The 72,089-nt window shown below is 44.3% G+C and overlaps 1 protein-coding gene and 1 pseudogene across 1 annotated transcript; one reads left to right on the top strand and one right to left on the bottom strand.

Annotated features, from left to right (window-relative positions):
• The first annotated feature begins 9,023 nt into the window (after nt 1–9,023).
• On the top strand, nt 9,024–13,582 carry LOC123405950 (annotated as a pseudogene).
• LOC123405308 lies at nt 13,254–24,405 on the bottom strand. Its single transcript, XM_045099052.1, has 2 exons — nt 24,395–24,405; nt 13,254–13,848 (listed from the first exon to the last, which is right to left on the bottom strand). The coding sequence occupies exons 1-2, from the start codon at nt 24,403–24,405 to the stop codon at nt 13,254–13,256; spliced, it is 606 nt and encodes a 201-aa protein (XP_044954987.1).
• Nucleotides 24,406–72,089: the final 47,684 nt, after the last annotated feature.

Raw genomic sequence — 72,089 nt, forward strand, 5'->3', positions numbered from 1 at the left:
TAAAAGTTCTCGGAATGTCCTGAAAATTTACGGAGATTTTTTCTGGAATAAAAGAAAAATACCTGCGCAAAGATCCATTGGAGGAGGTGGACCATTGGGCCACAAGCCCACAGGCCGCGACTACTCCCCAGGCCGCGCCGTGAGGGCTTGTGGGGCCCACGTGGCACCACCGCCTCCAAACACAGCTCTGTATCTTCTGTCTCGCCTGAAAAAAATCAGGGAGAAGGATTCATCGCGTTTTACGATACGGAGGCGCCGCCACCTCCTGTTCTTCATCTGGAGGGAAGATCTGGAGTCCGTTTTGGGCTCCGGAGTGGGGAAATCGTCGCCATCATCATCATCAACCTTCCTCCATCGACAATTCCATGATGCTCTTCATCGTTCGTGAGTAATCTCATCGTAGGCGTGCTGGACGGTGATGAGTTGGATGAGATCTATCATGTAATCGAGTTAGTTTTGACGGGTATTGATCCCTAGTATCCACTATGTTCTGAGATTGATGTTGCTATCACTTTGCCATGCTTAATGCTTGTCACTAGGGCCCGAGTGCCATGATTTCAGATATGAACCTATTATGTTGTCACCAATATATGTGTGTTTTAGATCCTATCTTGCAAGTTGTAGTCACCTACTATGTGTTATGACCCGGCAACCCCGGAGTGACAATAGTCGGAACCACTCCCGGAGATGACCATAGTATGAGGAGTTCATGTATTCACCAAGTGTTAATGCGTTGGTCCAGTTCTTTATTAAAAGGAGAACCTTAATATCTCGTAGTTTCCATTAGGACCCCGCTGCCATGGGAGGGATGGACAATAGATGTCATGCAACATGCAAGTTATTTTCCCTAAGCACGTATGACTACATACGGAATACATGCCTACATTAGATTAACGAACGGGAGCTAGTTACATATCTCTCCGTGTTATAGCTGTTACATGATGAATCGCATCCGTCATACTCATCCATCACCGATCCACTGCCTACGAGTCTTTTACTACTGGTCCTTGCTACGTTACTTTGCTGCTACTGCTGTTGCTACTGTTTTTACTCTGCCGTTACTTGCTGCTGCTGTTACTCTGCGGTTACTTGCTACTGCTGTCACTAATGTTGTTCCTTGCTACTTTGTTGCTACTTGTTGCAAATTTTTTCTATAGTCGTTGCTAGGGAAGAATAGTTCCCCGTCCACGTGCTATTTACTGGCGCCATTGATACAACAGTTAGGAATAGTCTGCCATCAACAGATCTGTTTCTGACACCGTTGCTATCATACTACTTTTCTACTCATACTTTGCTTGCAAACACTAATCTTTCAGGTGTGGTTGAATCTGACAAACTCAGCTGCTAATACTTGAGAATATTCTTTCGCTTCCACTTGTGTCGAATCAATAAATTTGGGTTGAATACTCTACCGTCGAAAACTGTTGCGATCCCCTACACTTGTGGGTTATCAAGACTATTTTCTGGCGCCGTTGCTGGGGAGGCACAGCTATATTCCCTCAGTCACTTGGGATTTTCGTCTGCTGGTCACTATGAGGAATCCGAAAGATCCAAGAACTAAAATATTGCCTTCCACTACGAGGAGAGGTTAGGAACTGCCATCTAGCTCCGCACTTGATTCACATTCAGTTATGAGTAAGTTTGCGACATCACCTCCTGCTAGAAATCTTGATATGTCGCATGTGCTTGATGATGCTACTTCTGTTGTCCATGATGCTTATGATGATGCTATGCTTGATACTATGCCTGATGATGCTATGCTTGATACTGCTTTGCCACTAGGTGCATTCCTTGATGCACAAATTGCTAGAACTGCTGCTAGATGTGATGATACTTCTGAAACTCCTGATACTATTGAAGTAGAACCTGCTACTATCCCTGAATTGCATGTTATGCCTGATACGCGCTATTTTATGGACGGAGAGATAGCTGAGGATTTTCTTGCGTGTAAGGAAAGCTATGATGTTGAGAAATCACTGCGCAAGTGGAAATAAAAATCTCTGAACGCTAGGATGAAATACGACCCGAAGTTTGCCACTTCGCCTATCTTTGTGACAGATAAGGATTATGAATTCTCTGTCGACTCTGAGTTAATCACTCTAGTCGAATCTGATCCTTTTCACGGTTATGAGTCTGAAACGGTTGTAGCCCATCTTACCAAACTGCACGATATAGCCACCCTATTCACTAGTGAGGAAAAGATCCGCCACTACTATATCCTCTACCTGTTTCCTTTCTCGCTAAAGGATGATGCTAAGACTTGGTTCACTTCTCTTGCTCCTAGTTGTGTGCGTAGCCCCCAGGATATGGTCTACTACTTCTCTGAAAAATATTTCCCTGCCCATAAGAAGCAAGCTGCCTTGCCGGAAATATACAACTTTGCTCAAGCTAAGGAAGAGAGTCTCCCACAAGCTTGGGGGAGGCTCATCCAGCTACTGAATGGTTTGCCTGATCACCCTCTTGAGAAGAATGAAATACTTGATATCTTCTATAATGGACTTACCGATGCTTCGAAAGACCACCTAGATAGTTGTGCCGGTAGTGTTTTTAGGGAACGAACCGTAGAACAAGCTGAGATTCTACTGAATAACATCTTGTGCAATGAGAATGCTTGGACTATTCCCGAACCACCTCCTAAGCCAACTCCGAAGAAAAGAGGTATTCTATCCCTCAGTCCTGAAGATATGCAAGAAGCTAAGAAATCTATGCGAGAGAAAGGCATTAAATCTGAAGATGTCAAAAATCTACCACAGGTAGTAGAAGTAAATTCTCTAAGTAGGTTTGATGAGAGTGTTATTATTTTTGATAAACGTGCTAGCTTATGCATGAATGAATTTGATAACTTTGTTGCCAAACAACAGAGTTTCAATGATTATGTTAGCAGACAATTGGAACAGACTGCTCGTATGCTTAGTCATTTAAATGCTTGTGTGGACAGAAATGTCAATGATCTTAAGCTTTTGAGTAAACATGCCTCTATGGTTACTAATCAGGTAGAACAAGTACTTTAAGCTCAAAATGACTTGCTCAATGAGTTGAATGACAATTCCGTCAGAGTCGTTACTAGAGGCGGTAGAATGACCCAGGAACCTTTGTATCCTGAGGGTCATCCGAAGAGAGTTGAACAAGATTCTCAAAGAGTTAGCACTGATGCACCTAGTCATCCTAGAAAGAAGAAGAAAGATGATAGGAACCTGCACGCTAGCAAGCCTACTACACCTGAGAGTCCAAACGATGCCTGTGTTTCTGATGCTGAAACACAATCTAGCGATGAACATGAGCCTAATGATAATATCAATAGTGATGTTCATGTTGATGCTCAACCTAGCAATGATAAGGATGTGGAGATTGAACCTATTGATCTTGATAACCCACAGCCTAAGACTAGGAGATACGATAAGAACGACTTCGCCGCTAGGAAGCATGGTAAAGAAAGGGAACCATGGGTGAAGAAACCCATGCCCGTTCCTCCCAAACCATCCAAGAAAAAGGATGATGAGGATTTTGAGCGATTCGTTGAAATGATCAGACCTGTCTTTCTGCAAATGCGTTTGACAGATATGCTCAAAATGTCTCCGTATGCTAAGTACATGAAAGATATTGTGACTAATAAGAGGAGGATACCTGAGGTTGAGATTTCCACCATGCTCGCTAATTATACCTTCAAGGGTGGAACTCCTAAGAAACTAGATGATCCCGGTGTGCCCACTATACCTTGCTCCATTAAAGGCATGTACATTAGAACTGCGTAATGCGACCTTGGAGCCGGTGTTAGTGTTATGCCTCTCTCTCTTTATCGTAGACTTGAACTAGATAAGTTGACACCCACTGAAATCTCTCTGCAAATGGCCGACAGATCAACTACTTTCCCTATCGGCATTTGCGAGGATGTGCCTGTTGTGGTTGCTAATGTCACTATCTTAACAGACTTTGTTATCTTGGATATTCCTGAGGATGATGCCATGGCTGTCATCCTCGGAAGACCCTTTTTAAACACTACTGGGGCTGTTATAGATTGCAACAAAGGCAATGTCACTTTCCATGTCAACGGTAATGATCATACGGTGCACTTTCCGAAGAAACAATATCGAGTACATTGCATCAATGCTATCGAAAAAACTTCATCGATTCTTATTGGGAGCTTTGAATGCCCTATTCCTCGTGTCAAGATGAAGTATAATTTGCTTGTTGGGGAGATACATATCCCCATTGAGATGACCTAGTGACTATTCGAAAATTCTCCATCTTCTTTTGTGATTCGAAAAGGTTTGTCGAGGAGACTTGATCAACCTAATTGACGGATTTTCCTTCGATGACCATGAGATGGATGAATCGAGGAGTCACAAACCTCTGTTCGAAGCTTTCACTTTAGGTTGATTAGAAGAAAAATGATAGATTTAGTTTAATCTTCCCTGTTTTCTGTTTTAGCGTCTGGTAGAAAAGTACCCCAAAAATAAAAGTTCCCCGAACGTCCTGAAAATCAAGTATGATTTTTTTCTGGAATTTTTGAAAAATTCTGAGACAAAGAGCTTGTCTGGGGGCTGTACCAGTGGGCCACAAGCCCTTGGGGCGTGGGCATCCCCCTGGCCGCGCCACCCAGGCTTGTGGGGCCCACAGGCACCCCCTCCACTCATTCTTGCTCTCATCTGGTTCTCCTACATCCAGAAAAAATTGTTTCGCAGCTCAAACCCGTGTTCTTGCTCCTCTTGCTTGGATTTTCGATCTCTTTGCTCAAAGCACCGTTCTCCGAACTTTTTTGGGGAAATTACTCCTTGGTAAGTGACTCCTCCATTGGTCCAATTAGTATTTGCTCTAGTGCCTTATACTTCGCGTATTTTTGCTGCCTTGGTGACCATGTTCTCGAGCTTTGCATGCTAATTTTAGCTGGTCCCAAGTAGTTTTTATGCGTAATACGGACTCTAGGCACTTGTTGGAATAGTTGCTACGAGTATTGTTGAGCCTTGTTCACTTTTCCTTACAATCACTAAAAATTTCAGAAATTTTCGGAGATAGAAAAGGGAAAAGAGGAGGAGGTTCTTAAGAGGCTCGTCAAGCCGTGACCCCAAGGATGATGGGAGTGAGAAGAATCCCAAGTATGTGGTCCCTCGAGTCATAGAAGTTCGAGCGTGCGAATGGCCAAGCGACGTGTTCTTACGAGCCGCTAGAATTTATGAGGACTTTTATCACTTGGTGGAAAACACAGGCCTTACCGCCTTCATTGAAGATAAGTGTCCACAATAACTCCTTGCTACTGTGACAACAGACCTTCCTTGACAACGGCGCCAAGAATCCTGCTGCTACGGGCTACGCCTGTAGGCACTTCCTTGGAAAATATGCAAAGGATTTCCCCGCGGCCTTGGAGCCTTGCGTTGGTGTTCCCTTGAAGAGGAAAGGGTGATGTAGCACAGCGGCGGTAAGTATTTCCCTCAGTTTGAGAACCAAGGTATCGATCCAGTGGGAGGATCACGTCGAGTCACAAGTACCTGCACAAACACAAAGAGCTTGCACTCAATGCTATGAAGGGGTTGTCAATCCCTTATAGATTGTTTGCAAAGTGAGAACTGAAAGCAAAGAGTAAACAAAGCAACGTAAAAGTGAAAGTGGAGACAATAGTTGTGAATAGACCCGGGGGCCGTATTGTTCACTAGTGGCTTCTCTCAAGAAAGCAATTAGACGGTGGGTGAACGAATTACTGTTGAGCAATTGATAGAACCGCGCAAAGTCGTGACGTTATCTAAGGTAATGATTATATCTATTGGCATCACGTCCAAAACAAGTAGACCGATACTTTCTGCATCTACTACTATTACTCCACACGTCGACCGCTATCCAACATGCATCTAGTGTATTAAGTTCATAAGAACAAAGTAACGCCTTAAGCAAGATGACATGATGTAGATGGACAATCTCATATCTATGATAAAAGCCCATCTTGTTACCATTGATGGCAACAACACGATGCGTGCCTTGCTGCCCCTTCTGTCACTGGGAAAGGTCACCACACGGTATGAACCTAAAACCAAGCACTTCTCCCATTGCAAGAATCATAGATCTAGTTGGCCAAACAAAACCCAAGACTTGGAGAGACTTACAAGGATATCAAATCATGCATATAACAAATCAGCAAAGACTCAAATATAATTCATAGATAATCTGATCACAAATCCACAATTCATCGGATCTCGACAAACACACCGCCAAAGAGGATTATATTGGATAGATCTCCATGAAGATCATGGAGAACTTTGTATTGAAAATCCAAGAGAGAAAAGAAGCCATCTAGCTACTAACTACAGACCCGTAGGTCTGAAGTGGACTACTTACGAGTCATTGGAGAGGCGATGATGTTGATGTAGAAGCCCTCCAACTCCAAAGTCCCCTCCGGCAAGGCACCGGGAAGGGTCTCCACATGAGATCTCGCGGAAATGGAAGCTTGCGGCGGCGGAAAAGTGTTTCTGTGGATGCCATGATTTTTTCTGGGATTTTAGGGAATTTATAGGCGAAAGAGCTAGGGCAGGGAAGCTCTAGGGGGGCCACAAGCCTGGTAGCCACCGGCCCCCTGGTGGCGGCTACAAGGCTTGTGGGCCCCCTGTGGCTCTCCCGCCTTGGCCCTCAAGTCCCCCGATCTTCTTCTGTTCTGGAAAAATTTATTTCGGGGATTTTATTCCTTTTGGACCCCGTTCCAAAATCAGATTTGAAAAGAGCCAAAAACACAGAAAAAACAGGAATTGGCACTTGGCACTGAATTAATAAGTTAGTCCCAAAAAAGATATAAAAGGTATATAAAACATCCAAAGTTGACAAGATAACAACATGAAACCATCAAAAATTATAGATACGTTTGAGACGTATCAAGCATCCCCAAGCTTAACTCCTGCTCGTCCTCGAGTAGGGAAGTGATAAAGAATGAATTTTTGATGCTTTCATTCTACCTAGCATAGATGTCCTTTGTAACTCTTCTTATGTGACGTGAATGTTCAGATCCATTAGATTCAAAACAATAGTTTGCTATTGATGTGGAGACAATAATACTTCAAGAAAACTAGCAAGGTAATCATGAACTTTCAAAATAATGAGGCCAAAAGAAAGTTATCCCTACAAAATCATATAGTCTGGCTTTGCTCTATCATCCTTGCACAACGAATTTAAATCATGCACAACCTCGTTATTGGCCAAGTAATTGTTTTCACACCTTTACTTTCTCAAACTTTTTCAACTCTCACGCAATACATGAGCGTGAGCCATGGTTTTAGCACTATAAGTGGAATGGAGTTTGGTGGAGGTTGCAAGACAAACAAGGAGAAGATGGTCACATTAACTAGGCATATCAATGAGCTATGGAGATGCTCATCAATAGATATCAATGTGAATGAGTAGGGATTGCCATACAAATGATGCACTAGAGCTAAAAGTATGTGAAAGCTCTTAAAGAAAACTAGTGGGTGTGCATCCAACTTGCTTGCTCACGAAGACCTAAGGCAAATTTGACGAAGCCTATCATTGGAATATGCAAGCCAAGTTATATAATGAAAATTTCCCACTAGCTATATGGTGGTGACAAAACGAGAGACTCTCAATCATGAAGATCATGGTGCTTAATAAGCAGAAGTGTCGAAGGATAGTAGCATTCACTAGTAGGAAAAGGGCTATAGATGATATAGATACTAATGGCGCACCACACAAGTAGTGCGCCACTACTATATAGTAGTGGCGAACCATGTGCAGGTGTGCCATTAGTGTGATGGACACTAATGGCGCACCACACACTCGGTGCGCCACTACTATATTTTTTTTATTTTTATTTTTTTGCAAAACTACTAATGGCTCACTAGCAGCTCGTGCGCCATTGGTAACCAGGGTTACTAATGGCGCATCTGCTGGTAGTGCGCCACTACTGTAATTTTTTTTTGCAAACTACTAATGGCGCACCACAGCTAGTGCGCCATTAGTAACGAGTGTTACTAATGGCGCATCTGTTGGTGGTGCGCCACTACTATTTTTTTTGTTGCAGAACTACTAATGGCGCACCAGAGAAGGTGCGCCATTACCAGGGTTACTAATGGCGCATATGTAGGTGGTGCGCCATTAATAACCTAGGACCAGCTAGATATTTTGGACAGCCACCTACCACACTCGTTTTTTAAATTTCATGGGTACTTTTTGAATTCATGAATATTTTTTCAAATTTGATGATAATTTTTCATATTCAAGATGAAAAAATATTGAATATTCATGAGGACACTCGATCTCGATCCCCCTCCATCTCGATCGCTATCCCCCCTCGCCAGACCCCCCCTCGTCGTCGAGCACCCCCCGCACCCTCCCCCGCTCCACCGCCGCCGAGCACCCCCCGCACCCTCCCCCGCTCCACCGCCGCCGAGCACCCACCGCACCCTCCCCCGCTCCACTGCCGACGACGACCCCCCACACCCTCCTCGACCCGCTCCACCGCCGCCGCCAACCCCCCGCACCCCCCCCGCTGCACCGCCGCCGACGAACCCCCACACCCTCCCCACTCCACCGCAGCCGATGACCCCCCGCACCCTCCCCCCCTCCACCGCCGCCGACGACCCCCCGCACCCTCCCCGGGCCGCTCCACCACCGCCGACGACCCCCCGCACCATCCCCCGCTCCACCGCCGCCGACGACACCCCGCACCCTCCCCGGGCCACTCCACTGCCGCCGCCGACCCCCCGCACACTCCCATGTCTCCTCGCTCGGTTCCCCCGAACGGAATCGGCCGAGCGCACCACCCACCCTCTCCCTCCCACCCCGAGCGCCATTGCTATCCAAAAAAATTTATTACTAATGGCGCACCTCTCTGGGATGCGCCATTGCTATCCAAAAAAAGATTAGAAATGGCGCACCTCTCTGGGATGCGCCATTGCTATATAAAAAAAACTATTACTGGCGCACTGCATGGGGATGCGCCATTTCTATCAAAAAAATCTAATGGCGCACCCCTCGCGGGTGCGCCATTGCTAACCCGCACTGCTGGGCGGCGTCGGCTTTGGGTCTTCTCAGTAGAGTCACCAACCCACCTAGACCGTGCGTGCTCTGCTCCGCCCTCACGCACCTCACCGCGGCCACCTCCTCCCACCCACTGCCGCCAGCGGCGCGATGGAGGTCGGCGACGAGGAGTTCACGGTCGGCGTGGTGATCTCCGCGAAGACCACCCTCGGGAAGGAGTTCGAGGGCTAGATCATCTCCTTCGACCGCCCGAGCAACCTCCTCGTCATCCATATCCTTCCCAAATCCAACCTTTGCTCCCTGCCCCCGTCTCCATGCCGTTTACTTATGGCTCCTGCTCTATTTCTGTGTGCTGCCTGGTTGCTTTGTTTCCATGACGGCGTAGATCACAGGAGGGCGTGGGCAGGGCGGATAGGGGCGAGCGGCGGAACGTGAGGGTGCTCAAGGCCAACTACATCCAGGAGTTCTCCGTCATCGGCAAGTACGATGACCCGCTCGACCCGGCTGGCTGTGTGGTCGACCTGGCCGCCATCCACGCCAGGGAGGAGGCCCCCTCAGGTGCGTCATACTGCATCCCAAACCCTTTTGGTACTACTTTCTAGTCATTGCTAGTTAGGCATAAGATGCTTATTTATCTCGTTTGTATTTGAGATGCGGTCAAGATTCAATCAATGGATTTGCTCACTCCAGCTGTAGATGCTCTAATGTGTTGTGCTTAGTTGAGTCATAGTACTGGTCAATGTGCAGCACCAGATTTGTAAGGATCATGCACACTGATCAGATACTCAGAACTCAGCAGAAAATCTCTCTAGATTTATGTATACCTATGGATACATACTAATTCCTCGAGAAAAAAATGTGTATGCTGCTAAAGCATGTGGTAGGTTCCTGAACTCCTAAAATGCAGTGCAGCCGCATCTATCTTCTTTTTTTGGCAAGACAAGGCGCCATGGCCACGGTATACAAAGAAAGACTGGTCAAACAGTGCAAGGTTCTCTCTCTTGACTCTTGCTGTTACTTGTTGCTGATAATGCTCAGTGGTAATTCTTCTGAAGTATGGATACTGTCCCTACGATCTTGATACAAGGTAATAATTACTGAAGGTGTAGAAATTTACCTGTGATAAGTTTTTAGGTTTTTTCTGCGAAGATAAGTGATTTTGCATGTGACTGCAGAAATTGATGAAGCAGCAGGGAAGGACCGGATCCGGATGGATGTGTACTTTACATGAGATGGAATGGATAGATGCAGATATGAGAGTAGATGGATGGGCATTAAATCGACGACCCGTTCAATGGATAGCTCCAAAACCAAAGTCTCCGTCGGATGTACGGCGTGCGATGGATGTGATCACACGATGGAACAGGAGAACATTTTGCAGTAAATTTGGAACATTAATCATTAAGGTGTGGTCGTCGAGCCGCTCCGGCGGTGCATGGACAGAGCAAGGGAGATACTTGAGGTGAGTCTACCAATATTTTTGTTGTGGGATAGTGTATTTGATTGGTGTGAGTGCTTAATTAGCTACACAGTCTATTATCTGCCAATAATAGTTGCAAATGTCGAAACATTCTCTGGCCACTTTTGAGTTTTTAATGGCCTCTTCAAGTAAAGGAATTTTTTGTAGGACTTCAGTTCTTAACTCATAGAGGTTGTTTGATTTGTAGGATGTTTAACTAGTTTAACTAGTAATGGGGCACCACTCACCCAATGCGCCATTACTATATATATTTTGTTTTACAAAAGTACTAATGGCGCACCACCTGGGAATGCGCCATTGCTATAAAAAAATAAAGATTACTAATGGCGCAGCCCTGGGATGCGCCATTGCTATCACCCCCGCTAAAATCCCCCGTGTCAGTCCCCGGGCGGCCCCTGTGCCCGTATCGAGCTCGCTCTCCCTCGTATCCCTCCCCTTCTCCTGCTCTCCCTCCAAGCAGCGGCCGCCTCGTCAGCGGCGAGCCTCGTCGGACGCGCTCCTCGACGGTGTCGGGTACCTCCCCGCGCGGCCCATGGGTTAGTCTCCTTCCCTTCTCCTCCCCTCCCTCCCTCTCCCGCTCGTCCCCATGGCCCAAGGGGGGGCTGGCGACCTAGGGTTAGGTGCAGAGCTCCCCGTCGTGCCGACGCCGTTCCCGCGTTCTCGTGCGGTGCCGCCGCCGCCCCGTCACGCGCCCGCTGCTTCTCGAAGCCAGTCTCAAGCCTGACCTAGGGTTAGGTGCAGATCTCCCCACCGCCGCGCTGCGCCGCCTCTACAACACCTCCAACTACGGCATGCTGCAGCTCAACAACGGCCTCGCCCTCTCACCCCAGATGGGGTAAATTCTGCCCCTCCCCGCCGCTCCCCAGCTTTCTCTGTTCAGCGAAAGTCAATCCACATATTTAGATCTCATTCTTCAGACTTGTGGTTTCGTTAATGAAACAGAGGGGAGAGGCTGATCCCTCTTTTGCTCAAGAAGATAACAATATTTAGAACACATGCAACAAGGGTTCATATTTTGGTGTCGGTTGTCATGTGGCAGAAGTACTTTGGATTACATTTTTGATGATGTACTTTGGCACTGGAGATGCATAAATAACATTATTTAGTTTACTTGTGAACGACAACCAGTTCAAGACTAACAGGACGAACTAGAGATGCATAAATAACATTATTCAATTTACTTGTGAATGGCAGCCAGTACTTTGGCACTAGAGATGCATAAATAACTTCTTCTCCACCCTAACGCTCAGACGGAACTAGATGATCGATACGATGTCTTATTATTCAGGATGAAACAAAAGGAGACAGTTTTATACACAATGATGATTACCTAACTGAAAACTGTAGCCAGTGCAAGACTAAGAGGACATAGTAGTGCAGGTGAACGTCCTGGTAAATCCATTACGACACCTGGATAACCAAAGACATCAAGAAAGACATAACACAAAAATACTGGTTTCAGAAAAGAAAGGGACATAAATTGCAGTATACATGTATGGAGTAATTCTCTGGCATGGTCTGTCTGTGGCAGTAGGAAAATTCGTGACCACTTCCTTCCGCCGCTTTGGCTCGCGCTTTGGTTTCTCTGTTCTGTCTGTTGAGGCGGAGGGGTTCGCCCTACGAAATTTCAGAGATTATCACAAGCCTGTCCGTCCCTACATCATGGCCTAGCCTCCTTCTTTGGTACAGAACGATAAGGTAAGCCCATGCGTATACAATTTCTTTCCACTGGATTCGATGCAATTTTCATTTACCTGAGAGCGTTGAATTAATGGATTATTGTGGGAATCTGCCTTTACACTAGAACATTGTTAATTTCTGCCTTTACACTTTTCCAAGGAAAGAGGAAAAGCTCTCAACCTGTACATACCGTGTAGGTGTTTTTACGGAGCTGTTGCCACAGTTGCAGTTTAAGGGTCTCCAAGTAAGTAATCACCTACCATATGTTCACTTTTCTTTCATAAGTCAGCTCGGCATATGTGATGTGCACAATCTTTCACGTACAAATGGTCTGTGATGCACTAATAACTATGACCAGCAACATGATCATGCTATCAAATGTCTTGTGCATTTCCAGTCACATTTTTAGTATTTGATTACAATATATGATTATACTAGAAATGTCAGAAGTTTGTGAGCTGCAACTCTTATTTTAGTTACTCCTATAACGTATTGGATTCTAATTTGTGAATCTTCTTGACATATGGCCAGATCTTACAGATTTTGTGTACTAGGGTGTTATTCATATTTTTAACATTGTCCAAAGTTGCCTTACTTTCACGCCTTGTTGTCTCGTCAATATTGTTATTATGTACACCAAGTAGGGAGACCTTAGAATGACAAATAGTTTGGGTAATTCTTGATACTGTTTATTCTGACAAGGACACAATTCTATTTACATATCACTGCTCTGGAGACTCTAACTATCACACTCACTGTAAGAATGTCATCAAGTGAGAACAGATTGATGCAATACACTAGGTCTACAATAACTTGAACTAAAAGCACTTCTCCTGTGACAGAACTTGTAAAGCTATAGCCTTATTTTACTAGGATCAAGGGGAAACTATGGATTATGGTTGCACAACTGAAAATAGTACGCAGACTTTAGTTTGTGCAGTTGTGGTGATCATATCCATGATTCAATGGTATAATTATACTTGTAGCTATAGTTGTTTAAGTCAAAGAGATTTCAAATAAGTAACATTTGTAAGCTAATTTTATAGTTAAGCATGTTTCTTTTACAAGTGATGCATGGAAGTTTGGCACTACTGTAATTAAGCAAAATGATATTACTTAAATGTTAGGTTCCGGATGTTACCTGAATCTCTGCAGTGTTGCTATAGCCCCCTTGCATGGAATCTGTGTCGCTATATGTTCTGGTCAGTCCTTCACCTTCTATCATCCTCTGATACTCGCCGATGTCATTCATATCTAACACCACCATACCATTGCTATTACCACCACTACCATTGAAGAATCCTAATTTTGATGCCTCTGTGTTGTAACTCGGGATCATTGCTCCTGTTTGTGGATACAGGGCACTATCCAGGCTCATGTACCCTCTGGTTAGTGCCGTCGTGAGACACTCTTCATCACAAGCTGGAGCAAGAGGCATCGAGATAGGCGTAGTGCTGCTCATTTGCATTGCCAGCAAGGGTTCATCTATGCTCTGGGGAAGCCGTGGTTGGCCGAATTTCTCTATGCTGACCTCTCCATTAGCAGCTTGATAGTATCCTGGTGCTGCAAGTGTCTCATTGATTCGGGGAATGAGCTTGGTATCAGGACATACATTTTTCTCTTCCTCAAGTAGGGCTGAGAGTGTAGAGTCAAAGCAGAGTAACAGGGAGAAGGCCATTTCTAGGATGTCATATATGGATGCTATGGAATTTTGGATGTATGGATGCTATGGAACTATATGTATATATGGATGCTATGGAATTTTGGATGTATGGATGCTATGGAATTTTGATATATGGATCATGAAATTTGTTATGCAACTTTGCATATATGTTATGTGTTGTGGATCAGTAAAACTATTAGGCACGTATTATGTATTATATATATATGTTATGTGCTGTTGAATTTGTGGTTTTGAAACAAAACATATGTATGCTAGAATACCAGATACTAATGGAGCACCATGGGCTATACTAATGGCACACCTGGGAGGCATACTAATGGCGCACCTGGGAGGCATACTAATGGCACACCTGGGAGGCATACTAATGGCGCACCTGGGAGGCATACTAATGGCGCACCTCGGAGGCATACTAATGGCGCACCTCGGAGGCATACTAATTGCGCACCTGGGAGGCATACTAATGGCGCACCTGAGAGGCATACTAATGGCGCACCTGGGAGGCATACTAATGGCGCACCATGAGCAATACTAATGGCGCACTGCCTGGTGCGCCATTAGTATACCAGATACTATTGGCGCACTTGTGGTGCGCCATTAGTAAAAAAATCTAATGGCGTGATGCTAGTGGCGCACCTATAGTGCGCCATTAGTAGCCAAAATAGGTGCGCCATTAGCAGGCCTTTTCCTAGTAGTGATTGTCCCTTCTCTCTTTTTCTCTCATTTTTTGTGGACTCTTTGGCCTCTTTTTTTTATTATTTTGGTGGGCATCTTTGGCCTATTTTATTTCCTCACATGGGACAATGCTCCATCAATGATGATCATCACACTTACAACTCAAAACTTAGAGCAATGATGACTCTATATGGAATGCCTTCTGTAGTGTACCGTGACAATGATCTAGCATGGCATAGACATTAATGGAAACATCATGCTAGCTATCTTACGATCATGCAATGGAAATGTAGAAGTTGTGGCACATGTCATGGTGCTAGTTTCATGGCAATATATCTCGGAATGGCTTTGAAAAATCCATAGTAGGTAGGTATGGTGGCTGTTTTGACGGAGGCTATATGGTGGGTTTTGTGCACCGGCGAAAGTTGCACGGCACTAAAGAAGATAGTGATGGTGGAAGGTGAAAGTTCATCTAAACCATGGACTCAACATTAGTCATGAAGAACTCATATACTTGTTGCAAAAGTTTTAGTAGTAATCAAAACAAAGTATTCAACGCATACTCCTAGGGGAAGGGTTGGTTGGTAAAAACCATCGCGTGGTCCCGACCGCCACACAAAGGATGACAATCAATAGACTAATCATGCTCAGACTTCCATAAGTGAAGCTCGACAAAATCACGGTGAGTGCATGTCTCTCTCTCTAGGTGTGCAGCAAGGAAGATTGTGACACAACAAAAATAAAAGACTCCGATGATACAAGACGCTCCAAGCAAAACACATAACCTGTGGTGAATAAAAATATAGCCCCAAGTAACGTTACCGATGGATTGAAGACGAAAGAGGGGATGCCTTCCCGGGGCATCCCCAAGCTTACGATTCTATGACATCCTTGAATCAACTTGGGGTGCCTTGGGCGTCCCCAAGCTTGAGCTCTTGCCACTCTTTATCTTTTTGTCCATAAGAACTTCACCCAAAACTTGAAAACTTCACAACACGAAACTTAAACAGAAACTCGTGATATCATTAGTATAATAAAGCAAACCCCCACTTCCTTAGATACTGTAGCAAACTTAGATTCTACTTATGTTGATGTTGTGTTACTGTATTTTCAATCTTCCATGGCTAATACCCCCCGATACTATCCATAGTTTCATAAAAATAAGCAACCAACTCAACAAAAACAGAATCTGTTAACAGCAGACCAGTTTTTAGCAATCTGTATACTTCATGTACTTGTAGTACTTCAAAAATTCTGAAAAGTGACGACAGTCTGAAGAATTTGCATAGCAATCAGCAGCAAAACTAATGAACTCAAAATCTCTTACAAAAAAAATGAAAATTCTTTTCATGAGCAGAAAGTTTCTGTCTTTTCCAGCATGACCAAACGATCATCCCCAAGACTAATCATAACGGTTTCACTAGGCACAAACGCAAAAAGAAACACAAAAAACACAATCATAATAGAATTATGAAAGTGTGGAAAACACAAAACAGAAAGAAAAGGATAGATTCGTTGGGTTGCCTACCAACAAGCGTTATTGTTTAACGCCCTTAGCTAGGCATAAGGTGAAAATCACAGCTAAGTCTAACATACTTCCTATCATAGGCATTTTACAGGAAGACAGATTGTCAAGACAACCAATAGTTGCCATATGCAAGGAAGAAGAAAGAGACAATAGCAATCTCCACATAACGAGAGGTAATTTGGTAACATGAAAATTTCTACCAAAATATTTTCCTCTCTCATAGCAATTACATGTGGGATCATATTCAAATTCAACAATGTAACTATCACATAGGATATTCTTTTCATGATCGACATGCACGCAAAGTTGACGCTCTTCAAAAATAGTGGGATTATCATCAACTAAAGTCATGACTTCTCCAATCCCACTCTCAATATTGTTGCAAATATCATACTCATCATGAGGCTTAAACAAATTTTCAAGATCATAAGGAAAATCATTACCCCAATCATGATCATTGCAACAAGTAGTGGACAAAGAAAAACTAGCATCCCCAAGCTTAGGGTTTTGCATATTTTTAGCATGGTTGTCACTAATGGAATTTATAGTGAAACCATTGCAATCATGCTTTTCATTCAAGGAGCCCTCGTGAATCACTTCATGAATTTCTTCATCACGATTTTCAGATTCACGTATCTCAAGCAAAACTCCATAGATAAAGTCAAGTGCGCTCAACTCACTAGCAATTGGATCAACATAATTGGATCTCTTAAAGAGATTAGCAAGTGGGTGAGGATCCATATCACTAGATTTTCAGCAAGCGAAGATGCAAGCATATTGAAGGAACATAGCACACAAGCAACAAAAAGCAAGCGAAAGAAAAGGGCGAACAAAAAGGCAAATGAAAACGGCAAAGGAGAAAGGCAAATGAAAACGGCAAATGTGAAGTGGGGGAGAGGAAAACGAGAGGCAACTGGCAAAAAAAGTAAATGCAAGAGATGAGTTTGTGACACCTACTTGGATAGATCTTGACTTGATCTCCCTTCCTCGCGCCAGAAATAGGCGTGTTGACGGGAGATTATTCTTGTCTTGAGCTCCCTCGGCAAGCAATCCTCCTCCCCGGCAACGACGCCAGAAATCCTTCTGCTACTGCGACAACAGAACTTCCCTGACAACGGCGCCAGGAATCCTGCTGCTACGGGCTACGCCTATAGGTACTTCCTTGGCAAATATGCAAAGGATTTCCCCACGGCCTTGGATCCTTGCATTGGTGTTCCCTTGAAGAGGAAAGGGTGATGTAGCACAGCGGCGGTAAGTATTTCCTTCAGTTTGAGAACCAAGGTATCGATCCAGTGGGAGGATCACGTCGAGTCACAAGTACCTGCACAAACACAAAGAGCTTGCACCCAACGCTATGAAGGGGTTGTCAATCCCTTATAGATTGTCTGCAAAGTGAGAACTGAAAGCAAAGAGTAAACAAAGCAACGTAAAAGTGAAAGTGGAGACGATAGTTGTGAATAGACCCGGGGGCCGTAGTGTTCACTAGTGGCTTCTCTCAAGAAAGCAATTAGATGGTGGGTGAACGAATTACTCTCGAGAAATTGATAGAGCCGCGCAAAGTCGTGACGTTATCTAAGGCAATGATTATATCTATAGGCATCACGTCCAAAAGAAGTAGACCGATACTTTCTACATCTACTACTATTACTCCACACGTAGACCGCTATCCAGCATGCATCTAGTGTATTAAGTTCATAAGAACAGAGTAACGCCTTAAGCAAGATGACATGATGTAGATGGACAAACTCATATCTATGATAAAATCCCGTCTTTTTACCGTTGAAGGAAATAACACGATGAGTGCCTTGCTGCCCCTTCAGTCACTGGGAAATGTCACCACACGCTATGAACCAAAAACCAAGCACTTCTCCCATTACAAGAATCATATATCTAGTTGGCCAAACAAAACCCAAGACTCGGAGAGACTTACAAGGATATCAAATCATGCATATAAGAAATCAGTAAAGACTCACATATAATTCAGAGATAATCTGATCACAAATCCACAATTCATCGGACCTTGACAAACACACCGCCAAATAGGATTACATCGGATAGATCTTCATGAAGATCATGGAGAACTTTGTATTGAAGATCCAAGAGAGAGAAGAAGCCATCTAGCTACTAACTATGGACCCGTAGGTCTGAACTGGACAACTCACGAGTTATTGGAGAGGCGATGATGTTGGTGTACAAGCCCTCCAACTCCAAAGTCCCCTCCGGCAGTGCACCGGGAAGGGTCTCCAGATGAGATCTCGCGGAAACGGAAGCTTGTGGCGGCAAAAAAGTGTTTTCGTGGATGCCCTGATTTTTTCTGGGATTTTAGGGAATTTATAGGCGAAAGAGCTAGGGCAGGGGAGCTCCAGGGGGGGCACAAGCCTGGTAGCCGCCGGCCCCCTGGTGGCGGCTACAGGGGTTGTGGCCCCCCTGGGCTCTCCTGCCTCGGCCCTCAAGTCCCCAGATCTTCTTCTGTTCTGGAAAAACTTATTTCGGGGATTTTATTCCGTTTGGACTCCGTTCCAAAATCAGATCTGAAAAGAGTCAAAAACACAGAAAAAACAGGAACTGGCACTTGGCACTGAATTAATAAGTTAGTCCCAAAAAAGATATAAAAGATATATAAAACATCCAAAGTTGACAAGATAACACCATGAAACCATCAAAAATTATAGATACGTTTGAGACGTATCACTCCTCCACACTAATATCTTCGTACAAAGCTTTAACTTCTATCCGAGGAAGAATCCTCCTATGGTTGAGTTTAAACTTTATGATATCCCCCAGTGCATGTCACTCCAGTATTTTTGCAATGTTTGCAAATTACCTTACGTTGGGGATATTCATGAACCTCGTCCACGGGACTTGGAATCTTTCATCGGTACTATTGCTATCGGAGAGGAGAGAGGAGTGTCTTGCGCTAGAACTGCTAGCATTCATTTTCCCGTGCTTCGGTACTTCTCATTATTTGTGGGAAAATGTTTGATTGGTCATGGGAAAGATGGGTCACTTAGTTCCTCAGATCTTGCGGTCTTGCGTGAAGCCCTTTATAACGATAAAACTTATAGCTTGGGCGCTATAGTAGCTCAACGGTTGAACATGAACCGTTCTAAGGGCATTGTCTATGGAGGTATCTATGCTACTCGTCTTGCTAGACACTTTGAGATACCTATTAGACTGGACGAGGAAGAAAAGATTCTTCTTCCCGAGAGATATCTAGATTACGATAGCATGGTTTGCCATGACTTTCTTGATAGAGATATAAATAGAAGGATGATTTATAACCTGGTATTTCATCAGGGTACTCGTGAGACTATTACTTTGCCTGCTCCTTCCTTGTTCAATCTTCATGCAAGCAGGTACATTATTATGCCCTCGGACATCTATGCATATTGGGGCTTGGCCCAACCACACGTGCCCGTGCCCGTGCCGCCAGTCGAGTAATAGACGCCAGTTTATTAGTGGGAGCCAGTGGAGCTCGCACAGCAGTGGCATCCTCAGTCCACTCTGGAGTATCCCGGAGCTGGTTATTTCCCTCCTTGGGAGTAGACCAACTTAGGCCAAAAGCCTAAGCTTGGGGGAGTACGTGTTCTCACCGAATTTACATTCTTGCTTATGCTTTCACTTTGTTCGTCGGTGTTCACATTTTGCCATTGTATCATCCATGCTAGTTTATTTTTTTTCCTAGTTTTCTTTTGGTGTGTCTGTCTAGTTTGAGAAAAACCAAAAAGATTTTCTTTTCTTCTTTTGCTTGTTGGGAGCTTTCCCATGTAAATAGTTTTCTTTTTCTTTGGGTCAAGGTAGAAGATATTAGTTACAATGTTTAGTGGCTCTTGCATGCATACCTGTTTAGCTTTCAAAGATCCATATTACTTTATCTTCTCCTTTGTGCTTGCCTGCAGATTCCAGCATAGTCCAATGCACGAGCACTCTTATTATTGTTCACATCGTTCGATCGTGCAAGTGAAAGGCAATAATGACGATATATGATGAAGTGACCGAGCCTGGAAAAGCTGGTATGAACTTGTTCTATTTTGTTTTTGTAAATATGACTAGCTCATCATGCCTGATTCAGCTTTGTTGTGAGAGAAACATGTTTGCAATGAAAACTTAGAGATCATAGTTGCTTATGCCATGCTTACTTAGCTAGGAGCTTATAATGGTTTGTCTTGGTTGCCAACATGAATGTTGAGATGACTATGATGTAGTATGATATGATGGTATCCTCCTTTGAATGATTCAAGTGGCTTGACTTGGCGCATGTTTATGCATGTAGTTGAAACAAAATCAACATAGCCTCTATGATATTCATGTTCATGGTGATTTATGTCCTACTCATGCTTGCACTCAATGTTAGTTAATCTCAATGCATTTTGATGACTGTTGTCGCACTCTAGTTGGTTGCTTCCCAGTCTTTTGCTAGCCTTCACTTGTACTAAGCGAGAATACTGCTTGTGCATCCACTTCCATAATCCCAAAGTTGTTCCGTATGAGTCCACCATACCTACCTATGTGCGGTATCTACGTGCCGTTCCAAGTAAATTTGCATGTGCCACTCTCTAAACCTTCAAGAAATAATCTGTTTTGCATGCCCGAACCGCTCATGGGGCTATTGGTATCTTCCATGCTAGGCGTGTTATCCTCGATATGTGTTTATTCACTATCATTCACGAGAAAGGGACCGGTAATTGGAATTCCCAGTTCCATGCTCAAATCGAAAAGAAAATTGCAAACAAAACTCCCCCAGGATTGATGTTGGTATGGACGGTACCCGAGGATTCGTCTAGCCGTGGAGTGTGATTGATTGGTGGTGGGGGAGTCTAAACTTTACTTTTCTGTTTGGGAACCGCCTATAGCATGTGTAGCATGGAAGATGTTGAGAACTCTTAGTCATTGCGTTGACAATGAAAGCATGCCACCCAAAATTATTATCTCTGTTTTAAAAGATTGAGCTCTGGCACCTCTGCAAATCAATGCTTCCCTCTGCGAAGGGCCTGTCTATTTATGTTCCTGTTGAGTCATCCTCCTCTTACAAAAGCACCAATTAGAGAGCACCTCTGTCATTTTTAAGCTTTGCTTTTAACTCTGTTGAGTATGACTGTGACTGGATCTTCATTACCTTGAATTACAATGTTTAGTCAGCCCTTAGTCTTTTATGGTGCTCTGCATTTATGTTTTGCGGTCTCAGAAAGAGCTAGCGAGATACCATCTATTCGTACTGTTTCATGTTGTTTTGATGGAAGTGTTGACGTTTGAGACTTATTATTATTTGCTCGCTAGTTGATTATGCATTGATATGAGTTTACCGTGAGAACTACATGTCATTTGCTTATGTGGTTTGCTTGTGATCTTGCTGAAACTCTGGACATGAGTTAGACATAGTTGCAACAACAAGATCAAACAGAGTTCGTGAAAGTTTTTCTTTTGTCTCTTTCAGTTTGTCAACTGAATTGCTTGAGGACAAGCAAGGCTTTAAGCTTGGGGGAGTTGATACGTCTCCGTCGTATCTACTTTTCCAAACTCTTTTACCCTTTTTTTGGACTCTAATTTGCATGATTTGAATGGAACTAACCCGGACTAACGTTGTTTTCAGCAGAATTGCCATGGTGTTGTTTTTGTGCAGAAATAAAAGTTCTCGGAATGTCCTGAAAATTTACGGAGAATTTTTCTGGAATAAAAGAGAAATACTTGCGCAAAGATCCACCGGAGGAGGTGGACCAGTGGGCCACAAGCCCACAGGCCGCGACACCCCCCCGAGGCCACGTCGTGAGGGCTTGTGGGGCCCACGTGGCAACACCGCCTCCAAACTCAGCTCTATATCTTCCCTCATGCCCGGAAAAAATCAGGGAGAAGGATTCATCACGTTTTACGATACGGAGGTGTCGCCACCTCCTATTGTTCATCTGGAGGGCAGATCTGGAGTCCGTTTTGGGCTCCGGAGAGGGGAAATCATCGCCATCGTCATCATCAACCTTCCTCCATCGACAATTCCATGATGCTCTTCATCGTTCGTGAGTAATCTCATCATAGGCTTGCTGGACGGTGATGAGTTGGATGAGATCTATCATGTAATCGAGTTAGTTTTGACGGGGATTGATTCCTAGTATCCACTATGTTCTGAGATTGATGTGGCTACCACTTTGCCATGCTTAATACTTGTCACTAGGGCCCGAGTGCCATGATTTCAGATCTGAACCTATTATGTTGTCGCCAATATATTTGTGCTTTAGATCCTATCTTGCAATTTCTAGTCACCTACTATGTTTTATGACCCGGCAACCCCGGAGTGACAATAGCCGGAACCGCTCCCGGAGATCACCATAGTATGAGGAGTTCATGTATTCACCAAGTGTTAATGCGTTGGTCCGGTTCTTTATTAAAAGGAGAACCTTAATATCCCGTAGTTTCCATTAGGACCCCGCTGCCACAGGAGGGATGGACAATAGATGTCATGCAAGTTCTTTCCCCTAAGCACGTATGACTACATACGGAATACATGCCTACATTAGATTGACGAACGGGAGCTAATTACATATCTCTCCGTGTTATAACTGTTACATGATGAATCACATCCGTCATACTCATCCATCACCGATCCACTGCCTACGAGTCTTTTACTACTGGTCCTTGCTACGTTACTTTGCTGCTACTGCTGTTTCTACAACTGTTACTCTGCTGTTACTTGCTGCTGCTGTTACTCTTCTGTTACTTGCTACTGCTGTCACTACTGCTGTTCCTTGCTACTTTGCTGCTACTTGTTGCAAGACTTTTCTGTAGCCGTTGCCAGAAAAGAATGGTTCCCCGTCCACGTTCTATTTACTGGCGCCATTGATACAACAGTTAGGAATAGTCTGCTGTCAACAGATCTGTTTCTGACACCGTTGCTATCATACTACTTTGCTACTGATACTTTGCTTGCAGACACTAATCTTTCAGGTGTGGTTGAATCTTACATACTCAGCTGCTAGTACTTGAGAATATTCTTTGTCTTCCCCTTGTGTCGAATCAATAAATTTGGGTTGAATACACTACCCTCAAAAATTGTTGCGATCCCCTACACTTGTGGGTTATCATACCTCCGCCGCCATTGGACCGGTCGGATACCATGACGGCCCAAGGGGGAAAGTGCTACGAGCACACTTATGCCCCTGAGTTGCGATTCTCTGGAGTTCCCCTTGATGGACGAGCGACTCCAATGTCCCTCCTAAGAAACTGACAATTTGAGACTCCTGAACTCCTTCAGCACTCTACGTCGGCAGGACCCGCCCTGTGCATACCTCTGCCGCCGTTGGGCCAACTGGGCGGCCCAAGAGGGAAGGGGCTACGGGCGCAGTTCAGGCTCTAGAGTCGCGATGCTCAGGAATCCCCTTGATGTACGAGTGACTCTAGCGTTCTCCCTCAGAGATTTTAACTGGCTTGTTGAGCGCACTAGGCTCTGCGTCGGCAGGGCCCACCCCGCGCGTACCTCCACCACCGTTGAACCGACCGGATTCCAGGACGGCCCAAGAGGGAAGGGTCTACGGGCGCAGTTAGGCCCAGAGTCACGATGCTCAGGGGTCCCCCTTAACGTACGAGTGGCTCCGTACCTCCATTTGTTTGTCCCCTGCACTGGGCGTGGGCGTAGTCATAGGTGGACTGGGTTGACTTCCTAGCCAAATGTGGACATAGTCATTGGTGGACTGTGTTGATTTCCTTGCCAGCTGCGGGCATAGTCATTGGTGGGCAGTGTTGATTTCCTTGCCAGTTGCGGGCATAGTCATTGGTTGACTGAGTTTATTGCCTCCATCTTCTCTCCAGCACGGAGCGTAGGGCTGCCACTAGGCGTGGGAGGGACCCCTCCTTGTCCTCGGGGGGCCCCTGGCATATATAGCCGTAGCTCGTTATTACGTGAGAGTGTCACGGTCTTCTCCTCAGCGCGGAGCATAGGGCTGCCACTAGGCCTTGGAGGGACCCCTTCGTGTCCCCGAGGGCCCCCGGGCGTATAGAGCCACAACTCGTTATTACGTGAGATTGTCATGGGGGGGTGTATTTGGGAGGTCGTGAGGATGCTTTGGCCTCACGAGTGTCCCTATCCCCGAGGCATAGGCGCCTGATTCCTTTTGGGTCATTGGTAAACCCCGCTGACTTCTTCTTCTTCGGGAGTGAGGCAGGGTGTCTGCTGCCTCAGGAGGCCTGTAAGGATAAGCTTCGGCCAGATCTCCCAAAGGTGCAAGCAAGGTAGAACGTTAGGGTTTGAAGTCGGTGCGACTGAAACAACTGAAGGATGCATAATTGAAAGTGGCGGCTGGGGAGTACCCTGAACTCCTGGAGGCCACATGGCCCTGTGGGCGCCCTTGGACAGAGTGAGCCAAAAAGTTATCTCGCAGCAACCAACAAAATTCACCTGGCGGCCATGCCGCTGAAGGGCCGAGGGCGCTATTGTCGCCCGTTCTCCTGCTTCTACGATCGTGACCCTCACAGGTCCGCCATCTCCCGAGGCTCGGAACCTTTGCTTGGACCGAGCATCTCCTCCTCTTCCTCACCACGCCCTAGCAAGCAAGGCATGAGCATGGCTTGCTGGAGCCACCTGTAGGTAGCTGCAGTGTTCCCCAGCCCGAAGGGCATGAGGGTGCCTGCGCCTGGGCACACCCACCCATGGTCAGTTCACACGGGCCAGAAAGGGGCCTTGAGCCGCGGCTCTGTCGATTGCGAGCGTGTTGATGCAGATGCCGGGCTGATCGACCGTGCCGACGACGGTGACTCGATTGGTGATGTAGGGCAGTCCCTGCCTCGCACGGCCTGGGCCTCTCAAATTTCTTGGATTTCTTTCATGACGGACTCATGGGAGCTGGATGGACGCGCACTGGAGTGCGCCCTCGAGTTCTTCTTGCGTGGGTCCTCGTGAGGTGGCTCGTCTTCTTTGTCGTCCAAGCATTCCGCCACCGCGGAGCGCTAGGCATGCTCGAGTGTACAGACGACATCCTTCTCGTCGCAGGCGATGGTGATGACACCGCCGCTCCCTAGGATCTTGAGGACATCGTAGCAATAGTGAGTCACTATCATGAACTTGGCGAGAGCCAGGTACCCAAGGATCGCGTTGTACGACAGGTGGATGTGCGCGACTTCTAAGACGATGATCTCAGTGTGGTAGTTCTTGCGCTTGCTGATGGTGACTGGCAGACGCACGTTCCAGATGGGCACGGTGGACCCTTCCATGACTCCTCAGAAGGGCTTGGTCGGCACGAGTTGTTCGTACGACAGCTAGAGTGTCTCGAAGGTCTTGACTGTGAGGACGTTGAGCCCCACTCCACTATCGATAAGGGTCTTGGTGATGAGGACATTGCTGATGGTCGAGGCGCACATCATGGGGAGCTTGCCGGCCATGAACAAGCACCTGAGCTGATCACTTGGATCGAAGGTGATGGTGGTCTGGGACCAGTTGAGGGGCGCGTCACTTCAGGCTCCGGGAGAGTGGCATTCACCTCCCGGGCGAACTGCTTGAAGGAGCGATTCGAGGCCGGGGTATGGGCGCCGCCCAGGATGGAGGCCACCGCCCTGACCTCCTGGAAGCCCCCAACCCCATCATTCTGCCTATCTTCATCCCTCCTTATGGGTGGCGGACTCAGCAGAGGCACCCTAGCCTCACGAGGGCGAGCCTCACGAGGCTGACCGCGTCGTTGCCCCTCTTGAAGGTCATCGCGCGAGCGATCGTCCTGAGGCTGGCCGCGCCAACGGTCTTCATGAGCCTATTAATGCCACCCCTGACGCGGCTCCCTCTCATCCCAGCGGCCTCCACTGCGACCACCTCCATGCACGGAGCCTCTGTTTCCCCGTCCGGGGCGCGTGTTGTAGTGGTCGGCACGGACCAGTCAGAGCTCGTGGCACTCGGAGGTATCATGGCCGCTGGTGTCGTGGATGATGCGCGTTGGCCCCCCTCCTGATGGACGCCCCCCTCGGCCGTGCTTCGCCTGAGGCTCGGCTGCGAGCACAGCCAGAGCCTTGCGCTTCGTCTCCCTGGCCTTGGTCTTCTTCTCTTCTGGTTCCACCGCCTGAGGCCCGAGGAGCGACAGGCGACCTTCTTCAGCCCCGGCGCACTTGTTTGCCACATTGAACACCTCTAGTGCAGTGCTCATTTCATCACTCATGGCGAGCTCCTCCTTCATGTTGAGGTCGGTGACTCCGTTGGAGAAGGCCAAGATGACGGCCTCGTCCGACACCTTGGGGATCTTGAGGCGCATGGCTGTGAAGCGCTGTATGAACTTGTGCAGGGTCTCCCTCTCCTGCTGCTTGATGCACTGCAGGTCGTTCACGGTGGGAGCGCGGTTGCGGGTACCTTGGAAGTTGGCGATGAAGCGTTCGCGTAGATCATCTCAGGAGGTGATGGACGCCCTTGGGAGGTTGAGGAGCCAAGAGAGCGCACCGCTCTTGAGCGCCATGGGGAACTAACACGCCATGACGTTGTCGCCCGCTCCTGCAGCCCTGATACTCAGCATGTAGAGTTGAAGGATCTCGGCCGGATCCAGGGTGTCGTCGTAGCGTGGGGGTAGGTCAGGCTTGAACTTGTAGGGCCACGCAGTTGGGTAGAGCTCAGGGGCGATGGCGAGGCAACCCACCGGCCCGACTGGTGCAGCGCGTGCGAGGGCGACCTGGTCTTGTTGCTCCAATGGGTCTGCTTTGAGCGGGTCATACTCGCGGCACGAGATTTGTAGCGTCGGGAGCGCGCGTGTCAGCGCGTGGCCGAGGAACCACCTGAAATCTTGCTTCATCTCCTGGCCTGACCCCTGGGTTCGCGAGGCCGTTCACGGGGACACGCTTCCTGCCTGGGCTCGGGGTGCACGTCACGCCGCGGAGGTGGGGGTGGCGCGTCTTGCTCCTCGTCATTTGTCAGGGATTGTTGGGGTTGAAACAAGTAGGAGAGCGCCGCGGGATCACATGCAGTGGCGACGAGCTCCTTGATGTTCTAGAGCCAGTCGTTGTGGCGGTCAGGGGCGGGCCGGTAGCGGAGCAGCTCGGCGGCCATGGCAAGAGCACGCCGGCCATGCGGCATCTTCGGTCGGGCGCGCGAGGCCCACCCGGAAGCCCGGACGAGCGACGGAGTAGCGGTGCGGCCGCCAGGCTGCTAATTAGCCGGCTGGGAGGAACCTTGCTGTTCTTGAGCGTCGGGGCTTGTGGAGGCGTTCACCATGGGCGATGGTGACTGGCGCACGTCGGCGGAGCCCACGGGCGCCATCTGAGCAATGCGGGTGGTGCCACGCTCAGCGCGAGCCCGACGAGCGTCAACCATTGGAGTGGCGAAGCTTGGTGAAGGCGGAGGTTGGAGAAAACCTTGACACGCCCCCTACCTTACGTGCCAAATGTCGGATTTCGGGCTCCACAAAACCCTAAAGATTCGGACTCAGGGGCATTTACTCCCGGGATCGCTTCACCTAACTTGCTTCTCGCTCAGGATGGCAGAGAACTCACTCGATGGTGAAGAAGACGCAGAACACGGAAGTTTTCTGAGGTTTGGGCCGCTCAAAACCATAATACCCTACTCCTGCTTTGGTGGATTGCCTCTCGTGGAGGTTGGTGGATGAACTAATCAAGTGTTCGAGGGCCTCCGGAGGCTGGGTGGCCTTTGTGTGGTGCCACTGGGCGAATGAATCAATCGCCCCCCTATGAAGTAACCTACTCCCTATATATAGTGGCGGCCCCGGTCCTCTTCCCTTATCGTCTCGGCGGGAAGGGATCCCACAACGAACAATTTTGAAGGGGAACAGGCGAACATGCTTCCCCTGTCCAAAATTAGTCTTCGCCTGCAAAGTTTCTGCCAGTGCTGCAGGGACGGATCCAGGGATGACGCTTGTCCTGCTGGTGGGCGGCGATGGCCTTGTTGCACCAGAAGAGAAACCTTTGGAAGATGCCTTGGGAATCCCGGTTCATCCTTGCCCCCTTTGCACTACAGGGGAAACTGCTCCGTCCTACTGTCTTTTGCTCGCCTGTCCTTCCTCCGCGTCATCCTTGACTCGTGAGGCCGGGTCTCGCCTCGGAATATCCGCCGCTCCGGAGGGTTCCTGATGTGGCCCCTGTGGGTCTTGATGCTTTTCCTCCTAGCAAGGCTTCGCCCGTCGCGATGACCTTGCCTTGAGTGGTGCCACGCTCGATTGTGCTTGCTTGATGAATTGGGCCAACCCTGGGCCACATGCAGGCAAGTCTGGGCACCCCAATTCCTAGAACACCGACAACTACCACACTTGAGTTTGGAAAGCATCCTTGCAAGAAGAATTGAACGGAGTTGTTGGAAAACCAACAACGAAAAGAACAAGCTTGTAGTGGACTTATGAAAACCCATCTCAATTAATGAGGTGACAACCAGCCACTAACAAAAACAAGGATTGATAGAATATATGAAAACTTCTTACACCAAGAGGAAACATTGAAAACTTGGATCAACAATAATCACCATAATAGCAACAATCCATAGGAAAAGCTTTAGATGAAATCCAAACCAAGATAGCGCAAAGAAGAAATCATGGGTTCAAAATATCTCATGATTGAATGAATTGGTGGGTTTAATTATCTCATTCTTGGAGAAATTCCTTCCTATACTCCTCCACTAACAAGAATGCTATAACATCACCTTGAGGATACGAAGGAAGAATTGCTCTTTGAAATGCAAGAGAAATAATAATTGAGGTTCTCCGACAAGAATCTTGAAGAGCACCTTGAGAACGAAGAGATCTTGAGCCGCCTAACAGAAAACTTGAATGCGGCACCGGAATAATTGAGATACGAGAGAAGAGACAATAATTGAGAAGAATCTGAGAAGGAAAGCTCAAAGCTGAGAACGAAGAGATCTTTTGAAATGATGGCCTTCTGAGGATCAAGAAATGAAAACAACACTAAAATGCACCAGATAAATATGGAAGGAATTTCTCATGATTGGAAACCATTGAGCAGATAGCAAGAAGCTAGATGATAATCTCAAAAGAATTGACGAGATGTATGAGAAACACTCCTTCGATTTCCAAGCTGAGAATGATGACGAGCAACAATACCATGAATTAATGAAACACTCCAGAATGACGAATAAGGAAAATTTTGAGCCAAGGATGAAAATAAATTCAAATAGATCTTGAAGAAGGAATATGACTGTTGGAATCATTCTTACGTCATATTTCAAAAGAATTAGAGATCTCCAGAAAAGATTACAAGGGTCACATATGATCCTGGGAAAGAACCTGTGGGTTATGGGCCCACTCAAAAGAAACATCGTTGAAAATGTTTCTCAGAAAGAGAAATATTGCACTGGTATAACTGCAAACTTGATGAGGTTGGGAACCTCGAAAGAATTGAAAGGATTGAGAACAAGAAACTTCTGAGATATCTTCAACACTCCGGATAGAATAGAGAGGGGTGAATGAATACGAAAAGATTGAATGAGAATTTCCAACACAAAAATCATATAGGAAGGAAAGGATATCATGAACACATATAGCTTGAATTGAATTCATCGGAGAAGAAAACAAGAATTAAGAAATAATGAATTTGAAACTCCTAAGAATCTTATCAATCAATCACCGAGAACAAAAGAGAAGACAAGATAGCGGAAGCAATAATGAAAGGAAGATATTGGATGATAACTGAAACATTGAAGAAAAAGGGCAGGAGGGCGGGCAAAAACAAAGACAACTTTTGACAGATGAGATGAACTCTGGAAAGAAATGAGAGATTGATCTTGCAAATCTTGAAAAGGATATAATTGACTTAAAGAGAAGTACACCAGATGAAAAAGAATTGACATGACGACTCCGGTTTAGAAGAATTGAAAAGACAACTTGATTGAGCAAAAGAATTTGCATTCCCATAAAAATATGAAAACACCTCTTGGTTTATGACTTCACCACTTGACATCGAAACATCTCAAATTACCATAGTCCAACAAAACAAAGGATGAGGCTTACGAAACAGGGTGGAACAATTTCATGACAGAGATTTCGTCCGATATTTTCATGGATAGGATTGCGCAGGCTTGATAGTACATTGGATTATCATATTGAAATGTCGCTCGAATATGCTCCCTAGGCGTAGCGAACTACAAGGCTTGTCGAAGCATGCTGATGACATATATCGAGAGTGTCCTATGTAAAAATTACAGTGAACAAATGAATCCACTAGATGTCGAACCCCAACCTCACATCATGCATCTATTTGAAGATTGTCCTATAAGTAACTAATTGAATTCCCACCTAAGAACTACTGAAATTTCTGGGCATGCAATCGGGTGCACGGATACAAGGAGTAACATCCATCACTCAACTCCTACAAATAACACAAACCCATCCAGTGTATCACATCCGTCAACACATAACCAGAGATCTCGGAAACTCATCTATCTCAGACCTTGAAATTACAACAATACTAAGTATGGCAGTACATCTGAATGCTCTCCACCAGTATTGGGGATGCTGGACTCCTCTCGCCACTACTGGTATTGAAGCATTTTCGAACATCCTCCGTCCAGAGATACTAAGAAATATGAATGATAACGATGTGCTCAAGTATCCCCTGGAGCTCAACTCCGCGAAAGAAATCAAGTCAGACAGGAGGCACCAAGACAGAACTCCGTCACATTGAGTAAGAAGAGGAGTAGAATTGAAAATTCCTACGTCAACATTCCTCACCAGAGCATAGAAGAGGAGAAAAAAGAATCCTACTCTCCGATATATAACAAGACTCAAAGTAGTTTTTCACTAGACTCGACTCGGCCAAGTTCGATCAATGAAGGAGTCTCCTAGGTCGGAACCCGGCTCTTATACCAACTTGTAACGCCCAAGATGCGGTCCTATCCTTATTTTGGAATGAGGGCCTCGACAGGGATAGAAGGCTTCTCGTCGTTTTGCAAGAATGGATATCGCTACAAGTACATGTACTGAAAAGAAGAGTATAAGGAGTTGGATTACACTCGCCACAAGCTACATCAACACCACATCAATACAACAATATGCAATCATCACGAAGAAGAGTAGGGTCCGTCTACAGAGGAAAACAAAGGATAAAAGAACGACGTCCATCCTTGCAATCCCAGGCTGTCGGCCTAAAACCCATCCTAGTTCGAAGCAGAACAAGAAGAAACTCCAAATAGCACAATCAACACGCTCACGTCAAAGTAAATCTTTACCTGCACCTACAACTGGTGTTTTAGTAATCTGTGAGCCACAGGGGACTCAACAATCTCATTTCCAGAGGTATCAAGACTAGCTCAGCTTAATCTGTGAGGTATTATTAAGTGGTGAGGCTGGAGCAAGCAATTATGCATTTATTTGCGATGTCTAACTTATGAGTACAAGAATAAAAGAGGGGGGGGGTGATCTACACATAGCGGACGTGACTACTGATGATCAAATGAATGATCCTGATCACCTACTTACGTCAGACATAACCCCACCGTGTCCTCGATCGGAGAAGGATCTCACAAAAGAGACATTCATGGTTACGCACTCCGTTGGCAAGTTTTTAATTAAGTTTACTTCATGTTATGTAGAACCGGATGTTAAACAATGTTTCCAAGTTTTCCACATAACCGCGGGCACGACTTTCCGAAAGACTTAACTATTGGAAATATGCCCTAGAGGCAATAATAAATTTGTTATTATTATATTTCCTTGTTCATAATAATCGTTTATTATACATGCTAGAATTGTATTGATTGGAAACTCAAATACATGTGTGGATACATAGACAACACACTGTCCCTAGTGAGCCTCTAGTTGACTAGTTCGTTGATAAAAGATGGTGAAGGTTTCCTGGCCATAGGCAAGTGTTGTCACTTGATAACGGGATCACATCATTAGGAGAATCATGTGATGGACAAGACCCAAATTATTTACGTAGCATATTGATCGTGTCATTTTATTGCTATTGTTTTCTGTGTGTCAAGTATTTTTTCCAATGACCATGAGATCATATAACTCACTTGCACTGGAGGAATACCTTGTGTGCATCAGACGTCGCAACGTAACTGGGTGACTATAAAGGTGCTCTACAGGTATCTACTTAGGTGTCCGTTGAGTTAGTATGGATCAAGACTGGGATTTGTCATTCCGTGTGACGGAGAGGTATCTCGGGGCCCACTCGGTAATACAACATCACACACAAACGTTACAAGCAATGTGACTAAGTGTAAGTCACGGGATCTTGTATTACAGAACGAGTAAAGAGACTTGCTGGTAACGAGATTGAAATAGGTATCCGGATACCGACGATCAAATCTCGGGCAAGTAACATACCGAAGGACAAAGGGAATGACATACATAATTATATGAATCATTGACACTAAGGTTCAACCGATAAGTTCTTCGGAGAATATGTATGATCCAATATGGGCATCCAGGTACCGCTATTGGATATTGACCGAGGAGTATCTCGGGGCATGTCTACATAGTTCTCGAACCCACAGGCTTTGCACACTTAAGGTTCGGTGACGTTTCAGTATAGTTGAGTTATAGGTGTTGGTAACTGAAAGTTGTTCGGAGTCCCGGATAAGATCCAGGACGTCACGAGAAGCTCCAGAAAGGTCCGGAGGTAAAGATTAATATATAGGATGTCCTGTTTTGGTCACCGGAAAAGTTTCGGGCTCATCGGTAGTGTACCGGGAGTGCCTGGACGGGTGCCGGGGACCATCGGGAGGGGTGTCATTCCCCAAGGGGTCTCATGGTCTATGGGAAGAGATAAACCAGCCCGTAGTGGGCTGGAATAAGTTCCCACTAAGGACCATAAGATTTGAAAAGGAAAAACACAAGGTAGAAAGAGTTCCCAAGTGGGAAGGTGGAATCCTACTCCAAGTAGGATTGGAGTAGGACTCCTCCACCTCCAATTTCGGCCAAACCTTGAGGTTTTGAGACTGCCTCCTCCCGTCCATCCCTCCTATATATAGTGGTGATTTAGGGTTGATTTGAGACAACTTTGCCACGTGCAACTCAGATCTAGACACCATAGTTTTACCTCTAGATCGTATTTCTGCGGAGCTCGGGCGGAGCCCTGCAGGAGTAGATGCTTCACCACCACCGGAGCGACGTCACGCTGCCGGAGAACTCATCTACTTCTTCGTCCTTCTTGCTGGATCAAGAAGGCCGAGATCATCGTCGAGCTGTACGTGTGCTGAACACGGAGCTGTCGTCCGTTCGGCACTAGATCGGAGCGGATCATGGGACGGATCGCGGGACGGTTCGTTGGACGGTTCGTGGGGCGGATCGAGAGACGTGAGGACGTTCCACAACATCAACCGCGTTTCTTAACGCTTCCTGTCGTGTGATCCACAAGGGTACGTAGATCCAAATCTCCTCTCGTAGATGGACATCTCCATGATAGGTCTTCGTGCGCGTAGGAATTTTTTTGTTTCCCATGCGACGTTCCCCAACAGTGGCCGCATCATGAGCTAGGTTCATGCGTAGATGTAATATCGAGTAGAACAGAAAGGGTTTTGTGGACGGTGATGTTCGATTTCCTGCCCTCCTTAGTCTTTTTCTCGATTCGGCGGTATTGTTGGATTGAAGCGACCTGGACCAACATTATTCGTACGCTTACGAAAGACTAGTTTCATCAGTTGACATGCAACCTCGTTGCATAAAGATGACTGGCGGGTGTCGGTTTCTTCAACTTTAATTGAATAGGTTTGACAGAGGTGGTCCTTGGAGAGGTTAAATAGCAATTTTCACATCTCCGTTGTGGTTTTTGCGTAAGTAAGATGCGATCTACTAGATACCCATAGCAGCCACGTAAAACATGCAACAACAATTAGAGGACGTCTAACTTGTTTTTGCAAGGTGTGCTTGTGATATGATATGGCCAATGACGTGATGTGATATATTGGATGTATGAGATGATCATGTTGTAATAGTTAATATCGACTTGCACGTTGATGGTACGGCAATCGGCAGGAGCTATAGGGTTGTCTTTAAACTAACGTTTGTGTTTGCAGATGCGTTTACTATATTGCTAGGTCGTAGCTTTAGTAGTAATAGCATAAGTAGCACGACAACCCCGTTGGCGACACGTTGATGGAGATCATGATGATGGAGATCATGGTGTGGCGCCGGTGACAAGAAAATCGTGCCGGTGCTTTGGTGATGGAGATCAAGAACCACATGATGATGGCCATATCATGTCACTTATCAATTGCATGTGATGTTAATCCTTTTATGCACCTTATTTTGCTTAGAACGACGGTAGCATTATGAGGTGATCTCTCAATAAAATTTCAAGACAAATTGTGTTCTCCCCGACTGTGCATTATTGCGACAGTTCGTTGTTTCGAGACACCACGTGAAGATCGGGTGTGATAGACTCAACGTTCACATACAACGGGTGCAAAACAGTTGCACACGCAGAACACTCGGGTTAAGCTTGGCGAGCCTCGCACGTGCAGACACGGCCTCGGAACACATGAGACTGAAAGGTCGAGCATGAATCGTATAGTTGATATGATTAGCATAGAGATGCTTACCACTGAAACTATTCTCAACTCACGTGATGATTGGACTTGAGATAGTGGATTTGGATCATTTACCAGTCAAATGACTAGAGAGATTTACTTTTTGAGTGGGAGTTCTTAAGTAATATGATTAATTGAACTAATTATCATGAACATAGTCTAATGGTCTTTGTGAATTACAATGTAGCTTGCGCTATAGCTCTACTGTTTTTGTATGTTCCTAGAGAAAATTTAGTTGAAAGTTGATTGTAGCAACTTTGCGGAGTGAGTGCGTAAAACTCAGGATTGTCCTCATTGCTGCGCGGAAGGCTTATGTCCTTAATGAACGACTCGGTGTGCTGCACCTCGAGCGTCGTCTGTGCATGTTGCGAACATTTGACATACACGTTTTTTATGACTACGTGATAGTTCAGTGCGCAATACATAATGTCTTAGAAGCAAGGCAACGAAGACGTTTTGAAAATGTCACGGAACATAAGATATGTTCTAAGATATGAAATTGAGATTTCATGCTCGTGCCCTTGTTGAAAGGTATAAGACCTCCGACAAGATTCTTTGCCTACAAAGCAAAGGAGAAAAGCTCAAATCGTTGAGGATGTTCTCAGATTGTCTCGGTACAACAATCGCTTGAATCAAGTGGGAGTTAATCTTCCAGATGACCTAGTGATGGTTCTCCAAAGTCACTGCCACTAAGCTGCTAGAGCTTCGTGATGAACTATAACATATCAAGGATAGATATGATGATCCTTGAGTGATTCGCAATGTTTGACACTGCGAAAGTAGAAATCAAGAAGGAGCATCAATTGTTGATGGTTAGTAAAACCACTAGTTTCAAGAAGGGCAAGGGCTAGAAGGGATACTTCATGGAACGGAAAACCAGTTGCTGCTCTAATGAAGAAACCCAAGATTGAACCCAAACCCGAGACTAAGTGCTTCTGTTATGAGGCGAATGGTCACTCAGGCGGAGCTACCCTAGATACTTGGTAGATAAGAAGGCTGGCAAAGTCGATAGAAGTATATTTGATATACATGATATTGATGTGTGCTTTACTGGTACTCCTAGTAGCACGAGGGTATTGGATACCGGTTCGGTTGCTAAGTGATTAGTAACTCCAAATGAAAGCTACGTTATAAACGGAGACTAGCTAAAGGCGAGGTGACGATATTTGTTGGAAGTGTTTCCAAGGTTGATATTATCAAACATCGCACGCTACCTCTATCATCGGGATTGGTGGTAAAACCTAAATAATTGTTATTTGGTGTTTGCGTTGAGCATGAACAAGTTCATAATATTTGTGCCAAAAGATACAAAGTAGTACTGATAGTAACACTTAGTTGTGGCACTACCACTTGAGTCATGTAGGTGTAAAATGCTTGAAGAAGCTCCATGCTGATGGATCTTTGTACTCACTCATTTTTGAAACGTTTGAGATATGCAAACCAGACCTGTTGGTATAAACGCATGAAGAAACTCCATGCGGATGGATCATTTGGACTCACTTGATTTTGAATCACTTGAGACATGCAAATCATGCCACATGAAACAAGAGAGTAACTTGTTGGGAGTAATACATCTTTTATATGTGTAGTCCAATGAGTGCTGAGGCACGCAGTGGATATTGTTATGTTCTTACTTCACTGACGGTTTGAGTAGATATAGGAATATTTACTTGATGAATCACATGTCTGAAATATTGAAAAGTTCAAAGCTATTTCAGAGTGAAGATCATCGTGACAAGAGGATAAACTGTGTACGATATGATCATAGAGATGAATATCCGAGTTGCGAGTTTTGGTACACAGTTAAGACAATGTGGAAATTGTTTCGCAATACATGCCACCTAGAACATCATAGTGTGATGGTGTGTCCGAATGTCATAGCCACACCCTATTTTGATATGTTGCATACTATGATGTCTCTTATCGAATTGCCACAATCGTTTATGGGTTATGCATTAGAGACAACCGCATTCACTTTAAATAGGGCACCGCGTATTTCCGTTGAGGTGACACGGTATAGACTATGGTTAGGAGAAAACTGAGCTGTCGTTTCTGGAAAGTTTGGGGCTGCGATGCTTATGTGAAAAAGTTTCAGTGTGCTAAGCTCGAACCCAAAGCTGATGCATCTTCATATGATATCCAAAACAATTGGATACATCTCCTATCTTGGATTCGGAAGCAAAGTGTTTGTTTCTAGAAACGGGTCCTTTCTCGAGGAAAGATTTCTCTCGAACGAATTGAGTGGGAGGGTGGTGGAACTTGATGAGGTTAGTGATCCGTCACTTCAACCAGTGTATAGCAGGGCGCAGGAAGATGTTCCCGTGGCGCCTACACTAATTGAAGTGGAACCTGATGATGGTGATCATTAGAGCTTCAGATAAAGTTACTACAAACCTCATAGGTCGACAAAGGTCACGTACTACTACATAGTGGTACGATAACCCTGTCTTGGAAGTCATGTTGTTGAACAACAATGAACATACGAGTTATGGGGAAGCAATGGTGGGCCCGGATTCCGACAAATGGCTGGAGGCCATGAAATCCGAGAGAGGATCCATGTATAAAACAAAGTGTAGACTTTGTAAGAACAACTTGATGGTAGTAAGACTATTAAGAATAGATGGATCTTTAAAAGGAAGACACACGATGATGGTGATAAGTCACTATTAAGAAAAGCTCGACTTGTCAACAAAGATGTTTTCGACAAGATCAAAGAGTTGACTATGATGTGACTTTGTTACTCGTAGCAATGCTAAAAGTCTGTCGGAATTATGTTAGTAGTTGCTACATTATTTGTGAAATATTGCACATAGGAAGTCAAAACATTGTTTCCTCGACGGTTTCCTTGAGGAAAGATTGTATGTGATACAATCAGAAGGCTTTGTCGATCCTAAAGATACTAATAAGTATGCAAGCTCCATCGATCCTTTTATGGACTGGTACAAGCATCTCGGAGTTGGAATATACGCTTTGATGAGATGATCAAAGCTTTTCGGTTTGTACAAGGTTCATAAGAAACTTATATTTACAATGAAGTGAGTGGGAGCACTATAGTATTTCTGATAAAATATATGTGGTTGACATATTGTTGATCGGAAGTAATGTAGAATTTCATGCATAAAGGTTGTTTGAAAAGGGTTTTTCAAAGGAAGACCTGGATAGAGCCACTTGAACATTGATCATCAAGATTTATGGAGATAGATCAAAATGCTAAGCAGAACTTTCAACTGAAATGCATGCCTTGACAAGGTTTTGAAGGAGTTCAAAATAGATCGGGAAAAAGGAGTTCTTGGCTATGTTTTAAGGTGTGAATATGGGTAAAGACTCAAAAGGCCGACCATGGCAGAAGAAAGAGAAAGGATGAAGGTCGTCCCCTACGACTTAGCCATAGGCTCTAAAGTATGCCAAGATGTGTACCGCACCTGATGTGTGCCTTGCCATGAGTCTGTCAAGGGGTACAAAAAGTGACCCAGGATTGAATCACTGAACAACGGTCAAAGTAGTCCATAGTACCTAATGGACTAAGGAATTTTTCTCAATTATGCAGGCTTTGACACTAATCTGAATAACTATGAGTAGTGAAACGGATGCGTATAGTAGAGTAGATATTTGGAGTATCTCCGAATAGCACATAGTAGGAGCATCTATAAGATCACATAAAGATTTGTAAAGCGCGCACAGATCTGAAGGATTCATAACCGCTGACTAAAACCTCTCTCACGAGCAAGACGTGATCAGATCCCAGAACTATATGGGTGTTGGATTCGTTAAAATCACATGGTGATGTGAACTAGATTATTTACTCTAGTGCAAGTAGGATACTGTTGGAAATATGCCCAAGAGGCAATAATAAATTTGTTATTATTATATTTCCTTGTTCATAATAAACGTTTATTATCCGTGCTAGAATTGTATTGATTGGAAACTCAAATACATGTGTGGATACATACACAACACACTGTCCCTAGTGAGCCTCTAGTTGACTAGATCGTTGATCAAAGATGGTCAAGGTTTCCTGGCCATAGGCAAGTGTTGTCACTTGATAACGGGATCACATCATTAGTAGAATCATGTGATGGAGAAGACCCAAATTATATACGTAGCATATTGATCGTGTCATTTTATTGCTATTGTTTTCTGCGTGTCAAGTATTTGTTCCTATGACCATGAGATCAGATAACTCACTGGCACCGGAGGATTACCTTGTGTGCATCAAACGTCGCAACGTAACTGGGTGACTGTAAAGGCACTCTACATGTATCTCCGAAGGTGTCCGTTGAGTTAGTATGGATCAAGACTGGGATTTGTCACTCTGTGTGATGGAGAGGTATCTCGAGGCCCACTCAGTAATACAACATCACACACAAGCCTTGCAAGCAATGTGACTAAGTGTAAGTCACGGGATCTTGTATTACAGAACGAGTAAAGAGACTTGCTGGTAATGAGATTGAAATAGGTATACGGATACCGACGATCAAATCTCGGGCAAGTAACATACCGAAGGACAAAGGGAATGACATACGGGATTATATGAATCCTTGACACTGAGGTTCAGTCGATAAGATCTTCGGAGAATATTTAGGATCCAATATGGGCATCGAGGTCCGGCTAGGCATGTCTACCTAGTTCTCGAACCCGCAGGGTCTGCACACTTAAGGTTCGTTGACGTTTTGGTATAGTTGAGTTATAGGTGTTGGTAACCTAAAGTTGTTCGGAGTCCTGGATGATATCCAGGACATCACAAGGAGCTCCAGAATGGTCCGGAGGTAAATATTATTATATAGGAAGTCCTGTTTTGGTCACCGGAAAAGTTTCGGGCTCATCGATAGTGTACCGGGAGTGCCGGGAGGGGTGCCGGGGACCATCGGGTGGGGTGTCACGCCCCAAGGGGTCTCATGGGCTATGTGAAGAGATACACCAGCCCCTAGTGGGGTGGAATAAGTTCCCACTAAGGCCCATAAGATTTGACAAGGAAAAAACACAAGGTAGAAACAGTTTCAAGGTGGGAAGGTGGAATCCTACTCCAAGTAGGATTGGAGGAAGACTCCTCCACCTCCAATTTCGGCCAAACCTTGAGGTTTTGAGGCTGTATCCTCCCCTCCGTCCCTCCTTTATATAGTGGTGTTTTAGGGCTGATTTGAGGCAACTTTGCCACGTGCAACTCACATCTAGACACCATAGTTTTACCTCTAGATCGTATTTCTGAGGAGCTCGGGCGGAGCCCTGCAGGAGTAGATCCTTCACCACCACCGGAGCGCCGTCACGCTTCCGGAGAACTCATCTACTTCTTCGTCTTGCTTGCTGGATCAAGAAGGCCGAGATCATCGTCGAGCTGTACGTGTGCGGAACGCGGAGGTGCCGTCCGTTCGGCACTAGATCAGAGCGGATCATGGGACGGATCGCGGGATGGTTCGTGGGACGGTTCGCGGGGCGGATCGAGGGACGTGAGGACGTTCCACTACATCAACCGCGTTTCTTAACGCATCCTGCTGTGCGATCTACAAGGGTACGTAGATCCAAATCTCCTCTCTTAGATGGACATCACCATGATTGGTCTTCGTGCGCGTAGGAATTTTTTTGTTTCCCATGCGACGTTCCCCAACATTAACCCTGCAGGGATGCTCTATCTAGTCCATCACAAACTACCACACACTGCGCCGGAATGACCTTGATCAAGGGAAACCCGTGATCTCGCCGGGTTCCTATTAGAAAACCTCAACCTCGAGATAGCCCAAAGTATCGTCTGAATCCCACGCACGAGACGCTCGAGAAAGTTAAAACAAGGTCAACAAAGCCGCCCAACGTGTCGAAAATCCCGATACGAGCCACGCATCTTGTTCTCAAGACACGATGGATGAGCGATGCATACCGTGGCTTCATAGAAATGTCCCGAGTTTCCCCGGGTTGGTCCCGCACAATGATCTATTTTGGACCAGCACCATCAGCACTAGCCCTCCCTGTATTATGTTGAATTACTCCTCGGGTTCATGACGCCCTATGTTTTTCAGTATTATCAGAATTATTATGTTGGGAAAATATAGTACCAATGTTGGGCCTTGCCAGACGAGCTTTATCCAAAAACGGAAGTCAAGGGGGTCCCCATAACAACCCCAAGCATGTAAGGAGCGCCCATTTACGGAACATAACACCGGTAGCCGAAACTAAGGCGGCAAAGGTGCAACAAAACACGAGGCTAGAAAGGCTGAGCATTCCACCTCTTACCAAGTATATAGGTGCTTTAAATTAATTAGCAATAATATGGTGATATAACAAGGAACCCATGTTGGCACATGGAAGCAACTGTTGGAATTATGCCCTAGAGGCAATGATAAATAAGTTATTATTATAATTCCTGTATCAAGATAATCGTTTATTATCCATGCTATAATTGTATTAAATGAAGACTTAGATACATGTGTGGATACATAGACAAAACACTGTCCCTAGCAAGCCTCTAGTTGGGTAGCTAGTTGATCAAGGATAGTCAAGGTCTTCTGACTATGTACAAGATGTTGTTACTTGATAACTGGGTCACATCATTTAGTGAATCATGTGATGGACTAGACCCAAACTAATGAACGTAGCATGTTGATCGTGTCATTTTGTTGCTACTGTTTTTTTCGTGTCAAGTATTTGTTCCTATGACCATGAGATCATATAACTCACTGGCACCGGAGTAATGCCTTGTGTGTATCAAATATCACAACGTAACTGGGTGACTATAAAGATGCTCTACAGGTATCTCCGAAGGTGTCCGTGCAGTTAGTATGGATCAAGACTGGGATTTGTCACTCTGTGTGACGGAGAGGTATCTCGGGGCCCACTCGGTAATACAACATCACACACAAGCCTTGCAAGCAATGTGACTTAATGTAAGTCACGAGATCTTGTATTACGGAACGAGTAAAGAGACTTGCGATAAACGAGATTGAAATAGGTATGCGGATACCGACGATCGAATCTCGGGCAAGTAACATACCGAAGGACAAAGGGAATGACATACAGGATTATATGAATCCTTGGCACTGAGGTTCAATCGATAAGATCTTCGTAGAATATGTATGATCCAATATGGGCATCTAGGTCCCGCTATTGAATATTGACCGAGGAGTCCCTCGGGTCATATATACATAGTTGTCGAACCCGCAGGGTCTGCATACTTAAGGTTCGGCGATGTTTTATGCGTATTTGAGTTATGGTTGGTTACCGAATGTTATTCGAGTCTTGGATGGGATCACAGACAACACGAGGGTTTCTGAAATGGTCCGTAAACGAAGATTAATGATATATAGGATGGCCTCATTTGATTACCGAAAAGTTTTCGGACATTACCGGGAATGTACCGGGAGTGACGAATGGGTTCTGGATGTTCACTTGGGGGGCAGCCCACCCGGGGGAAGCCCATAGGACTTAGGGGTGCCGCACCAGCCCTTAGTGGGCTGGTGGGACAGCCCAAGAGGCCCTATGGGCAGGAGATAAAGAAATCAAAGAAAAAAGAAAAAAAGGGGGAAGTGGGAAGGTGGAGAAGGACTCCACTTTCCAATCCTAGTTGGACTAGGATTGGAGGAGGAGGACTCCTCCCCTTGGTTCGGCCGACCCCTTGGGGCTCTCTTCAGCCTCAAGGCAGGTCATTTCCCCTCCCTCTTATATATACCGAGATATTAGGGCTGATTTGAGTCAACTTTGCCACGGCAGCCCGACCACATACCTCCAAGGTTTTTCCTCTAGATCATATTTCTATGGAGCTCGGGCGGAGCCCTGTTGGGATAGATCACCACCAACCTCCAGAGCACCGTCACGCTGCTGGAGAACTCATCTACCTCTCCGTCTCTCTTGCTGGATCAAGAAGGCCGAGATCATCGTCGCGCTGTACGTGTGCTGAACGCGGAGGTGTCGTCCGTTCGGCACTAGATCGGAGCGGATCGTGGGACGGATCGCGGGACGGTTCGTGGGACGGTTCGCGGGGCAGATCGAGGGACGTGAGGACGTTCCACTACATCAACCGCGTTTCTTAATGCTTCCTGTTGTGCGATCTACAAGGGTACGTAGATCGGAAATCCCCTCTCGTAGATGGACATCACCATGATAGGTATTGCGTGTGCGTAGGAAATTTTTTGTTTCCCGTACCACGTTCCGCAACAGTGGCATCATGAGCGAGGTTCATGCGTACATGTGATCTAGAGTAGAACACAAAAGTTTTTTGTGGGCGGTGATTTGCGATTTGCTGCCCTCCTTAGTCTTTTCTTGATTCCGCTGTATTGTCTAATCGAAGTGGCTCGGACGACATTACTCGTACGCTTACGGGAGACTGGTTTTATCGCTACGAGCAACCCCGTTGCTTAAAGATGACTGCCGAGTGTCGGTTTCTCCAACTTTAGTTGAATCGGATTTGACCGAGGAGGTCCTTGGAGAGAGGTTAAATAGAAATTCATACATCCCCGTTGTGATGTTTGCGTAAGTAAGATGCAATCCTACTAGATACCCATGGCCACCACGTAAATCATGCGACAACAATTAGAGGACGTCTAACTTGTTTTTGCAGGGTATGCTTGTGATGTGATATGGCCGACGATGTGATGTGATATATTGGATGTATGAGATGATCATGTTGTAATAGTTAATATCGACTTGCACGTTGATGGTACGGCAACCGGCACGAGCCATAGGGTTCTCTTTAAACTAATGTTTGTGCTTGCAGATGCATTTACTATATTGCTAGGATGTAGCTTTCGTAGTAATATCATGAGTAGCACAACCCTGATGGCGACACGTTGATGGAGATCATGGTGTAGCGTCGGTGACAAAGAAGATCGTGCCGGTGCTTTGGTGATGGAGATCAAGAAGCACATGATGATGGCCATATCATGTCACTTATGAATTGCATGTGATGTTAATCCTTTTATGCACCTTATTTTCCTTAGAACGACGGTAGCATTATGAGGTGATCTCTCACTAAAATTTCAAGACGAAATTGTGTTCTCCCCGACTATGCACCATTGCTATAGTTCGTCATTTCGATACACCTCGTGATGATCGGGTGTGATAGACTCAACGTTCACATACAACGGGTGCAAAATAGTTGCACACGCGGAACACTCGGGTTAAGCTTAACGAGCCTAGCATGTGCAGACATGGCCTCAGAACACATGAGACCGAAAGGTCGATCATGAATCATATAATTGATATGATTAGCATCGGGATGCTTACCACTGAAACTATCCTCAACTCACGTGATGATCGGACTTGAGCTAGTGGAATTGGATCATGAACCACTCAAATTACTAGAGAGATGTACTTTTTGAGTAGGAGTTTAGCAAGTAATTTGATTATTTAAACTCTAATTATCTTGAACATAGTCTAAGTCCACTTTGAAAATATTTGTGTTGTAGATCAATGGCTCATGCGACAGTCACCCTGAATTTTAATACGTTCCTAGAGAAAGCTAAGTTGAAAGATGATGGAAGCAACTTTGTAGACTGGGCTCGTCATCTTAAGTTGCTCCTACAAGCTGGGAAGAAGGATTATGTCCTTAATGCTGCGCTAGGAGATGAACCACCCGCCGCGGCTCACCAAGATGTTAAGAATGCTTGGTTAACACGCAAGGAGGACTACTCAGTAGTTCAATGTGCAGTTTTGTATGGCTTAGAGCCGGGACTTCAACGTCGCTTCGAGCGTCATGGAGCATATGAGATGTTCTACGAGTCGAAGTTTATCTTTCAGAAGAACGCCCGGATCGAGAGGTATGAGACCTCCGATAAATTCTATGCTTGCAAGATGGAGGACAATTCGTCTGTCAGTGAACATGTGCTCAAAATGTCTGGGTACTCAAACCGTCTAGCTGAGCTGGGGATTGAACTCCCGCAAGAGGCTATCACTGGCAGAATTCTTCAATCACTGCCACCAAGCTATAAGGGCTTTGTGTTGAACTATAACATGCAAGGGATGAACATGTCACCCGGCGAGTTATTCACGATGCTGAAAGTCGCAGAGTCAGAACTCCGTAAAGAGCATCAAGTGTTGATGGTGAATAAGACCACTAGTTTCAAGAGAAACGACAAAGGAAAGAAGGGTAACTCAAAGAAGAATGGCAAGCCTGTTGCCAACCCGACGAAGAAACCCAAAGCTGGACCTAAGCCTGAAACGAGTGCTATTATTGCAAGGGTATGGGTCACTAGAAGCGCAACTGCCCCAAGTATCTGGCTGATAAGAAGGTGGCCAAGGAAAAATCAGGTATATTCCATATACATGTTATTGATGTGTACTTAACCAGCTCTCGTAGTAGTGCCTGGGTATTTGATACCGGTTCTGTTGCTCATATTTGCAACTCGAAACAGGAACTGCGGAATAAGCGAAGGCTGGCGAAGGATGAAGTGACGATGCGCGTGGGAAATAGTTCCAAGGTTGATGCAATCGTCGTCGGCACAGTTTCACTTCAGTTACCATCATGATTAGTTATGAACTTAAATAAATGTTATTTAGTGCCTGCGTTAAGCATGAACATTATATCTGGATCTTGTTTATTGCGAGACAGTTAATCATTTAAGTCAGAGAATAATGGTTGTTCTATTTCTATGAGTAATATCTTTTATGGTCATGCACCCATTGTAAGAGGATTGTTCATATTGAATCTTGACAGTTATAATACACATATACATAACATTGAGACCAAAAGAGTTAGAGTTAACAATGATAGCGCCATGTTTTTATGGCAATGCCGCTTAGGTCATATTGGTGTAAAACGCATGAAGAAACTCCATATCGATGAACTTTTGGAGTTACTTGACTTTGATTCACTTGACACGTGCGAACCATGCCTCATGGGCAAATGACTAAAACTCCGTTCTCCGGAACAATGGAGCATGCAAGTGACTTGTTGGAAATCATACATACCAATGTGTGTGGTCCGATGAGTGTGGAGGCATGCGGCGGATATCGTTATTTTCTCACGTTCACTGACGTTTTAAGTAGATATGGTTATGTCTACTTGATGAAGCACACGTCTGAAACATTTGAAAAGTTCAAACAATTTCAGAGTGAAGTCGAAAATCATCATAACCAGAAGATCAAGTTCCTACAGTCTGATCGTGGGGGTGAATATCTGAGTTTCAGGTTTGGTGCTCACTTAAGACAATGTGGAATTTTTTCACAGTTGACACCGCCTGGAACACCACAGCGTAATGGTGTGTCCGAATGTCGTAATCGTACTTTATTACAGATGGTGCGATCTATGATGTCTCTTACCAATTTGCCATTATCATTTTGGGGTTATGCATTAGAAACAGCTACATTCACTTTAAATAGGGCACCATCAAAATCCGTTGAGACGACACCATATCAGCTGTGGTATGGCAAAAGACCAAAGTTGTCGTTTCTTAAAGTTTGGGTATGTGATGCTTATGTCAAAACGCTTCAGCCTGAAAAGCTGGAACCCAAAGCTGAAAAGAGCGTCTTCATAGGTTACCCAAAAGAGACAGTTGGGTATACCTTCTATCTCAAATCCGAGGGCAAAGTGTTTGTTTCTAAGAATGGAGCTTTTCTCGAGAAGGAGTTTCTCTTGAGAGAATTGAGTGCGAGGAAGGTAGAACTTGATGAGGTTGTGGAACCTCTCATCCCTCTGGATGGTGGAGCAGGGCAAGGGGAAACCCCTGTCATTGCAACACCCGTTGAGGAGGAAGTTAATGATGATGATCATGAAACTCCGGATCAAGTTCCTGTCGTACCTCACAGGTCGACGAGACCGCGTACTCCTCCAGAGTGGTACGGTAATCCCGTCTTATCAATTATGTTGTTAGACAACAATGAGCCTGCGAATTATGAAGAAGCAATGGTGGGCCCGGATTCCAACAAATGGCTGGAGGCCATGAAGTCCAAGGTAGGATCTATGTATGAAAACAAAGTGTGGACTTTGGAAGTACTACCCGAAGGCCGCAAGGCTATTCAGAACAAATGGATCTTTAAGAAGAAGATGGACGCTGACGGTAATGCGACTGTTTGTAAAGATCGACTTGTGGCAAAGGGTATTTCACAAGTTCAAGGAATTGACTATGATGAGACATTCTCACCTGTAGCGATGATTAAGTCCGTCCGAATCATGTTAGCGATAACTGCATTTTTCGATTATGAAATCTGGCAGATGGATGTCAAAACGGGGTTCCTTAACGGTTTCCTTATGGAAGAGTTGTATATGATGCAACCCGAAGGTTTTGTTGATCCTAAAAATGCTAACAAAGCATGCAAGATCCAGTGATCCATTTATGGACTCGTGCAAGCATCTCGGAGTTGGAATAAACGCTTTGATGAGGTGATCAAAGCATTTGGGTTTATAGAGGTGGTTGGAGAATCCTGTATTTACAAGAAAGTGAGTGGGAGCTCTGTGGCGTTCCTAATACTATATGTGGATGACATATTACTCATTGGAAATGGCGTGGAGCTTTTGGAGAGCATAAAGGATTACTTGAATAAAAGTTTCTCTATGAAGGACCAAGGAGAAGATGCTTACATTCTAGGCATAAATATCTATAGGGATAGAACAAAACGCCTGATAGGACTTTCGCAAAGCACGTACCTTGATAAAGTTTTGAAGAGGTTCAAAATGGAACAGTCCAAGAAGGGGTTCTTGCTAGTTTTACAAGGTATGAGATTGAGTAAGACTCAGTGCCCAGCAACTGATAAAGATAGAGAGCATATGAGTATCGTCCCCTATGCTTCAGCCATAGGTTCTATCATGTATGCAATGCTATGCACTAGACCAGACGTTAGCCTGGCCATAAGTATGGCAGGGAGGTTCTAGAGTAATCCAGGAGTGGATCACTCGACGGCGGTCAAGAATATCCTGAAGTACCTGAAAAGGACTAAGGAGATGTTTCTCGTATATGGAGGTGACAAAGAGCTCGCCATAAAAGGTTACATCGATGCAAGCTTTGACACAGATCCAGACGACTCTAAGTCACAGACCGGATACGTATTTATTCTTAATGGTGGTGCGGTAAGCTGGTGCAGTTCCAAGCAAAGCATCGTAGCTGATTCGACATGTGAAGCGGAGTACATGGCTGCCTCGGAGGCAGCTAAGGAGGGTGTCTGGATGAAGCAGTTCATGACGAATCTTGGAGTGGTGCCGAGTGCACTGAATCCAATAACCCTGTTTCGTGACAACACGGGTGCCATTGCCTTAGCAAAGGAACCACGATTTCACAAGAAGAACTGACACATCAAACGACGCTTCAACCTCATCCGCGACTACATCGAGGAGGAGGACGTCAATATCTGCAAAGTGCACACGGATCTGAATGTGGAAGAGCCGCTGACTAAACCTCTTCCACGGGCAAAGCATGATCAACACCAGAACTGTATGGGTGTTAGATTTATTACAATGTAATTCTCATGACGATGTGAGGACTAGATTATAGACTCTAGTGCAAGTGGGAGACTGTTGGAATTATGCCCTAGAGGCAATGATAAATAAGTTATTATTATAATTCCTGTATCAAGATAATCGTTTATTATCCATGCTATAATTGTGTTAAATGAAGACTTAGATACATGTTTGGATACATAGACAAAACACTGTCCCTAGAAAGCCTCTAGTTGGCTAGACAGTTGATCAAGGATAGTCAAGGTCTTCTGACTATGTACAAGATGTTGTTACTTGATAACTGGATCACATCATTGAGTGAATCATGTGATGGACTAGACCCAAACTAATGAACGTAGCATGTTGGTCGTGTCATATTGTTGCTACTATTTTTTCGTGTCAAGTATTTATTCCTATGACCGTGAGATCATATAACTCACTGGCACCGGAGGAATGCCTTGTGTGTATCAAACGTCACAACGTAACTGGGTGATTATAAAGATGCTCTACAGGTATCTCCGAAGGTGTCCGTGGAGTTAGTATGGATCAAGACTGGGATTTGTCACTCTGTGTGACGGAGAGGTATCTCGGGGCCCACTTGGTAATACAACATCACACACAAGCCTTGCAAGCAATGTGACTTAATGTAAGTCACGAGATCTTGTATTACGGAACGAGTAAAGAGACTTGCGATAAACGAGATTGAAATAGGTATGCGGATACTGACGATCGAATCTCGGGCAAGTAGCATACCAAAGGACAAAGGGAATGACATACAGGATTATATGAATCCTTGGCACTGAGGTTCAATCGATAAGATCTTCGTAGAATATGTATGATCCAATATGGGCATCTAGGTCGCGCTATTGGATATTGACGGAGGAGTCCCTCGGGTCATTTCTACATAGTTGTCGAACCCGCAGGGTCTGCACACTTAAGGTTTGGCGATGTTTTATGCCTATTTGAGTTATATGTTTGGTTACCGAATGTTGTTCAGAGTCCCGGATGGGATCACAGACGTCACGAGGGTTTCCGGAGTGGTCCGGAAACGAAGATTGATATATAGGATGACCTCATTTGATTACCGGAAAGTTTTCGGACATTACCGGGAATGTACCTGGAGTGACGAATGGTTCCGGATGTTCATGGGGGGGGGCAGCCCACCCGGGGGAAGCCCATAGGCCTTAGGGGTGCCGCACCAGCCCTTAGTGGGCTGGTGGGACAGCCCAAGAGGCCCTATGCATAGGAGATAAAGAAATCAAAGGAAAAATAAAAAAAGGGGGAAGTGGGAAGGTGGAGAAGGACTCCACTTTCCAATCCTAGTTGGACTAGGATTGGAGGAGGAGAACTCCTCCCCTTGGTTCGGCCGACCCCTTGCGGCTCTCTTGAGCCTCAAGGCAGGTCCCTTCCCCTCCCTCCTATATATAATGAGGTATTAGGGCTGATTTGAGACAACTTTGCCACGGCATCCCGACCACATACGTCCACGGTTTTTCCTCTAGATTGTATCTGCGGAGCTCCCGCAGAGCCCTGCTGGGATAGATCACCACCAACCTCCGGAGCACCGTCAAGCTACCGGAGAACTCATCTACCTCTCCGTCTCTCTTGCTAGATCAAGAAGGTCGAGATCATCGTCGCGCTGTACGTGTGGTGAACGCGGAGGTGTCGTCCGTTTGGCACTAGATCGGAGCGGATCGCGGGACGGTTCGTGGGACGATTCGCTGGACAGATCGAGGGATGTGAGGACGTTCCACTACATGAACCGCGTTTCTTAACACTTCCTGCTGTGCGATCTACATGGGTACATAGATCGGAAATCCCCTCTCGTAGATGGACATCACCATGATAGGTGTTGCGTGTGTGTAGGAAATTTTTTGTTTCCCGTACCACGTTCCCCAACAGCAACTGCACCTGCAACTAGCAACACTAACAAAAGGCTGAGCAAGCAATCAAATAGCCAAAAGTGGTTTGCTGGCACATGGAAAAGGTTAGAGGTTTTCATGGCAATGTTGGGAGGCATATTAAACAGGTGGTAGGCAGCGAGACATAGCAAAAGGAACAAGACAACTAGCATGGCATTGACAGTAATGGTATCTAGGGAAATGATCATCTTGCGTGTGATCCCACTTGGTAGAAGAATGATTCCGTGAAGCGGACAAACCGACATAGTCGAACGGATCCTAACATTCCGACACGCTTGTCTCGCTGGAAACAAGAATCAACACACGATATTCACCATGGCACATGCACGATATGATGCACACCCTAATATGATGCATGATCGGTTCAATCATGCATGGCATGGCATGACAATTCACAACAATCAAACACTACACATTAATTGAAGCTCAATATGCAACGAGTTTCATATTGACGAAACTCCACATTCGAATTACTTAGTTCACTCCTCTTTAGGTACATGTCAATATTAAATGTTGTTTAAACATGGAAAGAGGTGAAGCGTAGTTAAGCTGACTATCTAGGCATTTTAAATGAGGTCAGAAACGACTTATAACAACTGCGATATGACCCCATGCATTAACTTTCTAATCTCTCCAGATCTGTCCCAAACGTATTTTAAGTTTGTTAAACGACAAAACAAAGTGGTTCCCGTGAAACTACACGTCATTCTAGTTGGTCTACATATATAGCTCATCTCCAATGGAGATACGAACTAAACCGTTTGGGCATGGCATCACGCTAAACGAGGCAAACAACAAGGTTAGCAGTTTTAAATATGCATGAGAGTTGAAAATATTAATCTACACGAAATTCTACATGTTTTACATATCTATAGTTTTTTTGCATATGACGACGATTTAAAAGTTACTAGAAGCATGGATCTAGGGGGTTTTCAACATAACTACAAATCACTAGTTAATTAACAAATTCGCAGCAGGCAAAAAAAGGACTATACGGGCCGAATCTGGTAATGGGTTAAAACCTGAGAGTGAGCGTTTGACAGCCAAATGGTGCGTGGGCGAGACATAGTACGACTGGGGCGTGCTCACGAGAGGGCCACACGGGCTGGCTCGAGGCAGTGGATCTCGAGCTCCGAGCACAGGCATGCCACATTGATGGGCCTCGCGCAGGGCTGGCCAAGGCGGGGCGACCGGGCCTAGTGCATGGAGGTCGTCCCACACCGTGGTCAAGCTAGAGCGGCCCAGGTGCTCGGTCAACGCAACACGCAATGGGGATGTCGAGACGTCCATGGCACCATGGAAGGTTCCTGCACAAAGAAAGGAGAGAGATCAGGTGAGAAGAGGGAAGGGAGAGACCGGGATGAGGGAGAGGAGGCAGTCTTGCAGGGCTACCATGGGCTACGGAGGCTTGAAGGGCGGAAACGGCTCGCCGGAGCTCTGGTGGTAGTCGCGAGGCGGCGGACAGAGGTGGGGGTGTGGTGGATCAGGATGAAGGTGGAGGATCATGGGGAGGCTCCTCGTGGCGGTGGCAGATCAAGGTTCAGGGCGGGCGTTAGATGGGCTTTGTGGGCCCGACGCCTGAGGTGGGTGGAGCTGGCGTCTACTATTGGGAGATGGCTGCGCGGATTTCGAGGTAGGGTTAGGGTTTCGAGGCTAGGGGTCTATTTATAGGAAATGGGGGTTGGTTTAGGGGAATTAGCCCATTTTCGAGCCGTACGATCTCGATCGGACGACTCTGGGCATGGGGATGGTGTTAATGGGATTAGTGGGATGTGTAACCATGATGGTGCTAACAGTTTGCGGGCCGGCAACGACATTTTTAAACACTGAAAAACATCCGTCAATAAACCGATGACGGTGCCGCTACGGTCAATCCTTCGGTTATCAAACGGACTGCGTTTGTGACAAAATTTGGCAGGCGGCCTACGTATATTAAAATAAGACCGCACGCCAAGTATCAATCCAATCCGAGAATATTTTGCACACACCTTTAAAAATAATATTATTAATGATGCCGCGTGCGCGTGCGTGTGTGGTTTGTCTCAAAACGGTCAACGACGATAACAGAGAGAACCGGCAACTAATAATGGATGTAGGTATTGAAAAATGGTGGAAACGAGTGCCGATGCAATGCAGATGATGCGAATGATGCGATGATGAGTGCGACAAAAAATTAAATCACACGAAGACAACGGAATAAAAGGGGAATCTTCTGGAGCGTCGGTCTCGTGCTGTTACAACTCTCCTACACTAACAAGAGATCTCGCCCCAAGATCTAAGAATGAGAAGGGGAAGAGGAAGATAAAGCAAGAGGTAAAACTTGGTTGCTTCTTTGACAAACGAGTGAAACCAACGATCCTTGAAGGATGCAAAGAGATGAAGAATGACATGAGAAACAAGCAAGAATCCAAACAAAATTTCGGCAGCACTTCGGTAGGAAAAGAGGGCAAAATTTGATAAGATGGAAAGATCTTTAGAAGATTCACAACACACTAACTAAACTGAATAAGCAAGGAGAGAACATGATCTTGATAAAACTAAATGATGATTGAAAAGAGCAGCACCACAACAACTACGGAATAAAAGAATAGAAATTACATCATTGGGAAGAAAGAATGGAGAATAAAATGACAACTACTACCACAATTGAGTTTTTCAAGCATCCTTGCAAGAATAATTGAACGGAGGTGTTGGAAAACCAACAACGCAAAGAACAAGCTTGTAGTGGACTTATGAAAACAACCGCTATGGAGGTGGTACGTCATCGTGTCACGGAGGAGGACGAGCACGTCCATCGCTACATGGCTGTGTTGGATGCCAATTTCTCCAATACCTGACAGGTTCTTCAGGGACATCACCTGAGCTATGATTCGGTGATTGTTCCTTATCTTTGGGTTGCCACCACTTGCGTCGTGAGACGTCAACTGGATTTTTATTAGTGATAATATAAGTTATCTTTTGGTTTGTCGTTGCTCCTTGTATGACTTTCATGTTATATGAAAATTCCTCAATAGTGTTTGCTCATGTTTATCTATTGTTGTAGTTGCTCATATACATCTTCTTAAGTGGTCCTGTTATATGCAACATTTAAGTGGTTCAATTGTGCCCGAGTGGCCTTTTGTTGTTTCCAAGAAATGAAGCCGAGTGGCCTATGTTTTGCCGGAATGTTGATTCATTTCCGTTCCGAAAAATTTCAGGTGCTCGATTTGTCCACTTTATAGCAAAGGTCATGCCGAAATTTTTCGTGAATTTCGGCATGACTTGTGCTACAAGCTTGGACATATCGAGTGCCCGGGATTTGCCGCACCGGGATTGAATCAACGTTCCTGCAAAACCTTATAGATGTTCAATTCTTTAGACATAGTGTCACAATTGTTGTTTACTCATTTACAAACATGTTCCATGAATTATAAGTTAAATTACCACAATAAACAGGAAATATCTGACGATGATTATTGGGAGTGTGAATATGGCGGTGACTATCAGGGCGTATGCGACATGCCTCACCCGCGAGACAATAGGTTCTTCAGCATCAAGCTTGACGAGACATTCGAATTTCTATGGTACGGAACGATGACAAGTGTTTTTTTCGTAATTAAGCATGATTTATGTTTCCTTGCTTCAATGTGTAATTTATGTTTTATACAATTCGACTAGTTCTCCCTTGCCATGCCAGAAGATATGTCTTGGAACGGCTCATTTTCGAGGACCATGAGAGTACGGAGAGGATGAGAGCTAACCTGAGGACTATACATGGTCACACATTTCTTATCAAAGTAATGAGTTCAATTTTGTCAAGTAATTTGTATTCTATATTTAGAAATAGTTGGTGTTCATCCATATACTAAATTTGTTAAATTATAATTTACAGCTTATTTCGGTGATTCGAGTGAATTATGAAAATTAATTGACACGACACACTACATGTATGGATCACATCTAACTTGGGAGGAGAAGGATGTTCTTCTCTACTTTCTTGTTGGTGTCCTGGTTGGTAGGGAGAACTTCCCGTATAACTTGGGAAATGGCCCAAATTATACACTTTACATGCCACTAGTGCATACTTTGAGGGCGGATGACATTTGCCGGAATATCTTGGTAAGAATACGCTAATTAAGTACGAAATGGTGTTGATTACATTGCTAACTAGGTTATTGTTATGTTCTTCAACAACAACTGGCAAATGATGTAGTGCCTCTGTGGATGCACCGAGAAGGTCATATGAAAATTAAAAGCCCGCTGAGGGCGGAGTTCGATGCTTCATACTCGACTGACCGCAAATAAAAAAGGCTCCAAATTGAAGCATGGAGAGAAATAAAGAAGGATCGCAACCCACAAGTTGGAGATCGTTGGATCTCTTTGCTTCATCACAGAGACATAGGTGTTATTCTGTTTTATGACATTATACCTAGGAGCAAGGACTAAGTTTTATGAGAGAAAAGTTTTTCTAGTTTATATTAACTAGGCATGATAGATTAAGATGATGATTATTATGATGTTTTTCTGTTTTAGGATATTTTAACTTAGTATGATTACGATGATGATGAGTTGTTAAATGAGTAAGATGATGATGTTGTAATTAAAATTGATGGATCCAAGTGACCAAGTTGAATTAGAGGAAAATATGATGTTGCGAGTCGCAACATCATATTTTCCTGTAATTCAACATGATCACTTACATCCATCCACTTTAATCTAAATGTTGTTGTTGGCACAATAATTATTGATGTTGTATATTAATATGTGTAACCATGTGTAAATACAACATATATAGATATACATATATAATAAATATGCGCGTTTACTAGTGGCGCGGGTTAGAAAAGTACGCCACTGATAACTCAGTTAGCAGTAGCGCTGTCCAAGGGGAGCTACTTCTAAACTTTAGCAGTAGCACTGGGCAAACAGTTAGCTATAGCGCCGTAGCAGTAGCGTGGGAAGCCGCACTACTGATAGTTCAAAAACCCATGCTACTGCTAGCCTTTTCCCTAGTAGTGAAGCCAATAGGGCACGACGTGTGGGGTGGGATTGATGGATTGTGCCTCCCTCATGGCCCTCCCCACTCCGTTCTTTGGCTTATAAATTCTCATATGCCCTAAAAACACCAGAGGGAGTCCCGTAACACTTTTTACGCCACCGCAAGTATTTGTTCCTATGGAACACCATCTGGAGCTCCGTTCTAGCACCCTGCCGGAGGTGGGTCAATCACGGGGGGCTTCTTAATCAACCTTGTTGCCCTCACGATGATGTGTGAGTAGTTCACCATAGACCCATGGGTCCATAGTCAGTACCTAGATGTCAATCTCTCTCTCACTGTTTGATCTTCAATGCAATGATCATCACATCTTTGCTTTGATCCATATGATGTATTTCCTTTTGTGCGATGCGTTTGTTCGGGTCCGATGAATTGTGGATTTATTTCTAGATTATTCATGATAAAGATTCGAGTCTCCTGTGAATACATATATGATTCTTATGTGCATGATTATGATAGCTCCATAATTCTGTCCGATCTACTGAAATAGTTTGGCCCACTAGGTTGATATTTCTTCGGTGAGAGTGGTGCGTTGTGGTAGGTTCAACCTGGAAAATTTCCATATCTCAGTGACAGAAGGGGACAAGATGCGTTATTGTGTTGCTTCTACTAAGGATAAAACGATGGGGTTATTCATATTGCTTGAGTTTACTTTGTCGACATCATGTCATTGTTCTCCATGCATTACTGTGTTTTACTTAATACTCTAGATGCATGTTGGATAGCGGTCGATGAGTGGAGTAATAGTAATAGGTGTAGGGAAGAGCCGGCCTATTTTTTTATGGACGTGATGCCTATATATACATGATCATTGCCACGAATATCAAATAACTATCTGATTTTTTGTTAATTGCCCAACAGTAATTTGTTTATCCACCGGATGCTATTTTTCATGAGAGATGCTATTAGGGAAAGTTATGTCCCTCGTCTCTATTCAAAACATATTAGAAAAAACCTTCATTACCTTGTTGTTATTTACTTGTTTTTATCTTATCTTCATATCTACAATTATCTACACACCTCATTTGCTTGCAAATAACATGACAATAAGATTGACAGCCCTCCGCTGAAGACGGTTCTGGTTGATATTCCTATTGGTTCGATAAACCTTGGTTTCATAACTGAGGGAAAACTTACCCACATTGTGCTGCGATAACCCGTACCTCTTCACAGAAAACCTATAGCAGATCACAAGCATCAATAAACTCGAGCTTTTCATGAACATGACCATAAGCTCAAGAACCTACATACAGAAAAACTAACCAGGTAAGATGATGATACTAAGAATGCAACACTATAGAAAATGTGTGGATACTTGATCTTGTAAGATGATGATACTAAGAACCCACATACAGAACCCACATTGTGCTTTAATTATATTGATTGGAAACTCACATACATGTGCGGATACATAGACAACACACTGTCCCTAGTAAGCCTCTAATGGACTAGTTCGTTGATCAAAGATGGTCAACGTTTCCTGACCATAGACATGAGTTGTCATTTGATAATGGGATCACATCATTAGGAGAATGATGTGATGGACAAGACCCAACCTATAAACGTAGCATATGATCATGTCAGTTTACTGCTACTATTTTCTGCATGTCATGTATCTGTTCCTTGACCATGAGATCATGCAGCTCCCAGACACCGGAGTAATGCCTTTTGTGTATCAATTGTCACAACGTAACTGGGTGACTATAAAGGTGCTCTACAGGTATCTCCGAGGTTGTGTGTTGGGTTGGCATGAATCGAGACTAGGATTTGTCACTCCGTATGAAGGACAGGTATATCTGGGGCCACTCGGTAATACAATATCACAATGAGCTTGCAAGCAATGTGACTAAGGAGTTGGTCACGCGATCTTGTATTACGAAACGAGTAAAGAGACTTGCTGCTAACGAGATTGAGCTAGGTATGGAGATACTGACGATCAAATCTTGGGCAAGTAACATAACAATGGACAAAGGGAATAGAATACATGATTGATTGAATCCATGACATTGAGGTTGAACCGATGAAAGATCTTCCTAGAATATGTAGGAACCAATATTGGCATCCAGGTCCTGCTATTGGTTATTGACTGGAGATTGTTTCGGTCATGTCTACACAATTGTCGAACCCGCAGGGTCTACACACTTAATGTTCAGTGACGATATAATCATAACTGAGTCATAGTGTTGGTGACCAAATGTTGTTTGGAGTCCCGTATGAGATACCGGACGTGACGAGGAACTCCAAAATAGTCTGAAGGTGAAGACTGATATATAGGATGAAGGTTATCACAGTATGAATGTGTTCCGAGGTGTACCAAGGGAATCACGGAGTACCGGAAGGGGTTTCAGGAGGCCCTGACAATTGTTGAGGGGCCTCATGGGCCAAGTAGAGGGGGCACCGTAGCCCACTAGGGGGCTGGGCGGTGCCCCTCTCCCCAACCCACTTTAGCGGAATATTGGGTGGGCTCCTCCTTGGTGCGCCACCAACCCAACTTGGGTGGCAAGGCACCCAAGTGGAAGGGGCCAACCAACTCTAGCCGTCGTCCCTCCCCTCCCTTGGCCGCCTACCCGTAAGGGGAAACCCTAGGACGCCCTCCCCTCTCCCTTCCCCAATATATATAGGTAGAGAGAGGGCAGCCACACGACAATATTACCGTGGCGCTACACGTCGTCTCCCTCGTAGTTTCTCTCCTCTAAAACCCGATGGCGAAGCCCTACCGAGATGTCACCACCAACACCTCACCACGCCCTCGTGCTACCGGAGGACTTGGGCTGCTACTTCACTATCACTCGCTCGATCAAGGAGCTGAATGCGTCACCAAGTTGTACGTGTGTTGAACGCAGAGGTGCCTTCCGTTCGACACTTGATCGGGAGATCGCGGGATGGTTCGTGATTGGCTCGTGAAGACGTACCACTACATCAACCGCTTTCTTGAATGCTTCCGCTTAGAGATCTACAAGGGTATGTAGATTCAATCTCTCCTCTCGTAGATGGTCATAAACATGGATAGATCGTGTTAGCACGTAGGAAATTTTTTTTTTCCAATGCAACGTTCCCCAACAGTGTTATTAGAGCTAGGTCCATGCGTAGATGACACCCGAGTAGAACACAAACGAGTTTGTGGGCATTGATATTCATATTGCTTCCCTCCTTAGCCTTTTATTGATTCCACTGTATTGTTGGATGAAGCGACCCAAAACAACTTTACTCGACCACGTACGAGATTCCGGTTCCATTCACTGACATGCAACTTGTTGCATAATGATGGCTCGCGGTTGTCTATATCTCCTACTTTAGTTGAATCCGATTCGAGAAAAGGCGGTCCTTGTAGAAGGTTAAAGAGCAACTAGCATATCACCGTTGTGGTTTTGCATAGGTAAGAAACGTTCTTGCTAGATACCCATCGCAGCCACGTAAAATTTGCAACAACAAATTAGAGGATGTCTAACTTGTTTTTGCAGGGTATGCATGTGATATGATATGACCAAAGACATGATTATGTATATTTGATGTACGAGATGATCATGTTGTAATAGTTAATATCGACTTGCATGTCGATGCTACGACAACCGGCAGGAGCCACACGGTTGTCTTTAATTTTTGAGTGCTTAATGATGCTTTACTTTATCGCTAGATTAGTAGCAATAGTAGTACAAGCATAGATGGCTTGACAACCTCGATGGTAGCACAATAATGGAAATCATGGTGTGGTGTCGATGACGATGGAGATCATGCCAGTGCTTTGGAGAAGGAGATCAAAAGCACAAGATCATGGCCATATCATGTCACTTATGACTTGCATGTGATGTTAATCTTTTTTATGCACCTTGTTTTGCTTAGTCTGATGGTAGCATTAATTATAAGGTGATACCTCACTAAATTTCAAGATAAAATTGTGTTCTCCCCGAGTGTGCACCATTACGGGAGTTTGTCGTTTCGAGACACCATGTGATGATCGGGTGTGGTAGACTCTAAATTCACATACAACAGGTGCAAGACAGTTTTGCACACGCAGAACACTGAGGTTAAACTTGACAAGCCTAGCATGGACAGTCATGGACTTGGAACACAAGAGACCTAAAGGTCGAACATGAGTCATATAGTTGATATGATCAACATGCAGATGTTCACCATTGAAATCAGCTCATTTCTCGTGATGATGGGACTTGTGCTGGTGGATTTGTATCATGTTTCACTCGAATGACTAGAGGGATGTCAATTTGAGTTGGAGTTTTTAGTAATATGATTTACTAAACTCATTATCTTGAACAATAGTCTAAGTAAACTTTGCAAATTTATGTTGTAGATCAATGGCTCGCGAAGTAGCACCCTTGAATTTTAATGCGTTCCTAGAGAAAGCTAAGCTGAAAGATGATGAGAGCCACTTTGTTGACCGGGCCCTTAATCTGAGGCTTTTCCTCACGGTTTCCTAAAAGAGTTATGTCCTTGATGGACCGCTTGGTAACATGCCACCCCAATCGGCGACCCAAGATGATATGAACATCTGGTAGTCGCGTCTGGATGACTACTCTGTAGTTCAATGTGCGATCTTGTATGGCTTAGAACCGGGACTTCAAAGACATCTTGAACGTCATGGAGCATATACGATATTCCAGGAATTGAAGTTTATATTTGAGAAGAATGCCTGGATCGAGAGGTATGAGACCTCCGATAAAATCTATGCTTGCAAGATGGAGGAGAACAGGTCTGTCAGTGATCATGTACTCGGAATGTCTGGGTATGCTAACCGTGTGGCTGGGTTGGGAATTGTTCTCCAGCCAGCAGCGATCACTAACGGAGTTCTCCAATCACCGCCACCTTGATACAAAATCTTTTTGCTAAACTACAAAATGGAAGGGATGAATAAATCCAGAAGGAACATCATGTGTTGATGGTCAATAAGATCACCAGTTTCAAGAGAAATGCCAAGGGCAAGAAAGGTAACTTGAAGAAGAGTGGAAAAGTTGTTGCCCCTCCCGTGTAGAAACCCAAGGCTGGGCCCAAGCCAGAAACTGAGTGCTATCATTGCAAGGGGACTGGTCACTAGAAGCGGAACTGTCCCAATTATCTAGCCGACAAGAAGGTGGCCAATACCAAACAAGGTATATATGATATACATGTTATTGATGTGTACCTCACCAACTCTTGTTGTAGTGCCTGGGTCTTTGATACCTATTTGGTTGCTCACATTTTCTACTCAAAACAGGAACTATAGAATAGACGAAGGTTGGCGAAGGATGAAGTGACGATGCGCGTGTGAAATGGTTCCAAGGTTAATGTGATCGCCGTCGGCATGCTCTCACTTCGGTTACCATTAGGATTAGTGATGTACCTGAATAGTTGTTATTTTGTGCCTGCATTGAGCATGAACATTATATCTAGATCTTGTTTATTGCGAGACGGTTACTTATTCAAATTAAAGAATAATGGTTGTTCTATTTATATGAGTAATATCTTTTATGGTCATGCACCCAATGTGAGGGGTTTATTCTTATTGAATCTCGATAGTAATGACACACATGTTCATAACATTGATGCCAAAAGATGTAGAGTTGATAATGATAGTACCACTTTCTTGTGACACTACGGCTTAGGTCATATTTGTGTAAAGGGCATGAAGAAACTCCATGCTGATGGAACTTTGGAGTCACTTGATTTTTAATCACTTGACACATGTGAACCATGCCTGATGGGTAACATGACCAAAACTCCGTTCTCCGGAACAATGGAGCGAACAAGTGACTTATTGGAAATCATACATACTCATGTGTGCGGTTTGATGAGCACTAAGGCGCGAGGTGGATATTGTTATTTTCTCACCTTCACCGATGACTTGAGTAGATATGGTTATATTTACTTAACGAAACACAAGTGTGAAATGTTTGAAAATTTCAAGCAATTTGAGTGTGAAGTGGAGAATCATTGTAACAATAAGATCAAATTCATATGATCTGATCAAGGAGGATAATATCTGAGTTATGAGTTTGGAACTCACTTAATACAATGTGGAATTGTTTCACAATTGACTCCGCGTGGAACACCACAGCGCAATGGTGTGTCCGAACGGCATAATCGTACTTTATTGGATATGGTGCATACTATGATGTCTCTTGTCGATTTTCCATTATCATTTTGGGGCTATGCATTAGAGAAAACTACATTCACTTTAAATAGGGCACTATCAAAGTCCGTTGAGACGATGCCATATGAACTGTGGTTTGGTAAGAAACCAAAGTTGTCATTTCTGAAAGTTTGGGGATGTGATGCTTGTGTCAAAAAGCTTGAGCCTGAAATGCTAGAACCCAAAGCGGAGAAATGCGTCTTCATAGGATACCCAAAAGAGACAGTTGGGTACACCTTATATCTCATATCCGAAGGCAAAGTGTTTGTCGCTAAAAATAGAACATTTCTTGAGAAGGAGTTTCTCTCAAAAGAATTGAGTGGGAGGAAGATAGAACTTGATAAGGTTGTTGAACCTTCACTTCAACCGGAGAGTGGCGCAACACGGAATGTATTCCCTATGGAGCCTACATGAATTGAAGAGGAAGCTAATGATGATGATGATCATGAAGCTTCGAATCAAGTGTCTATCGAACCTCGTAGGTCGACAAGGACACTCACCACTCGCGAGTGATACAGTGACCCTGTCTTAACAGTTAAGTTGTCGGACAATGATGAACCTACAAGCTATGGAAAAGCGATGGTGGTCCCGGATTCCAACAAATGGTTAGAGGCCATGAAATGGGAGATAAGATCCATGTATGAAAAAAGTGTGGACTTTGGAAGAAATACTTGAAGGGCAATAGGCCGACAGTAATATCATCGTCTATAAAGTTCAAGGAGTTGACTAAGATGAGGCTTTCTCACCCATAACAATGCTTAAGACCGTTAGAATCATGTTAGCAATAGCTGCATTTTCTGATTATTAAATTTGGTAGATGGATGTCAAAACAGCGTTCCTTAATGGTTTCCTTAAGGAAGAGTTGTATATGATGCAACAAGAAGGTTTTGTCGATTCAGAGAATGCTAACGAAGTGTGAAAGTTATGGGCGATCCATTTATGGATTGGTGCAAGTATCTCGGAGTTGGAATCAGCGACTTGATGAGGTGATCAAGGCGTTTGGTTTTATACAAGTTTATGTAGAAGCTTGTATTTACAAGAAAGTAAGTGGGAGCTCTATAGTGTTTCTAATATTATAGATGGATGACATATTGCTGATTGGAAACAATATATAATTTTTGGGAAGCGTAAAGGATTACTTGAACATGATTTTTTCAATGAAGGACCTAGGATAAGGTGCTTACATATTAGGCATCAAGATCTATAGAGATAGATCGAGGCACTTAATAGGATTTTCACAGAGCACATACCTTGATAAAGTTTTGAAGTAGTTCAAAATGGATCATTCAAAGAAAGGTTTATTGCCTGTCTTGCAAGGTGTGAAGTTGAGTAAGACTCAATGCCCAGTGACTACAGAAGATAGAGAAAAGATGAGTGTTGCTACTGCAACAAAAGACCTTCCAGCGGCGCGAGAAACCTGCTGACGGGAGACTGTTCTTGTCTTGATACTCCTCAGCAACGACACGAGGAATCCTTCTGCTACGGCTACGCCTTAAGGGACTTCCTAGGCAAATATGCAAAGGATTTCCCCCATGGCCTTGGAGCCTTGCGTTGGTGTTCCCTCGAAGCGGAAAGGGTGATGTAGCGCAGCGGTGGTAAGTATTTCCCTCAGTTTGAGAACCAAGGTATCGATCCAGTCAAGGAGTATCTCAAGTGCCTGCACAAACACAAAAAGCTTGCTCCCAATGCTATGAACGGGTTGTCAATCCCTTATAGATTGTTCGCCAAGTGAGAATTAAAAGCAACCAAGTAACAAAGCAAAGTAAAAGCGAAAGTGGAGACGATAGGTGTGAATAGACCCGGGGGCCGTAGTGTTCGCTAGTGGCTTCTCTCATGAAAGCAAGTAGACGGTGGGTGAACAAATTACTGTCGAGCAATTGATAGAACCACGCAAAGTCGTGACGTCATCTATGGCAATGATTATGTCTATAGGCATCACGCCCAAAACAAGTAGACCGATAATTTCTGCATCTACTACTATTACTCCACACGTTGACCGCTATCCAGCATGCATCTAGTGTATTAAGTCCAAAAGAACAGGGTAACGCCTTAAGCAAGATGACATGATGTAGATGGACAATCTCATATCTACGACAAAGCCCGCCTTGTTATCCTTGATGGCAACTACATGATGTGTGCCTTGCTGCCCCTACTGTCACTCGGAAAGGTCACCACAAGGTAAGAACCCAAAACCAAGCACTTCTCCCATTGCAAGAATCATCGATCTAGTTGGCCAAACAAAACCAAAGACTCGGAGAGACTCACAAGGATATCAAATCATGCATATAAGAAATCGGCAAAGACTCAAATATATATCATAGATAATCTGATCACAAATCCACAATTCATCGGATCTCGACAAACACACCGCCATAGAGGATTACATCAGATAGATCTCCATGAAGATCATGGAGAACTTTGTATTGAAGATCCAAGAGAGAGAAGAAGCCATCTAGCTACTAACTATGAACCCGTAGGTCTGAAGTGAACTACTCATGAGTCATTGGAGGGGTGATGATGTTGATGTAGAAGCCCTCCAACTCCAAAGTCCCCTCCGACAGGGCACCGGGAAGGGTCCAGATGGATCTCGCGGAAATGGAAGCTTGCGGCGGCGAAAAAGTGTTTTCGTGGATTCCCTAATTTTTTTCTGTATTTTAGGGAATATATAGGCGAAGGAGCTAGGTCAGGGGGCGCCAGGGAGGCCACAAGCCTGCTAGCCGCCGCCCCCTGGTGGCGGCTACACGGCTCGTGGGCTCCGTGTAGCTCTCCTGGCTTGGCCCATAAGCCCCCTGATCTTCTTCCATTCGAGAAAAAATTATTTCGGGGATTTTATTCCGTTTGGACTCCGTTCCAAAATCAGATCTGAGAAGAGCCAAAAACACAGATAAAACAGGAACTGGCACTTGGCACTGAATTAATAAGTTAGTCCCAAAAAAGACATATAAGGTACATAAAACATCCAAAGATGACAAGATAACAACATGAAACCATCAAAAATTATAGATACGTTTGAGACGTATCAAGCATCCCCAAGCTTAACTCATGCTCGTCCTCGAGTAGGGAAGTGATAAAGAATGAAATTTTGATGCTTTCATGCTACCTAGCATAGATATCCTTTGTAACTCCTCTTATGTGACGTGAATGTTCAGATCCATTAGATTCAAAACAATAGTTTTCTATTGACGTGGAAACAATAATGCTTCAAGCAAACTAGCAAGGTAATCATGAACTTTCAAAATAACAAGGCCCAAAGAAAGTTATCCCCACAACGAATTTAAATCATGCACAACCCCGGTATTGGCCAAGTAATTGTTTCATACCTTTACTTTCTCAAACCTTTTCAACTCTCACGCAATACATGAGCGTGAGCAATGGTTTTAGCACTATAAGTGGTGTGGAGTGTGGTGGAGGTTGCAAGACAAACAAGGAGAAGATGGTCACATTAACTAGGCATATCAATGAGCTGTGGAGATGCTCAATAATAGATATCAATGTGAATGAGTAGGGATTGCCATACAAATGATGCACTAGAGCTAAGAGTATGTGAAAGCTCTTAAAGAAAAGTAGTGGGTGTGCATCCAACTTGCTTGCTCACAAAGACCTAAGGCAATTTTGAGGAAGCCTATCATTGGAATATACAAGCCAAGTTATATAATGAAAATTTCCCACTAGCTATATGGTGGTGACAAAAACGAGAGACTCTCAATCATGAAGATCATGGTGCTTAATATGCACAAGTGTGGAAAGGTGGTAGCATTTTCCCTTCTCTCTTTTTCTCTCAACATTTTTTGTGTGTGGGATCTTTGGCCTCTTTTTTTTGTGGTGGGCATCTTTGGCCTCTTTTATTTCCTCACATGGGACAATGCTCCATCAACGAGGATCATCACACTTTCAACTCAAAACTTAGAGCAACGATGACTCTATATGGAATGCCTTCGGTAGTGTACCGTGAAAATAATCTAGCATGGCATAGACATTAATGGAAACATCATGCTAGCTATCTTACAATCATGCAATGGCAATGTAGAAGTGGTGGCACATGTCATAGTGGTAGTTGCATGGCAATATATCTCGGAATGACGTTGAAAAAGCCATAGTAGGTAGGTATGGTGGCTGTTTTCAGGGAGGCTAATGGTGGGTTTTGTGCACCGGCGAAAGTTGCATGGCACTAAGAAGATAGTGATGGTGGAAGGTGAAAGTGCATTTAAACCATGGACTCAACATTAGTCATGAAGAACTCATATACTTGTTGCAAAAGTTTTAGTAGTAATCGAGACAAAGCATTCAATGCATACTCCTTGGGAAAGGGTTGGTAGGTATAAACCATCGCGCGATCCCGGCCGCCACACAAAGGATGACAATCAAAAGACTAATCATGCTCAGACTCCATCACATAGCGGTTCACCATACATGCATGCTACGGGAATCACTAACTTCAACACAAGTATTTCTAGATCCACAACACCTTACTAGCATAACTTCAATATTACGAAACCAAAACTCAAAACTTATTGAGATGAATCAAACTTCTGTGACTATTCAATGCACATGAAGGTGGAAGTTTTCGTATCCCTTTGGATAACTACCCCTTTTGAGACTACTTTCAAAGCATAGATCAACTACCAAGCCACGCACCGCTGTGCTCTAAAAGATATAAGTGAAGCACATAGAGCAAAAGTATCTAGCTCAAAAGATATAAGTGAAGCACATGTGAGCTAAATTGTCTACCAAAGGATATAAGTGAAGCTCGACAAAATCACGGTGAGTGCATGTCTCTCTCTCTAGGTGTGCAGCAAGGATGATTTTGAAACAACAAAAATAAAAGACTCCTACGATACAAGATGCTCCAAGAAAAACACATAACATGTGGTGAATAAAAATATAGCCCCAAGTAATGTTACCGACCGATTGAAGACGAGAGAGGGGATGCCTTCCCGGGGCATCCCCAAGCTTATGCTTTTACGATGTCCTTGAATCTCTTGGGGTGCCTTGGGCATCCCCAAGCTTGAGCTCTTTCCACTCTTTATCTCTTTGTCCATAAGAACTTCACCCAAAACTTGAAAACTTCACAACACGAAACTTAAACAGAAACTCGTGATAACATTAGTATAAGAAGGCAAACCACCACTTCCTTAGGTACTGTAGCAAACCTAAATTCTACTTATGTTGATGTTGGGTTACTCTATTTTCAATCTTCCATGGCTAATACGCCCCGATACTATCCATAGTTTCATCAAAATAAGCAACCAACACAACAAAAACAGAATTTGTTAACAGCAGACCAGTCTGTAGCAATCTGTATACTTCGTGTACTTATGTTACTTCAAAATATCTGAAATATTACGACAGTCTGAAGAATTTGCGTAGCGTTCGGCATCAAAAAGAGTCAACTCAAAAGCTCTTACAGAAAAAAAATGAAAATTCTTTTCATGAGTTGAAAGTTTCTGTCTTTTCCATCATGACCAAACGATCATCCCCAAGACTAATCATAACGGTTTTACTTGGCACAAACGTAAAAAGAAACACAAAAAACACAGTCATAACAGAATTACGAAAGTGTGGAAAATGCAAAATAGAAAGAAAAAGGATAGATTCGTTGGGTTGCCTCCCAACAAGCGCTTTTGTTTAACGCCCTTAGCTAGGCAAAAGGTGATGGAATCACGTATAGTCATCTTTGGTGCTCAAACCATAAGTAGCCCTCATCATAGATTCATAAGGCAATCTTATTTTATTTCTAGGAAAGTGCTCCATGCCCTTCTTTAAAGGAAACTGAAATCTAATATTCCCTTCCTTCATATCTATGATAGCACCAATAGTCCTTAGGAAAGGTCTACCTAGAATAATGGGACATGAAGGATTGCAATCTATGTCAAGTACAATGAAATCCACGGGTACATAGTTCTTATTTGCAACAATAAGAACATCATCGATCCTTCCCATGGGTTTCTTGACAGTAGAATCCTCAAGATGCAAATTAAGAGAACACTCTTCAATCTCATGAAAACCAAGAATATCACATAAAGACTTTGGAATCGCGGAAACACTAGCACCCAAATCACACAAAGCATTGCACTCATAGATTTTGATCTTGATTTTGATAGTAGGTTCCCACTCATCATGAATTTTTCTAGGTATAGAGACTTCTAATTCGAGCTTCTCGCAAGAGGTTTCATCATAGCATCTACGATATGCGCGGTAAAAGCTTTGCTTTGGCTATAAGCATGTGGAGAGTTTGCAATGGATTGCATCAAAGAAATGCATTAAAACAAGGAGCAATTATCATAATTGAATTCCTTGAAATCCAAGTGAGAGTTTCATTACTACCCAAAATATCGGTTTCTTCTACTCCACTCTCCACACCTTTATCATCAAGATGGGTGGACTCCAAATCATTGGGGCGTTTTTCATCCAATGTGGATTCATATCCAGCCCCTTCATCAATAGGTTTGACACGTGAAAACAAAGATTTAAGAGGAGTCACACCAAGCACTTTAAGATCTTCGTGACTTGCATCACTAGAACGCACCCTTTTAAACCGTTCGTGCCTAGCGCGAATTTGGGCGGTTCTTTCTTTGCTCTCATTCATGGAGACACTCATAGCTTTCAAAGTTTCATCCAAGTTGACCTTGGGAGGAGCGCATCTAACTTTCAAAGCGTCAATATCACAAGACATCCTATCAATACTCTTAGCCAAATTGTCTATTTTGAGTAGTTTTTCCTCTATGGACGCATTGAAAATCTTTTGAGAGTTGATGAACTCTTTGATATTACTCTCTAAATCAGAGGGTAATTTGTTGTGATTTCCATAAGTGTTGTTGTAGGAATTGGCATAATTGTTAGAGGAGTTACTAGGAAAAGGCCTAGGAACATAGTTTTCTCTAAAAGCATTGTTGTTGCCAAAATTGTTCCTACCAACAAAATTCACGTCCAAACTAGCGTTGCTACTCTCAATCAAGGAAGATAGTGGCATGTCATTAGGATCTACAGTAGCGTTTCTACTAGCAACCAAATTCATCAACTCGTCCATCTTAGCACTAAGCGAGTTAATTTCTTCTATAGCGTGTACCTTTTTGCTAGCAGGTGACCTTTTAGTATTCCACTGAGAGTAGTTGGTCATGATATTGTCTAAGAGTTTTGTAGCGTCTCCTAACGTGATTTCCATGAACGTTCACCTGAGGCAGAGTCCAAGATATTGCGAGAAGCGAAATTCAAGCCAGCGTAAAAGATTTGTATAATCATCCACAAACTCAAGCCATGAGACGGACAATTTATAATCATAAGTTTCATCCTCTTCCAAGATTGTGCAACGTGTTCATGATCAACTTGCTTGAAATTCATGATATCGTTACGTAAGGAGATGATCTTAGCCGGCGGAAAATACTTGGATATGTAAGCATCTTTGCACTTATCCCAAGAATCGATACTATTTTTAGGCAAAGAAGAAAACCAAGTTTTTGTGTGATCTCGCAACGAGAAAGGAAAAGATTCAACTTAATCACGTCATTATCCACATCTCTTTTATTTTGCATATCACAAAGCTCAATAAGGTATTGAGATGGGATGCGACATCTTCACTAGGAAGGCCAGAGAATTGCTCTTTCATAACAAGATTCAGCAAAGCTGTGTTGATTTCATACGATTCTGCACTAGTGGCGGGAGCAATGGGAGTACTAATAAAATCATTATTATTGGTACTCGAGACGTTGCAAAGTTTGGTGTTTTCAGCCATGATGACTTCAACAAACAAACAAGCACACAAGAAAGCAAGAAAACCGACGAAGGAAAACGGCAAAAAGGCAAAGGGCAAAAGAAAAAGGCAAAGGAGAAGGGCAAATGAAAACGACAAATGTGAAGTTGGGGAGAGGAAAACGAGAGGCAACTCGCAACAAATAGTAAATGCAAGACATGAGTTTGTGAGACCTACTTGGGTAGATCTCTCCTTCCCCGGCAACGGTGCTAGAAATACATCTGCTACTACAACAAAAGACCTTCCAACGACGCCAGAAACGTGCTGACGGGAGACTGTTCTTGTCTTGATACTCCTCAGCAATGGCACAAGGAATCCTACTGCTAAGGCTACGCCTTAAGGGACTTCCTAGGAAAATATGCAAAGGATTTCCCCCGTGGCCTTGGAGCCTTGCGTTGGTGTTCCCTTGAAGCGGAAAGGGTGATGTAGCGGAGCGGTGGTAAGTATTTCCCTCAGTTTGAGAACCAAGGCATCGATCCAGTGAAGGAGTATCTCAAGTGCGTGCACAAACACAAAAATCTTGCTCCCAACGCTATGAAGGGGTTGTCAATCCCTTATAGATTGTTCGCCAAGTGAGAACTGAAAGCAACAAAGTAACAAAGCAAAGTAAAAGCAAAAGTGGAAACGATAGGTGTGAATAGACCCGGGGGCCGTAGTGTTCACTAGTGGCTTCTCTCATGAAAACAAGTAGAAGGTGGGTGAATAAATTACTGTCGAATAATTGATAGAACCGCGCAAAGTCGTGACATCATCTATGGCAATGATTATATCTATAGGCATCACGTCCAAAGAAGTAGACTGATACTTTCTGCATCTACTACTATTACTCCACACGTCGACCGCTATCCAGCATGCATCTAGTGTATTGAGTCCAAAAGAACAGAGTAACAGCTTAAGCAAGATGACATGATGTAGATGGACAACCTCATTTCTACAACAAAGCCCACCTGGTTACCCTTGATGGCACCTACACGATGTGTGCCTTGCTGCCCCTACTATCACTGGGAAAGGTCACCACATGGTAAGAACCCAAAACCATGCACTTCTCCCATGGCAAGAATCATAGATCTAGTTGGCCAAACAAAACCGAAGACTCGGAGAGACTTACAGGGATATCAAATCATGCATATAAGAAATCAGCAAAGACTCAAATATATATCATAGATAATCTTATCAAAATCCAAAATTCATCGGATCTCGACAAACACATCGCCAAAGAGGATTACATCGGATAGATCTCCATGAAGATCATGGAGAACATTGTATTGAAGATCGAAGAGAGAGAAGAAGCCATCTAGCTACTAACTACGGACCCGTAGGTCTGAAGTGAACTACTCACGAGTCATTGGTGGGGCGATGATGTTGATGTAGAAGCCCTCCAACTCCAAAGTCCCCTCCGGCAGGGCACCGGGAAGGGTCTCCAGATGACATCTCGCGGAAATGGAAGCTTGCGGCGGTTGAAAAGTGTTTTTGTGGATTCCCTGATTTTTTCTGTATTTTAGAGAATATATAGGTGAAGGTGCTAGGTCAGGGGGGCGCCAGGGAGGCCACAAGCCTGCTAGCCGTCGCCCCCCTGGTGGCGGCTACAGGGCTTGTGGGCTCCCTGTAGCTCTCCTAGCTTGGCCCACAAGCCCCCTGATCTTCTTCCGTTTGGGAAAAATTTATTTCGGGGATTTTGTTCCGTTTGGACTCCGTTCCAAAATCAGATATGAAAAGAGCCAAAAACACAGAAAAACAGGAACTGGCACTTGGCACTGAATTAATAAGTTAGTCCCAAAAAAGATATAAAAGGTACATAAAACATACAAAGATGAAAAGATAACAACATGAAACCATAAAAAATTATAGATACATTTGAGACGTATCAAGTGTCGTCCCCTATGCTTCAGCAATAGGCTCTATCATGTACGTCATGCTGTGCACAAGACATGATGTTAGCCTTGCCATAAGTATGGCGGGAAGGTTTCAAAGTGATCCAGGAATGGAACACTGGACACCGATTAAGAATATTATGAAGTACCTGAAAAGGACAAGGAAATGTTTCTTGTGTTTGGAGGTGAGCAAGAGCTCGTCGTAAAGGGTTACGTCGATGTAAGCTTTTACACTGATCAGATGACTCTAAATCGCAAACCGTATACATATATATTCTCAATGGGGGTGCGGTAAGCTGGTGCAGTTCTAAGCAAAGCGTGGTAGCTGATTCTAGACAAAGGAGTTCATGACAGATCTTAGAGTTGTCCCTAGTGCACTGAATCCAATGACTGTGTTGTGAGACAACACTCGTGCCTTTGCTCTAGCCAAGGAACCGAGATTTCACAAGAGGACCGGACACATAAAGCGACGCTTCAGTTCCATCAGCAACTACATCAATGAGGAGGACATAAATATTTGCAAAGTGCACATGGATTAGAATGTTGCACTCCCGTTGACTAAGCCTCTTCCACGAGAAAAACATGATCAACACCAGAACTCTATGGGTTTTAGATTAAGTACAATGTAAATCACATAGTTATGTGAGCTAGATTATTGACTTTAGTGAAAGTGGGAGACTTTTGGAAATATGCCCTAAAGGCAAGAATAAAGTTATTCTTATTATATTTCCTTGTTCAAGATAATATTTTATACTCCATGCTAGAATTGTATTGATTGGAAACTCAAATACATGCGTGGATACATAGACAACACACTGTACCTAGTAAGCCTCTAATGGACTAGCTCGTTGATTAAAGATTGTCAAGGTTTCCTGACCATAGAAATGAGTTGTCATTTGATAACGGGATCACATCATTAGGAGAATGATGTGATGGACAAGACCCAAAATATAAATGTAGCATATGATCATGTCAATTTACTGCTACTGTTTTCTGCATGACAAGTATCTCTTCCTATGACCGTGAGATCATGCAACTCGCGGACACTAGAGGAATGCCTTGTGTGTATCAAACGTCACAACGTAACTGGGTAACTATAAAGGTCCTCTACAGGTATTTCTGAGGGTGTATATTGGGTTGGCATGAATCGAGACTGGGATTTGTCACTCCATATGATGGAGAGGTATTGTAACAGCCGAGATGTTTCCCTTTCCATAAATGTACTCCTTTCCTTGTTTGTGGAGACATTGTTGAATCATGTATGGATGGTATGAAGAGGTTATCATTTCATGTGGCCATCATTCCATGTCATCATCTTGCATCATGGCATTCTTTTGCATTTCATTGCACCCCTCACTTGTGTTGCTAGTGTTTGGTCCATCATGGAAGTGCTTGTGTGCATATAAGTGTGTGGGTTGAATGTGGTGTTTTCAAACCTTGCAAAACACTCATCCCACTATTTATTTGACTTGTGTTTTAGACCTTGCTTGGACCTGTTATAAAAATGTTAATACTTTAGAGGATTTATTTGTGAATGTAGATGTTGCTCTCATCGTTATTTTAGACTTTGGTTTAATGAG

Source organism: Hordeum vulgare, chromosome 6H, assembly GCF_904849725.1.
Source record: "Hordeum vulgare subsp. vulgare chromosome 6H, MorexV3_pseudomolecules_assembly, whole genome shotgun sequence".
NCBI lineage: Eukaryota > Viridiplantae > Streptophyta > Magnoliopsida > Poales > Poaceae > Hordeum > Hordeum vulgare.